The sequence below is a fragment of the Caretta caretta genome, chromosome 19 (genome assembly GCF_965140235.1).
Source record: "Caretta caretta isolate rCarCar2 chromosome 19, rCarCar1.hap1, whole genome shotgun sequence".
In the NCBI taxonomy this organism is placed as follows: domain Eukaryota; kingdom Metazoa; phylum Chordata; order Testudines; family Cheloniidae; genus Caretta; species Caretta caretta.
In genome coordinates, this window is record NC_134224.1 from 9477704 (window position 1) to 9548223 (window position 70520).

Here is a 70520-nt window from a genome sequence, read left to right on the forward strand (position 1 = left end):
TTGTCTAGGTCTTTCTGTATCCTATCCCTGCCCTCCAGCGTATCTACCACTCCTCCCAGTTTAGTATCATCCGCAAATTTGCTGAGAGTGCAATCCACACCATCCTCCAGATCATTTATGAAGATATTGAACAAAACCGGCCCCAGGACCGACCCTTGGGGCACTCCACTTGATACCGGCTGCCAACTAGACATGGAGCCATTGATCACTACCCGTTGAGCCCGACAATCTAGCCAGCTTTCTACCCACCTTATAGTGCATTCATCCAGCCCATACTTCCTTAACTTGCTGACAAGAATACTGTGGGAGACCGTGTCAAAAGCTTTGCTAAAGTCAAGATACAATACATCCACTGCTTTCCCTTCATCCACAGAACCAGTAATCTCATCATAAAAGGAGAAGCTCAGATCCGGACCCTTCCCCATATTTGGGAGGCACAGGGGTGTTAGTTTGTTGCCATTCTAAAATCTTAGGGGCAGTGAAATCCTGGATCCCCCAATAAAGTAAACTAAAATTCAAACTACATCCTAAGGCTTTTTGTGTCGCAATAGAGGAATAAAATATTTACATTCAGAAAATACCACCTACCAAGAGGATAAACTTTAAGGAGAACTGAAGTCAACTGGCTCATTCAAGCTCCATATTGTTCATACTCGTGAAAAGCTGGAGTGAAACTCCCTCGCTTCAGGATTTTAGGAACACAGAGGAACCCTTCAAATGGGTTGTGGGGGACACAGAGCTGGTAAAGTCACTCCTCTCCCCCTTGAAGGGAGAGAGAGAGAGGAGAGAGGCACTGATGCCTGTTAATTATATGATTCTCTAATATTTGTTAACATTTACACAGTGTCTTTCATCTTCAAAGCATTTTACACACATTAAACTGCCATAAGAGTTTAGCGCCTGAGCCAGAAAAGTCCATTGGGAGCTGCAAGGGCTCAGCACCTCCCAGGATCGGCAGAACAGAAATGCACTGATCAAATAATTTTAAATATGTGGATTATGCATCTTAAAGTCAGTTGGTGTCCAGTGAGCACAGCTATACTTCTTTACAAAGCTGTCTCATTAGCCATTAGAGCTCTCCGATGAAATTTGTGTAGGCTTAAGAACCATGCATATGGCTAATGCATTTTAAAGCTTATTTAAAATACTTTCTACCTGCCAGGACTTGAATTAGGCCCCGAGAGGTCTTTGATTCCTCCTGCAGCCATAATTACCCAAACCAGATCAGGCAGCTGGATTCCTTACATTGCAGTAGGCTCCAGCACTCGGAAACGACAGCGTTCGCAAACCATTTTTCGCTTACAGCTCTTAAAAATGGTTTCAGGAGAACCTGCTTTGCTGGCTTCTGCTGCCCAGCTTAGACAGGGCAGAACTTTTTTTTTTTTTTATCATGATTATTGAAAACCATCACCAGGAGCAGCCGAAGTAACCAGGTTCCTGAAACCCTTTCAGACTGAGAGTGAGAAAGCAATTTCAGGACATGGTCAATTTCGCCCCTGTGGGCAAGGCCTTAGTCTAAATCACTTGAGGGCAGCAGAGGAAAGGGAAACCCGGGGGGAGGAGGTGGAATGAGCTCAGGTCCTGGAACCAATTTTAGAACCAAAATTAAGTCTAGGTTCAGATCAGTTGTTTTAAAACTTTTCTGTTCACCCCACCTCCCAGGCCAGAATCTTGGATCATCTTTGCCTCGGCTTTCTTTCTCCTCCACAGCCAAATTCTTGCTAAATCTCAATCACTGCTTCCTTAACATCGGCCCTTTTTCATTAACCCAGCTGCTGCAGCACTCACCCCAAGCTGAATCCCCCTGCCTTTGAACACAATCATCTTCTCCTCCTTAGTCTGTCCCAAAAACTGCTGCTAAAGTCATCTTCCTGCCCTCCACCCACATTCCACCTGCTTCAGTCCAGGCCCCCCATCTTGAATCTTTCCCATCTCTTGCCACATCGAATCTAGGCTCCTTGTACTCACCAATCTCGCCCCCCACCCATAGGCGCTGACTCCGGGGGTGCTCTGGGGCTGAAGCACCCACGGGGAAAAACTGGTGGGTGCTCTGCACCCACCAGCAGCTCCCCAACCCGCCCCCCCCACCCCAGCTCACCTCTGCCTCCTCCCCTGAGTGGGCCGCCACATCCTGCTTCCTCCCCCCTCCCCCTCCCAGCACTTGCACTGCGAAACACCTGTTTCTCAAGGCAAGCGCTGGGAGGGAGGGGCGAGGAGGAGGAACGCAGCACGCTGGGGGAAGACGCAGGGCTGGGGCGCGGATTCGGGGAGGGGGCGTGAGCACTCACTTTCATTGGCGCTTTTGCCCCCACCTATCTCTCACTGCTTGCAGGTCCCCTTCCTTCTGCTCCTTTTCCCACCCGCAGATTCACCTCTGCATTCATGCCGCCCCTATGCCTGGGGCACACTCTGGCTATCAAGTATCAGGGGGTAGCCGTGATAGTCCATATCCACAAAAGCAACAAGGAGTCTGGTGGCACCTTAAAGACTAACAGATTTATTTGAGCATAAGCTTTTGTGGGTAAAAACCCCACTTCTTCAGATGCATGGAGTGAAAATTACAGACGCAGACATAAATATACTGGCACATGAAGAGAAGGGAGTTACCTCGCAAATGGAGACCCACTGCTGACAGGGCCAATTCGATCAGGGTGGATGGTGTCCACTCCCAACAGTGGACGAGGAGGTGTCAATTCCAGGAGAGGCAAAGCTGCTTTTGTAAAGAGCCAGCCATTCCCAGTCCCTATTCAAGCCCAAATTAATGGTGTTAAATCTGCAAATGAATTTTAGTTCTGCGGTTTCTCTCTGAAGTTTTTTTGTTCAAGCACAGCGACTTTCAAACCTGTTCTAGAACGTCCAGGACTCTGGCTACGTTTACGAGAGCGTCTCTCTTTACCACTCTTGCCAATGCTGGTGTAACGACGGTGCCGACAGCTGTAGTAGAGACTAGCTGCCAGTGGTTTTATCACCCGGATCAGGTCTGCAAGACACGGTGGTTAAAACACCAGGGATTCTCATTATTGCTACCTGCAATGGAACTGAACCCGTGGTGGCAACAGAGGGAACTTTTAGGGGTACAGGGGCAGTAAAGACAAAATTTCCCTCTTCTCAGTGGCCTACTGGCCTCTCTCCTCCTTCAGATCCCGCCTAGAAACCCATTTCTTCCAGCTATCCTTCCTCCCTTCTCCTCTTCATCACTGATAACCTCCTCCCCCCTCCTGATAGGGCCTTGTCTTCAGTGTAGCTTGTCTTATTTAGATTATAAGGGCAGGCCACATGTCTTTCTCTGTGTGTAAAGTGCCGTGTAAAGTTCCTGTGCTATATAAAGTGACCTGAATAGAAAAAAAATGTCTGTCTTGTCCCCTTGTTTGCTTCTTTGCGACATGTAAAGACAAGCTGGACTTGTTTTTTCTGTCTTAACTTCTGCCTGAGAAATATTAGAATTGACCACTCCTGGTTTTGCTAGACCTAGATCTCAGCTGTGCAAGTCAGCTTTCTCAGCCCTTAGATGTCGGGGCAGCGGGATGCATATTTAGCAAAGAGAGCGTTACTCCCAGCTCTTCATTGAGGTCTTTTAAAGACAGCACCAGAATTTCGAAGGCAGAAAATCAGCAGAAAAAGAAACCGGTTTAACACTTATACACACATACACCTTTCCAGGTCTTCTTTATCCATCATAAAAAATCCAAAAGAGCACAAACTTCCAGCATTTTCCCTTTGCAGATCACTTAACAATAGCACATTTCCAAGTATTCCATCACACTTTACACTTGTCCATAGCCAGATTTGAATCCAGATTGTTATGGTGGCATCCCCTCAAACAGCCAGGATGGGAAAGATCAGGAGCTTCCTCTCCACAGCTTTCATTCTCCTTTGCAATTCAGTTTGCACTTCACTTTGCTAGTCATGTAAGCGGCAGTGAGGAGGCAGCAGGCTACGGTGAAGAAGCACAGGGCAGAGAAATTGCGAGTCTGGTTACCGTGCAGACTGGTGTAGATCTCCCTCCTTGACTCATAGTCCAGAGCCACCGCCTGCACCTGGGCTAGGGTGCACAGCACCAGAAACACGTGGAAGATCTGATGCCCCTGCCCAAAGAAATGACATTTCCCCGGAAACCATTTCTCTGGATAAGGGTACGAGAAGAAAAAAGCACCGATAAGGAAAAACAGCACCTGGCATTTGTGGTATAAAAGGGCTGGATCTGCCTGCTCGGAGGGCTGAACAGTGTAGAGCCGGTGAATTACTGGGCTAATGTCTAGAGCATACGCCAGGCCCAAGGGCATTTCCTGACACACCCTGCTCAGATGGCGGGGAAGCTGATGGTATCTATATTTAGCATAACAGGAACCTGCACACGATAACCAAGCTAGCAAAGCAGCCCCCGGCATGTAAAACCCCATGATCCTTGCATGCCAGTCTGGCTCAATGGCATAGTAGTAATGCACCAAGGCACTGCTGTACTGGTAAATGGCTACTCCCACATAGTCCATGAAAAAGAAGCTATAATGCCAGACCTCTGATTTGGCTTGGAGGAGGTGAGCCAGGGTGCTGAAGGTTAGGTAGGTGATAGAAGCAATGGCAATGATGAACAGGGGATGGGCATGAGGATCGCTCACAAAATCCACCGTCTGGGAAAGACGCTGGAACCTCAACAGCAGGATTAGTGCAGCCACGAGGTGAGTCCAGACGTTGACAGCTTCGTTGTGCGGCTGGAAAAGCGTCAAGAAGTAATACTTCCAGGTCCGGTTGAGGGGTCTGTAGCCGGTGTGAATGTAGGGTTTCCAGAAGACCTTAGGCACATCTGAGGTACCCACGGTGCAGGGAGGCGAGGGGAATGCCGTTTCCAGCAGCCTGGGGACCTGCCAAAGCTGCTGCACATTAATGAAAAGGCGAGTAAGTTTTTCCAGGACAATGGTTGCCATGACAAGGAGACCAGTACACTCAATTGCTGTCAAGCAAGCGAACCTTCATGAAGAGAAGAAAGGAAAGTTTAGTTAGTTTTAAAAGCAACATTACTGGGGATCAACATGTAGGGTTCATTTGTTTGTTTTTAAATCTTGGCAGATCTGCTTATCAGAGATAATGGTCTCCCGACATTTACAATAAATGAAGAATGAAAAGTAGCATGGAGGGTTTTTTTGATTTGGGTTTAAACACTATTATTTGTATTACAGCAGGGCTTAGAGGTCACAAGCAAGTTTGACCCCATTGGAGCAGGGGTAACAAAACACAAATACTCTAAACACATCATTTAGATTCCCTAACACATTCTGTGGGAGCAAACTGTTATGTAGTTGCATTCTACTCAGAAACTACTGTCCCTGAAGAGACAAAAACCAAACTTCTGGGCTCCTTTTACCACATTCACACTGGCCTTGGAAGTGTATTAAGAAGACCCTGTTCTAGGCTAGAACGTTCTTGTTTTTTTTAAAATATGTTTACCCTAACTCTATTTGCTAAAGCCTTGTTTAAACACAAAGTTCAAACCCCATTCCAGGCTCTGTGCAACTGGGCGCTTTAGATTAACTCTTACATTTCAGACATGAACCCTGTCAAGGTTCCTTCCCCACTCTGAACGCTAGTGTACAGATGTGGGGACCTGCATGAAAACCTCCTAAGCTTACTTTTACCAGCTTAGGTTAAAACTTCCCCAAGGTACAAACTATTTTACCCTTTGCCCTTGGACTTTTGCTGCCACCACCAAACATCTAACACCGGTATTATTATTATTAGGAAAGAGTTCATCTGGAAACGTCTTTCCCCCCAAAATCCTCCCAAATCTTACCCCCTTTTTCTGGGGAAGGTTTCATAAAAATCCTCACCAATTTGCATAGGTGACCACAGACCCAAACCCTTGGATCTTAAGAACAATGAAAAGAGCATTCAGTTTCTTAAAAGAAGAATTTTAATAGAAGAAAAAGTAAAAAAGAATCATCTCTGTAAAATCAGGATGGTAAATACCTTACAGGGTAATCAGATTCAAAACATAGAGAATCCCTCTAGGCAAAACCTTAAGTTACAAAAAGACACAAAAACAGGAATATCCTTTCCATTCAGCACAGCTTATTTTATCAGCCATTTAAACAAACGGAATCTAACGCATATCTTGCTAGATTACTTACTAAGTTCTAAGACTCCATTCCTGTGCTGTCCCCAGCAAAAGTATCACACAGACAGACCCAGACCCTTTGTTTCTCCCCCCCCTCCAGCTTTGAAAGTATCTTGTCTCCTCATTGGTCATTGTGGTCAGATGCCAGCAAGGTTATCCTAGCTTATTAACCCTTTACAGGTGAAAGGGTTTTTCCTCTGGCCAGGAGGGATTTTAAAGGTGTTTACCCTTCCCTTTATATTTATGACAAAGCCATTGGAACAGCTCAGGGTACAGCTACACTGTGATAAAAAACACACAGCACCGAATCTCCCAGCCCAATAGGGTTGCCAACTTTGGTTGGATGAATTCCTGGAGTTTTCATCACATGACATTATCTATAATTAAAGATTAATCCCCTGAGACTTCAGGACAATCCTGGAGGGCTGGCAACCCTAAACCCAGGACAGCTGACTAAAAACTGCAGTATAGACATTTGGGCTCTTGCTGGACCCCTGGCTCTAAGACCCTCCTCACTCTTGGGGGTCTCAGAGCCTAGGCTTGAGCCTGAACATCTACACTGCAATTTTATAGCCTCTCAGCCTGAGCCCTGTCAGCTGACCTGGGCCAGCTGTGGCCATGACACAGGTCTTTTGTCACAGGGTAAATGTACCCTTAGACAAGGTTAGGGGCATTATTTATTATTAATTATTATTATTAACGACCTGCTATCATTACCTCTATATCAAAATAGACAGAGCAGATACATGCCCCCCCCCCGTGCTGATATCTGAAGATGAACCACACGCATTCAGACAAAAAGATTGCTTAGTGCTCTGCTTCTACACTGCATCCCTTTCCCCCACTGTCTGTCTAGAAGATTATTTAGATTGTAAAATCCTTGATGCAAGGACTGTTATTCTAGGTTTGTACAGCAATTAGCACAATGAGATCCAACTCGTGGTTGGGACCACTAGAACACACTGTGATATTGAAAAAAATAGGCTTGAGGACAAAATAATATTTCCTGCTCTGTGCAGCTCTGATTAGTGCTGAAATCACATTATATAAAAGAATTCCAGGGTACGAGACAGAAAACTCTTTGGGAGGCAGCCTCCAAACTGCTCCTGCCACCCTCCTCTCCTCCTGATGGGAATCACCAGAATGGGGAGGGTGACAATGGAAAGTAATCACCAACTTCTTCTACACTCCAACTAATCCTCAACAAAAAGAACAGAAACCATCCTGATCCCTGCTGGGGAAGGCATGGGCAAGAAGGCAGCTGCACACGTGGTTCCTGACTCAAACACATTGTTGGTCACATACATTAAGTGATAGAAAATCTTCCATGGTTTGGTAAAAACCTCAAGCCTCGTCTGCACTGAGAATATGTCCTGATTCCTGCTGTCAGCATAGCTGCACACCAGTGCAAACCCCAGGTGGAGACAAGGAAAGCCACGATTTGCATGGGCGGTGCTTATCCAGCTCCGAGCTATATTGGTGGATGGGTGGTTGGTTCATCAATTGTTGGAATTGGAGCAAATGCCCAGTAAAGCTAAGGCCCCAGTTTGCTACATTTTAGGAGACACTGCTCCAGAATCTACAAGGCAATAGAGAAATATGCATTTGAAGCAGTGGTAAGCTTGCTAGGCATAAGCAGACTAAGTATTTACTTAGGCCCCCAGCAGCTCAAGAGTTCCCTGATTTAGCATTACACCCAAAGTACCCTTAACGTGGACTTGTTACCACAAGTGTATGAGTATGTGTTGGTATATTTTTTGGTTTGTGGAAATAATGCACATAGTATTTTTAGTGGGGGTGGTGAAAAGGGACCCAAAAATATTCCTGTAGGTTAGCACCACCTCTGATTCAGAGTCTTAACAGTAGCAAGGAAATATATCATTCACAGAGTGACCTTCCATGTGGCCAAACAAAACAGAAAACAGAAAACAGCTTAAATCAGGCAGCCCCGAGACTGGTTTGAGCAGCACTAATCTTTCACTAGTGAACTTCCTTACAACATAGTGGGAGCAAAGAAACAATAAGGGCCCTGTACAGTACCTAGGAAAATACTAGTCTCATTTACACTCTGAATCAAGAACATCTACGTACCTAACTAGATTTTAACAGTGCTGCACCAAATACCCAGGCATCTCCAGTGCCATAAACTAACTCTCCCACAAGGTATCCCTGACTCATGTTGAGTAGCACTTACATCGGAAGTCTCATAGAGTGCTACTTAATGTAAAGTTTGCAGCATCTGGCCCTAAATGTTTACATGTGTATTTGCTTGTGTACAAACGTAAACATCCTGTTAAAAGCATAAATAAAATTTGGTATATTTTAAATGTCAGTCACTATGTGACAGGTTTCAGAGGAACAGCCGTGTTAGTCTGTATTCGCAAAAAGAAAAGGAGTACTTGTGGCACCTTAGAGACTAACCAATTTATTTGAGCATGAGCTTTCGTGAGCCACAGCTCTGGTTTCTTTTACACTGGGGCAGGATCAGCAAAACTCACTTCAATTGCTGGATTAAACTCAGTGTGCCCTGTAGGGATCAATTTCACCTCAATTGAATTTTTATCTTATTTCTCAAAGTTCTGAAAAACTTTCCTCAGACAGGCAGAAACTGATCCAAAACAGAGCTGTGATTTTTTTGGACTTGGTTGCTGGGACTGCATCAGCAGGACCCAGCTATGTACAGGTAGCAGATTCCCCTAAAGCTCAAGGACCAAATTCTGCCAGTGTAAATCCAGGATAGCTCCACTCAAGTCAATAGGCATTCAGCCACATAACTGAGAGCAAACTCTAGCCTCCAGATACCAGGGTCCCTTGATGTGCCATATATTAGGGGCCCCCAAAAGGCTCAGGGTACTAGGGTTTCTGAGAATTTCCTAATATTAGGATCTATAGGATTAGGGTCCCCCCAGGAGTATGCAGTACCAGGGCTCCCCATCAGTCTCCAGGTACCCGAGAGATCTGTAGCTATTAGGGTTTCCACTCAGGGTACCCCATTTTCTAGTGCCCTAAGTTTTTAAGTATTGGGGTCCCCTGCAGATTCCTGCCGTGAAGGATGCCCCAGGGTGTCCCCTAGAGATCCTTGGTATTAGGCTTAAAGGCTATGGGGATCTCAGAGGTTCGTAGTGTTAGGGAAGTACCCAGTATACTGGCTCCCCAAGCAAACAAGGATCTCAGAGGTGCCCGGCGCAAGGGAATACCTAGGCTACTCCTAGTTCTCAGGGGTCCCCAGAATCGTGCGCTCCTGGCACCCCCAAACAGCTCAGTCCCTCCCTTGTCCCGCTCAGGTACCTGCGAAGCTCGAATTCCCTCGGCCCCTGTCCGATGCTCCTGGCTCTGCCCCACCCTGGTCCCAGTGGCACCTGGGAGACAGAGGGGAGGGAGGCGATACCCAGTCCGGCCGGGCCGCCCCTCTGCAGCGGCCGTCATCTGCTTCCCTGCCCCACCCAGCTGGCAGGGACGCCTGCGCCGCTGCAACCCAGGGGCCGAGGAGCTGCAGCGAGGGAGCTGCGCCATCTGGAGGCCGCGGAGACCTGCCGCTGGGGCAGCCTGCTGCGGGGGGCGCAATGGGGCAGCAAAGAGAGGGAGATGGCGGGAGCTGAGGGTGGAGGGGGGGGTTGCGGGGAAGAGCCGACCCCTGCAGCTCTCCCTTTTCCTGCTCGGACATTAATTTCCCTAAGAAGTTATTTTAAAACCAGCAGCTTTAATCCCAGCCTCAGGGTGACCCTGTCCAAAATCTGCCTTGATCGGGCGTGGGGGATTAGGGGCATTTCTAGAATTCAGAGTATTTACATTTTGCAGGATGGGGAGAGGATTTAAGATCCTTGAACTTTCCCCTCTGCCCATGGCTAGCAGCTCCATCAGCCTGTATTTTCTGCATGAAAACGAAAAAACAATGAGGGGTCCTTGTGGCACCTTAGAGACTAACAAATTTATTTGGGCATAAACTTTCCGGGCTAGAACCCACTTCATCGGATGCATGGAGTGGAAATTACAGTAGCAGGTATAAATACACAGCACATGAAAAGATGGCAGTTGCCTTACCAAGTGGGATGTCAGTCTAAGGAGACAATTCAATTAACAGTAGGAGAGCAAGGCAGGAAAAATCCTACTGTTAACTGAATTATTTCATTAGACTGACCTCCCACTTGGTAAGGCAACTCCCAACTTTTCATGTGCTGTGTATTTATACCTTCTACTGTATTTTCCACTCCATGCATCCGATGAAGTGGGTTCTAGCCCGGAAAGTTTATGCCCAAATAAATTTGTTAGTCTCTAAGGTGCCATAAGGACCCCTCATTGTTTTTCCTGATACAGACTAACACGGCTACCCCTCTAAAACATGAAAACGAAGTGACCATTGCATTATTACTGCTTAGGTCGCTCTATTGACACCTCTTTGTTTTCAAGCAGGCAGCTCCAAAGTCTAGTGAGGGGCACCTGCCTTCCACATGAACACACACTTCTCACACCCTCTCCAATGGCAACCCGTCTGAATCCTTCTGAAAACCTTGGCAATCTTCCCACATTTCCCAGCCCAGCTGAGCTATCATGTTACAGTGGTGGCTTTTCTGGAGCCCAGTATGTTGTGCAAACTCTTTTCACTGGGTTTTAAAATATTTATTGATTCAAATATATGACCATTATCTTTACATGGCGATCAACATCCAATCACACTGGTGTAGCTTCAGATCAAGATTTAAATAGGCCCATTCCCAGGGACACCTGCCTTTCTGCACCGGTTCCTCAATAAAATATAGCTCTATGATGTGAATCTCAGTGTAGCACTTTCCTGCAAATTCCCTGCTGTTTTCATGACACAGTGCTATTTGTACCCATATTACCAGGCATTCCATCTATAAAATAGGCTCAGTAATATCACACAAGTGGGTTGTGAGGTTTAACTCACTAATGTTAGAGAAGAAACTTCAGGTGACACAGGAGTTGACAAAGGTTCTTCTATTGTTTTGTCTTCTGATTCTTCGTGGTTTGGTGTCAGTTTTATCGAACAGGAGACAGGGATCAGTGCAATATCAGACTGCTGTATCTCTGATCTGAATTCATCCCCAAATGGCCTCTCAGCTCTCCTTATTTCAGACCATTTCATCTCGATACCCAACCTGTTTCTGCCATGAAAAACACTTTAGTGACTATTGACATTTGTCAGTATCTGCAAGATCAGGGCGTTAGAAGTACCCAGTGCATTTGGGTACCATTAAAAACCATTAATAAAACACAAGACCTTCAAAATAAACGCAGGTCATGGAGGATGTGAAAAGTGACCCACAGAGAATCTTTAAAAATTTGGCTTGTGCATCTTTTTTTGCTTCTTTATGATGGATAAAGAGCTGAGTTTCTGTTTCTTGACTTTGGAAGTATCAGGAAAGTCAAGTCTGGTCTTCTCTGGGGTTGGCAGAAAATGTATTTCATGCCTCAGAGGATGTGTATTTTACACTGAAACACCTTAACTTACCTTGAAGGGTTGGGAGTTAAATAGGTGTTATGTTTGAAAAAAATGCTTTAAAAGTATGATTAAAAATTCCTTCCCTTCTCATTTGCTCAGCTTTCACTCTCTAGACTTATAATTTCACCAGATCTCCAATCATACAAGATTCACCCAGTGCAGACAGAACCTGGATTTCTATTTCTATTAGGAAAAAACTCCTTCTAGGTCTTCTTTATACATCATAAAGAGGCAAAACAAGATACAACCCCCTTTTTCCCCCCTTCACAAGTCACCTTTAAAATAATCTAAAAGTCAGTCAAAAGCCAGTCTAGACAGGTAATTCTTACATTCTGACCTGAAGCTTGCCAAATGCAGGCTCTAGGGCAGTGATTCTCAAGCTTTCCAGGCTACTGTATCCCTTTCAGTAGTCTTTGTCTTACGTACCCCCAAGTTTAACCTCACTTAAAAACTACTTGCTTACAAAATCAGACCTAAAAATACAAAAGTGTCCCAGCACACTATTACTGAAAAATTGCTTTCCAATTGTTACCATATAGTCATAAATCAATTGGAATATAAATATTGTACTTACATTTCAGTGTATAGAGAGCAGTATAAACAAGTCATAGTCTGTACCAAATTTTAGTTTGTACTGATTTTGCCAGTGCTTTTTATAAACTAGGCAAATATCTAGATGAGTTGATGTACCCCCTGGAAGATCTCTGGTTGAGAACCACTGCTCTAGGGAAATGGCCAAAAAAAGGTTCCTGCAATATCCTCAATGAAGAATACTCAGCCATCTGTCCTTGAGCGGTAGGAACAATAGCAAGTATGTCAAAGCCATTTATAAAGGAACACAGATCTTTCCAACTGGATTGCAGACCATTTGGGGCTCTCTAAATCATAGCTAGAGCCCCTATGTAATCCATGATTCGGTGGCTATGGAATTCACCCCTTGACGCACAATTGTGCTCCAGAATCTGAACTTGCATTTTAAAAAAAATTGTCTTTGTAGCACTCATTATTGCAAACATAACCCTGAAAACTTGAACAGAATAAAGGCTTATCTACATAGGGAAATAGGCTGCAGTAGCTATTTTGTACTACCTCCCCATGTGGATGCTTATTCTGCAGTGAGTGCCTTTATATAGTTTAGCTTAAATCACTTTGCAAGTGCAATAAGCTAAATATGCAGAAATCACTCAGTGTGGAATAAGGGCTTGTCTACACTACGCAGCTTTTAGCAACAAGGCTGTGTCAACGCTTGTCAGGCTTGTCACTGAAAGTCAGCGTGTGCGAATGCTCTCTGTCGATATTTTGTCGGCACTTTTGCTGACAAAATACTTCCAGCCCCGCCAGCGACGTTAGCTTTGTCGGCAGGAGAGCACTCCTGCCGACAAAGCCACGTTCACACTGCCACTTATGTCGGCAAAACTTTTTATCTTTCGCAGGGGGGCTTTTTTAAGTACCCATGAAAGACAAAAGTTTTGTTGACAACGTTGCAGTTTAGACAAGCCTGTCTAAGAGCGTATACGTTTGGAACTAGTGTGGAATAACTATCATGTTTTAAATTCACATCCTACCTTATTTTGCAATAGCTTCTCCGTGTAGACAAGCCCTAGGGCCTATATCAATGCAGTGACATCTTCCAGTCTGCAGATAACTTGTAACAATACCTGAAAGAGGTGTGAACTGGCCTGTTCATCTGAAATGAGTTAACTCTAAAACATAAAGATGACATAGCAAAAACATCCAGCTACTGTGTTTATTCTGCAATCCCAAATTGTCATCCATACCAGTGAAGGCGTCAACCCCAAATATCCCCTACTCAGATGCCAAACGTCTAGCGTCCCCTGACAATCTCTATGATGTAGTTGGACATCATCACTGCAAAAATCTGTGGTATATTGAAAACTGAAAATATGAGGGCAGCATAAAAAAAAATGGGATTTTATAATACTGGCTATATTAATTTTCATAGTTAATCCAATAAAAACCATATCACAGCCTTGTTTCACAGCCTTTTCCCACTTTCCAAGCCACAATTCTTCTAATATGGACCCAAGAATTATTATATAGCTTTGTAGTTTCATAGATGTTAAGGCCAGAAGAGAGCATTAAATCATCTAGCATAACCTCCTGTATACTAGAGGCAATTAATTTTCAGTTACACCTGTAATAAGCCCAGTAACTTGGGTTTGGCTAAAGCATATCTTGCAGACAGGCAGCATCTTGAGCTGAAGACATCAAGAGATGGAGAAGGCACCTTCCCTTTGTAATTGGTTCCCATGGTCAGTCACCCTCACTGTGAATTCTAACTTGAATTTGTCTGTTTTAACAAAGCCTGGTGCTCTTTACAGGCTGTCCAGCCTTTCACTTTTTCCAGATGTCTATTCCCTTTCTCTTGCCTCATCTTATCTGTTCCATCCTATCTCTCCCTGTAATCCATTACTTCACTTTTCCCCTCACTTGCTGTGTCATCCTTGCAATTCCTGGGTCCCTCCTTCCTCAAATTCCTTTATTACCCTTCTTTTAAGACCCTTTTCTTCCACCAGTCTCCTTCTTCAAAAAGATGGAAGGAGACTAGTTCAGCCATATCCCCTTTGTGTCGTTCCTTTTGGATATAACAGGATCTGGGTTAGGCATGACCAGATCTTTAGACAGGGCTCCAGGGCCCATCAACCTACTACAGGAATAATGTCAAGGTTTTAGTGGGTGGTGCTCTTCTTCACAGCATGGCACTAGGGTGCTGACAGGGCTGGGCTTTTTCCCTAGGTGAGACAAAATCAATGTGATGAATACTTTGGGAGCCTCTGACTTTTTTCACAGGAATGGTTTAAATGCAGCACCGTGTATTTCAGGAGAGATGCACTGGACTGGTAGTTGCCAAATCTATGGTTCATTTCTGATTGGCACTGCTGTGTGATCTCAGAAAAGTCACTTTGCCTCTGCTTCTGTCCTGTCTCCCTTTGTATTCTTAGTTTTTCCCTCATTGATGGAGTAGCACCCCACGATACTTGGACTAAATATGCAGAATAGATTCTTGATCTGATCAGATCTGTCATTACACAGGTAGCAGCTAGGAGGAGCCCCAGTCACGGACCAGGGTCTCACTGTTCTAGATACTGTATGAACACCAAATAAAAACACTCCACATGGTATGTAAGAACCTGCAGAAACAAGGTTTCCATATTAACAGCCCCCAGAAAACTGGAGGAACAGCTTGGAATTCAGGTCAGCAATTTAAAAACCCTAGAAGCCTGGCTCAGCCATCACACCATCCTCAGGACATCAGATGCCCTGGGACTTTTATTGCCATGAAGTGGAGCTGGATTGTGAAGTAACTGTTGCAATAAGAGCAACAAATTAAACGGTGTCCAATTTTGAGCCCTCAGAGCCGTTTTAGCAGTGCTGACCATCCCAAATTCTAGCTGAAGTCAGTGGGAGCTGTTAGTGCTCAGTGCCTCTGGAAGTCAGGCATTAGCTGTCTCATGTTTGGTACCTTGCCTCTTACAAGCTTCAGTGGTAAGTGTATATGGTGTCAAGCCATTCAATGGGTACTCCTGTATTTAGCTAGAAAAGTTCTCTGGGACAGATTATAACACAAGCCTGAGTAACAGGGCTCACTAAGAATGAATCCTACCTATGTCTAGGTTGGAGACTTTATGGTCATATAGCTACTTACATGGGCAATTTGCAGTTATTTCTTTTCCTCATAATTAGCAGTATACATTCATAAGTGTCTACAAGACTCCTTCTAGAGTCTTTCACTTTGGAAGGAAAGCTACTGAGTTGAGTAACATTAAGTGAAATAATGGCCTGTCTCCAGTTAGACTCGCATGAATTGAGTTAAATAGGGACAACATATGATAACAGTAATTAAGGAAGTAGAGTTTTGGGGGACTATTTTGTAATGACGATGGGAGTTGGGTTCCTCTCTCTCCCTTAAGCTCTAACTACTGTTTGAGTTAGAATAAGCTATTTTTTGCTCACAAAGTGTAGCTCCTCTTAATTGATAATAGGTGTAGATTGCACTGTACCACAGTTGATGTACATGGAAAGTACTGGAAGTCTTGATAATATGCCCATTTTTAAATTTAAACCTCTGTCTGTCATTTGATTAGGGAAGTGCAAGAACTGCATCAAGTTTGAAGTCACTTTCCCCTGAAGTCTCTCCAAAAAGCTGCATGGTGACACTTGGATTGCTCACTTAGTGTTTCCAGAAAAAGTTGTTTTTAAACATACCACATGACTTATCTGACTTGTTAACAAGGATTTATTTGTTGAAGTGTCAACATCCCGAGGGAGGTGGTTCTGAATTGTTTAAACAAGAACCGTAACAGCTGACAACTGCTGAGGTGCCACAACAAAGCTCTTATTGTAAGATTAAAACAATGAAGACTGCTCTAGGGAAAAAGGATGCTATACAGTATATCCAGTAGCTGGGTGTAAGAAAGAGTGCTGCTTCAGGCTTTTCTTTCTAATGTTAAAGACAGTCTGTTTTAGACACAGTCATCTATAAAAGTTGGATTTTTTAAAATGTATTGTCATATTAGTTCCAGAAATAATTCACTTGTGATAATAGCACTGTGCAGCTTTATTAAGTCACTCAGTTACAGTAGTATCTTATAAGACTGGGACAGTCAGATTTTGAAGTGTAACAGATATTCAGCATGGAATAGTATACTACATATTCCTTTCACAAACATGTCTTACAGAGCTTATACAGTACTAGCCATCAGCCCAGTAGCAAGCTCACTGGAGTAGAAAAGGATGCAACAAGATAGCTACACTGGAAAGACAACACTTTAGAAAAAGTGAAACATGTAAGATCTCCCCTTTAGTCCCCAAAGCAAGTGTACAGTTTGGATCTAACTATACAGCTCTACATCAGTTTTCTAGAAATTCAACAAAAAAACCCACTGGCCAATACAGTCTTTGGATATTTAGGGGAGGGGGAGAGTCATTTTCCAGAATGAAGGTCAGTCAGTTTCGTTCTCACCAGGTTCTTTGCCTTCTTTGTTCTTTCGTACTTCTTCAATATGCTTGTCCTGAAGAAAGGAAAGGTGATTGAGCAATTAGTTGTTTGAATTAGTCTACTAAAGAAACCAAGACTCTAAGTTTGTAGCAGCACTCAGGTCTACACTTCAGCTGCCAAATCTTCTGATTCCACCTTCACACCTGATCCCCAAATGACAGGGTGAATTGTAGCATACGCCACTGAAAGTTTTGAAGATCAGTGACTTCTTACTTCCTTTTTTAAAGTGCATGAAAATTCCCTCCAGTCCCTCTTCCCAAGAGAATTACTATACATCTTTTGGGGATTTAATAAGATATATAATCCTCTTTAGTGTGGAGACTGACCAAAAGATACCCCCAGACCTCCAGATATCTAATTAGAGAATTACCCCACTCTGCCATTAGTAGGTTATGTTTAGCTGGTGAGCATAGAAAAGAACATACAAGAGTTCTTCCCAAGTGGGAATTAGAACTCGACACCTACTTTCTCCCTCAAGCGCTCCAGTTTAGCAGCCATTTGTGCCTCTCTGTTTTCTTTGTTAGCTTCCATTTTGTGGGTCAGCTTCTCTTCTGCCATTTTGCTGAAGTTATTATTTTCTTCAATTGCTTTCTGAAGCACTTCTTTTTCATGCTCTCGTTTCTCAGCTAATTGCTTCAAGACTTCTGCTTCATGAGACTAACAAGATAGACCACGTATGTTTAGACACAAGACAGATGAACTATATAGCAAGGTACCTAATTTGTCTACATTGGAGACAACATTTTCTACTGCCGATTTCATTTGTGACTGTAGTCTTAACACCTGATGTGTTAAGACTATCCCCAATGCCTTCCTTCTCTACTTGCCCAGATTCCATCATAGTTGAGTACACAAGAAAATAAGTTCTTGCAGTTAAGTATAAGAATCTAGTAAACTAGATAGCTTCTGAAAGAAAAAGGGTACATTGCTGCCAAGTTTTCTGGATGATTCTATCCTCCTCCAGTCACCGTACGTCTTAACATGAAGCCATGGACACTAGAGACTATGCAACTCAGATATTACGTTTATGTTAAAAAGCCTTCACATTTGTGGCCCTCCTATTTATAATAATTAGGAATTTGAAGCCATGTCTCAACAGCAGGTGCCATGTCTAGTCCAACTTTCAACCATGGACTTTGTATTAGGAGTGTTTCGGAGATTTACCAATAGCCAGATTTTTCTGGGAGGAGTCCAAGACTTTCCCCATGAAGTAAGAGGTAGGAGGAAGAATTAGAAGGAAGACAACCTTTCAGTAAACTTTAGGAGATCACAGAGCAGCAGTCTCTCTCCCTATTGTATGTCCCACCACCCCCATGTTTGGGGCAACCTCCTGAAGGGTCACTTTGGGAATGAAGTTCAGGTCTTGCAGATACATTTAATACAACTGAGTAAGAGCTTTAGAAATTCTACTGCAAGCCATTTAACAAGCAAACAAACAATCTCCTGCTCTTTTGCAGCGCTATGCTAGCATGTGAGTAGCTAGCTGGTTGTCCAAACTAACAAGTGCCTATATTAAGACTAAAAGAAAAGGAGTACTTGTGGCACCTTAGAGACTAACCAATTTATTTGAGCATAAGCTTTCGTGAGCTTCATCCGATGAAGTGAGCTGTAGCTCACGAAAGCTTATGCTCAAATAAATTGGTTAGTCTCTAAGGTGCCACAAGTACTCCTTTTCTTTTTGCAAATACAGACTAACACGGCTGTTACTCTGAAACCTATATTAAGACTGAAAGTCCTGCAATATTAGATTTATCAGAAAGGGGTTTTTGTTGGTTTTTTTAAAAGTGAGCTTTACCTGACTGGCCTTTTAAGCTACTGTTACTTTGGATTTACCTTACGTCTCTCTTCTGCAGCTTCCAACTTTTTCTGAATTTCTTCCAGTGAAAGATCCTTCTTCTTTGGAGGGGAGAGGGGAAATTCTGGGACTGCTTCTTTTGAAGGAGGACTAAGTATCAGCTCAAATGCCTGCCCAGATGCACGCTTTTCCAGCTCCTTCACCTGAATATCTAAGAGAATGACAAGACACATCGGTACTTGGAGCCAACCTAAGTGTTGACTTTGGTTCATTACACAGGATTCTTAGACTTAGATAGATAACACAGCTGTTTAATGAAGACAGAGTTTAAAATGAGCAGATTAGCCTATTTAAAGCAGCCGCATAAGCCAACAATACATTTGTTTCTTAAGTCACATAGCCACAACAGTATCTGTGCATCTTTACACATTAATTTATCCTCAACATCCTAGTTAGATAGGCAAGTATCCCCACTTTATAGATGGGGAACTAAAGGACCAAGATTAAATAACTTGCCCAAGGTCCCACAGAAAGCTGTGGTAAAGCCAGGCATTGAACCCTGGTCTTCCAACACCCTTTAGCCAGCAGGCCAGCCTTTCTTCCAGAACTTCAGACTATGTTTCTCAGGACAGAGCACAAATGGCTTCTAAACTCCTGCAGAACTGACTTTGTCTGCTTATAGGATTTAGGGCATCACATGCACATTTTATAGTCACTTTCATCAACCATACCAGATGGCTTTCAGTTAATCTAATGCTATCTGTTAGCAGACAAAGCTTTGTGTGTTTTCACATGCATTTAATTTAAAGTTTTCTAACCCCTGCATTAAGAGACAGTAAAATAGTACTTTGCTTACTGCTTATTTAACATCAAAATTAGGGTAGTGAAGGAACTTCCCATTTATTCAAAACATTTACAAGTTATTGAGAAGATACAATACAGGAATATTCCATAAAGTGTTCTTAACACATTACATACCAGAAGAAGCCATGACTAAGAAGGCAGACACCAGAAATGTGCTCTGGAAAGACTCCAATCAGTGGAACCCCTAAGTAATTAATAAATAGTCATTAATTCTTTGAGTAGACAACCATAAGAGTTAAAAAAAATTGTTTTACACAGCAGAATGCAACACCAATCAAAAATCACTGTGTGTTACAATAAGAGAATACTGAAGAGGCATTAATTACTACAACAGGATGACCTTGCGGTCCCTTCTAACCCTATGATTTAAGAGTTTGTGGCCAATCTAGGCAGTTGGAGAAGTTTCTGCTATTCCAGTGCCTCTAGGCCCAGTTGATCCGAATATTTTCAGACCTTGTTTGCACTTCTAAATTGCAAGTGCCACAAAGTAAGTGTTTAGTCCAATAATTTCTCTGTCCCCACAAAGGGCTACTAATCCTGCTTTTTTCCACCAAAGATTAAGTCATTTCATAAACTGAGGAAAGTAACAGATTTTACATTTCAGGGGTGGCACTATAGTCCAAAGGAAGTAGATTCAGGACTGCAGCCTATTCCAAGTTTCAGAGAATTGCAGTGACAATTTAGGCTTAGTCAACACCATATTTAAGACTACAATGAGACAACTAGTCATTAGACAGCTGTCTCTCAAGATACTTTAAGTTTGGTTGTTCTTGTGCGAATAGGATCAAATTTCCCTTGTTTTTACGCTATGACTGATACCCATCTACTGAAGAGACACCAAGCCACATTATACAGCATGCTCGGAGCATAACCATTTTGTAACACTTAGCTCTTAGGGTCATTTTCCACCCATAGATCTCAAAGCACTTTACAAAGGTGAACAGTATCATTATCAGTTTCAGAGTAGCAGCCGTGTTAGTCCGTATTCGCATCATTATCCCCATTTTAATGGGGAAGTGGAGGCACAGAGGGGGAACTGACTTACCCAAGGACCCAGCAGTGCAGTAACAGAGCCAGGAATAGAAAACTCAGATTTGAGTTCCAGTCCTGCATTCTATCCAGAGGATCCAATGGATACAGGCCAGCTACAAGTGCCTCCATTTACTCATGTACAAAAATGGGTACAGTCCCACTGATGTTGACTGTTTAGAATGGTTATTTAGAAGCCATTAGATGAAAAGCACTACATGGTACTCTGCACTTTTAAAGATAGACAGTTGAGCCATTTTCCTTAATGCCAGATTATGACAGCCTCACTAAAATAAGAGCAGAGATCATTGCAAAACCACAAAAGCATGACTGATAGTTGAGGTAAGCGACAGCTATGAACAGCTGGATTGTTAAATAGCAAAGATTAGAACCAGAACAATAGCTACAGAGGGGCAAGGACTGTAAGCCTGGAATAGTAGGGAGGGGCGCCCCCTTTGGAGGCAGAACAGACGGATGGGGCTCTGGAAGAGTAATGGTAGAACAGTCTGGCTATTGTGGGTAAGCGGGGCTGTGGGGGGCAGAGTGAAGAGCTGACCCCCCAGGTAGAGTAATCTCCAGACAGTGCATGGGATCAGGCTATAGCTCGTGGGGCGGGGCTAGGACCGGCTCCCTAATTGGCCCAATCGAGATGCCCACTCAGAAGCGAGCTCTCTTGAAGCCCCTCCCTCGGCACGCGCGTTTCGAACAGCACCGAATTCAAACCGCTGGAGAGCGCGCGCAGGGGCTAAGGGGAGGGGGCGGCGCTAACTGTAACATCCGGGCACCTGGGTACCCCCTCCCCAGCCACCCCTCCCGCCCGTTTCACCTGACACGGGCCCCCGCCTTTCGCGCGCCAAAGCTCCTCAGGCGGCAGCCCCTTCCTCCGGGAAGCCTCCCCCGGCTCGGCCCCTGCCCTGCGAGCCGGATTCGGTCCCTTCCGCGCCCCTCACCTCGCAGCGAGGCGGCCCCGCTCAGGCCTCGAGGGCGGCCGAGCTGGCTGGGCACCGCCCCCTTCCCCGCGAACAATGCCGGGGCCCTGTCAGAGGAGGGAGGGGATCGGGGACAACCGCCGCTGCCTGAGCCCACCCCTCTCCCCCTCCGTCGGGAACCGCCCCGGGCCCCCCGCCCACACGGCGGCGGGGACAATGGAGCCCCAGGCGGAGGGAGGGGACGCGCCCCGCCCCGTCCCCCAGCTCATTGTCTCCCGCAGCCCTGTCCTCTTTGTCAGCCCCGCTCCCTCTGCGCCGCGGCACCGCTGTGGGGGACCGGCCGCTCCCTTCACCCGGGGAAAGCGCGGAGCCGCCGCCGCCTCCTCGCCCTCGCCCCAAAGCGGCCGCGGTCCCTGACGGAGGCTGACCAATTCCGCGCTGTGGCGAACACAGAGCCCCCCGCATTAACCCCGACCATCCCCTCCAGCGCCGATCCGCACCGAGGTGGGGGGGCCCCTCCCGCGACCGCCGCCCACGGGCACCCTCCCTCGCGGGCACCGACCCGCTGCTTCCCCGCGCCTCTGCTAGGCGCCCTCTGTTCTGTCTCCCCCTCCCCCGCACCTCGCTCCGCTCGCCCACCTGCTCCGTCCGCGCGGCTGGCCACACTCAGCGCTTAACCGACCAGCTGCTCACAAAAGCGCCAAACAATGGCACGTGACCAGCCCCGCCCCGCCCCCATTGGCCGAGAGCGGCGGCACGTGTCGCCCAGCGGGGGGGGAGGGGGCTCGCGTGCCCCCTTCGCCTGGTGCATCGTGGGAGCTGTAGTCCACAAAACAGGGCGTGGGGGCCAGTGCGGGAGGGCCGGGGCCGGACCCGGGGCGGGTGAAGGTGCTGGGGACAGCAGGGGCTGGGGGCAGGAGGCCAGGGTCTGCCCCCGCTCGGCTCCTCCACGCGCTGCGGCACGCGCCCCCCGCCTCGGCCTCACCGTCCCCACGTGTGAAATGGGGATAACGGGACTCCCTTTGTCTCCTGCTCCCAGCCCTGCCTCTGCCTGGGCTAACGCTGTGCCAAGGCTCCGTCCCTCCCAGCGCCCCCCGAAACCCACTTGCCCCGGGAGGATCCCAAATTCCCAGGCACGTGCGAGCCCCAGCCCTTGCAGGGCAGCAGCAGGAAGGCTCTGCCCAGCGCTGGGGCTCCCAGGCTGTCTGGGGCTTTGTCCATCTTTCAGGCGGAAAGAGCTCGGGGCAGGGCCAGATCAAGGCTACAAGGTGCTGAGAGACCTCAGCTTCCCCCCGGGGTGCTGCAACCAGATGCCTGCCTGAGGAGCAGGGAAGTCAGTGGGAATTGAGGCTGCTCTGACCCATTGAAAAGGGGGTCTCAGCACAGCAACGTGCCCTTTTTGTGCCTTGCCCGTTGGGCTGGGATTTATGATAATGAATACCTAATTCAGAGGGGAGTAGTCCAGCTTCATTCACTAATGTATGTGAAATGCTTTGAGAAACCTTCATGGGAGATGCCACAAAAGGGCTAATTATTATATGACATGTGCTGTCATTTGTAGGAAGCCATACATGTACCTGTTACTTCAATGCGAGTGAAATATAGGAAAGAGAAATCGGAGGGAAACAAAAGCAAGGAGGAGTCTGGTGGCACCTTAAAGACTAACAGATTTATTTGGGCAAAAGCTTTCATGGGTAACAAAGCCACGATGCATGGAGTCTGAAGAAGTGGGGTTTTTACCCAGGAAAGCTTATGCCCAAATCTATTAGTCTGTAAGCTGCCACCAGATTCCTTGTTGGTTTTGTGGATACAGACTAACACAGCTACCCCTCTGATACAGAGTGAAACATGCACCCCCAAAACCATTTACAATCTAAAAGTACCAAGAGGTAGTATAATTATGATAAATCCTTTGCACTTCGACAGTATCTTTTAGCCAAAGGACTCAACGTGCTTTGCTGAAGCTTCCCCTAAGCCACACATGCCTGTGAAGGAGGTAAATATTATCAGGGTACAATACAGTTAAAGAACAGCATACAGCCTTCATTGATGGTTTTTGTTACATACAGTACACTTGGATTTGTGCAGTTACACTGGAAACCCCTGCAGCCATGCCACCAGCCAGCTAGTCCGATTTCTTCATCCATAATGATTATTTTATAATTACATTCATGTAGGCTGCTTTAAGAACCATCCCTATTTGTGTTCTGGGGTACATTATGAACTATTCTGGTTCTGAGGTATTGAATTACTAAGCATAGCTAAGTGGTTCATTCCCAGACGAACTTTGAATGAACTAGCTGGGTTTTAGTGTGTTCTTTAAAAATTATTTCAATATGATTCCCTTGATAATTTTTGTGATCCACTCATTTAAATTGCTTCAAAAGTCAATATGCATGAGAGGTAAATGACCGGGGTAGAGCAGCCTTAATGTGTTATGAGCCAAGCTCTTTATTTCAAAGGCTTTGTATCTGTAGTATTGAAATAAGAAGGTTTTATTAAGGGGATCCACCCCTGTTGTGCATACTTTAAAAAAACAAGGATTTTACACACATTAAGGTAGGTTAATATTGTGACAGAAAATTATAAAGCTTTCAAAACACAAATTATTTTAAACACTTGCTCTGTTTTTGTGTGTGTGTGTGTGTGTGTGTGCTGATCTAACGTCTATTTCCATGGAAACAGCATCCAGCAGCAGAGCTGTTAGAACTAGGTTTTCAGCTGGATCGGCTAGCTCAGCATAGCAAGAGCCATTTTTAAGCAGTATTTTAGAGCTGATTTTAGGCTCTAGTGGCTAGTGTAATGTTTCAGTTTTGAAAGAGGGTCCATCTGCTTGACCATTCAGTAACAGACCTGGTATACTGGGAGAAACAGGGCAGGTGCTGCCCCATCGACAGGGTGGATCACTCTAAATGCTAGCAGCCACATGTTACAGTGCAGCAAGAAACAGCAGCCAAGGGGCTAGTTATAAAATATATATACATACTGATCATTTTGAAATAAAAGAAATATCTTAAGTGCTGTGATTACACTGCTTTAAATATTGTTTGGAATGCCGTTGACCTGCTGAGAGCTTGTCATTCCTAAATCAAGTGTTCTTTTATTATTATGTATTAATTATTATTATGCATATGATTTCAACAGTGTGTTAGGTGCTTGTATTTTAAAGCCTTTTAATAACAAAAGGGAGCTTGTCATGGGGTGATCTCAAGAGTCACAGGGTCAATGACTTCCTGGGTTTGTGGGTTTTGATTGGCATTCCTGTCACTTCCTGGTGCCAGGCCCTCAGCAGAGACATGAAGAAATGTCATCTGTACCTCCTGCAAAAGGGAAACGGGTTGGATCCCACTGCCAGTTACTTGGGGCCAGACTCTGGGCCCAGATTCTATACATCTTCTTGGCTTGTTTGCACATAGTAAAGAACTAAAAATAAAAAAAAGGTCTGAGACTAATTATTTTTCCTTTAAAGCTCAGATGCCTTTCCTATATAACCTCTAAAATTTAGAGGCAGCATTGTCCAGTGGCTAAGGCCCAGTTCTGCCTATTTCCTTCTGCGTCACATTGGGCAAATGACTTCACCTCTCTTTGCCTGCCAACCCTTTGTCTGCCTTGTTTATTTAAACAGTACTCTGTTTGGGCTAGAACTATCTTTAACTATATGTGTGCGGACAACACCAACACAGTAGAACCCTGATCTCAGTGGATTCTTTGGCCCTACCATAATACAAAAAAAATATATAATATTCAACATGTATTTCCAATTTCTTACAGCATTCTCAAACATTTACCTTTTGGGATAAAATGTCTCATTTTTGGTCTCCCCTCAGAAGCGATTTTAAGTTTCATAAAACCCATTTGTTTGTCTGGGGTTGGGCTTTGTCACTGCTTGGCTGGGGATCTCCCAGGGAAAATGCAGTATAGGAAAGTCAGGCATTTAATTTGCATTAGACCATTGTTTATAGGCATTGCTAGTGGGAGACCAAGCAGATTCCTCTTGAGCTCAGTACATGCCAGCAGCTTTTGGTTGCAGGATTCCTTGCAAATAAGAACAATCTTTCCGTTTATGTCAAGCTTTCCAAAAAAGTTCGCCTTTCGGAAGAGAAATTTCCAATGAAAGGTCATAGTTTTTGAACACTGTAAACTACCAAAAATCACGGCTCAAGAGTGAATATGCTCTTTCAAGCCTAACTCTAACCAAATCAGCTAACGAATATGTGCATCTTGGCAGCAAGAAAGGACAATGGCACAGCCTGAGGAGGACATTGCAGGATGCAGAAAGGTGTCGATGGCCTTGTTTATACTGGGGATAAGATTTGATTTCAGCAACTGGTGGCTAGCAACCAAGGTCACCCCAAGGGTAGCTGCAGCTGCTTGAAACCAGGCTCAGCTCCACTCACGCAAATCAAAGCTTTCCTGGTCTGATCTGGGTGTTTGTACCAGTGCAGCTACAGCAGTAACTGGCCACTGATTGCTGAGACTGGGGCTAATTCCCAGTACAAACAAGGCCCCTCAGATGTTTATTGAACACCTGAACTCTCATGGATTCAATGGAAGCAGGAGCAGGCTCTTTGTCTTCCAGGCGAGTTGAGGGTGCTCAGCCCCACCGAGGATCAGGCCCCTCAATGAGTCATTATAATGGGTGTTCAGACATCTCTGCACTTGCACTTAGTTCCTGGCAGGATCGGGCCCTTCATTTCCCCACCAATCAACCTGTGAAGCATAAAAACCCCTGGGGCCAGATTTTCAAAGGTGTTTAGGTATCTAAAGATGCCCATAAGCAGCTAGTGGGATTTTCAAAAGCACCTAAGCAAGTTAGGTGCCTGAGTCCCATTGAAATCACTGTGCTGTGTGACCATTGACTTCAGCCTGAAAATGGACATCATTACACTTACCTACTTCACAGAATCAATTAATGCTTGTAAAGCTCTCTGAGATCCTCGAATTATAAATGTAACATAAATACAAAATATTTCAAGGCAATTTACTTGGGCACTGCCTCAGGTGCACTAATAATATTTAGCATTTATAATCTAAGGGTCTCAACGTACTTTTAAAAAGGAAGGTAAGTACCCCATGAAGAAATTGAGACGTTGTGTGACTTGCCCAAGGGGACACATCAGGTCAGTGGCAGAGCTAGCAAAAAGAATCCATGTCTCCTGACTCCCAGTCCTGCACCTTGCCCACTGGACAACGGGGCCTCTCCTCAAAAATTGTCTGAAAGCATAAAAGACTGTATTAAAATAGTTAGGTTTTTCCTGTAACTGGTAACTGCAATTTGTATTCTTATATGTTTCAAGGTCTCAGCTGGAGGACTGTTTGTACATGGAATTAGGACACAGTGATCAGATTTAGCATGAAGATTAAAGATGCTCCTGTGATGTACTTATCAAAACATCCCACAAAGAGACTGACATAATTAGGCGACAGCTCAGTCCACGGCAGCGCCTTTAACTTGCCAAAACATTTAATCTCCAACAAGAAAATGCACTTCTTGAGTATTAAATTGCCATCCTTACAGTGTCCGTGGTAGATGGACTGACAGATATATGGTTCGTTATGCAGAGAATGCCTTAAAGTGCCTTTGTAAGTAATGTCAATGGCAGATATTTTCTACATTTGGACATATTAGTAACTGTGTCTGAACTAGGAATCAGAAGGGTAGCCCATGCATGGGGTGGAAAATATAGCAGCAGGTATAAATACACAGCACATGAAAAGATGGGAGTTCCACTCTGATGAAGTGGGTTATAGCCTATGAAAGCTTATGCCCAAATAAATGTGTTAGTCTCTAAAGTGCCACAAGGACCCCTCGTTGTTTGAACTAGGAATGTTTGTTGATTTCAAAATAGAAATCCAGTACATGCTTTCTGATGTATTATTATAGCTGGTCTTAAAATGATCTTTAATTTTTAATGATTTTTAATATGGTCGCCTGCTAAGAAAGACATGGGAGCTAAAAGAGATTCAGCACCTGAAGTTAGAGAGAGGCGGCCTGGTTAGAGCAGGGGACTAAAGTCAGGATTTTCTTCCCAGCTCTGCCACTGACTTGCTATGTTGACCTTGAGCAATTCACTTAGGCTCACGTCAGCCTAACAACTCCCATTAAAATCAACAGAAGTTGGGCTCCTAACTTTGAGGATCTGGGCCTCAAATCTCCCCGTACCTCAGTTTACCCATTGGCACAATGGTTATAATAATACTTACTTAGGGTAGCTCACGAGGGTATTGAGAGAGTTAATTAATATTTGGAAAGCACATTGAAATCTTTGGATAACATACATTCCAGACTATCATCCTGCACCAGATAAAGAAATCAAAGAATCTGCAGAATTTGCCAAAAACTAAGACTTTCAAACAAGACTTTCAAGGCGTGATTCCCACTCAGAGAGAGTTCTTCAATCGGTGAAACAGAAATAGTTTGGAAACGATCTGTATATGCTAATCAGGATCTATTTGCTTATGTATATATTAATATTAGCTTATTTCTTTCTTAGTTTTTTGAGACTATTTGGTATCTTTATGCTGAAAACATGAGTATTAGTAATGAAATGCTTTCTTTAGGATTAAATTTTGCCTTTGGCCGTAAGGCAGTCAATACTCTTGGATATGGCCCTGGTTAGAGCAGTAGCTGGGGAGTTAGGGTTCTGGACCCAGTTCAGCCACAGACTTGCCGTGTGCCTGTTGGAAACCCACTCAACCTTTTGTGTGCTTCTCTTTATTCCCCCATAAAACAAGGATAGTAATAGGACCTCATTAACTCAGAGGGGGACCATGTCGGTGACAAAAGATATATAAATGCAAATTAATTATTATTATAATATATGGGCACCATGATCCTGAAATTTCTTACCCTTCATAAAAAAAAAAAAATCACGTGACAGCTGTTGCTTAATGCAGTGTTGGAAGGTGCTCAGATGCTATGGAGGATGGTATAAAAACCTATATTGAACAGAATAGAACAGTACATTTAGGATTTTATGAAAATACTCTACTGCCTTTTCAACACTTTCTGGCCCCCAGAAATGGCTACTGACAGAAAATCCCTGTACGTTATATAGTCACAGTAGGATCCTGCTTGTTCTCATATTCACCTTAAGACTGAACTCTATGGTTTTCTCTCTGGATGAAATTCAAACCCTCCACATAACTCCTAAGTAACTGGGCTCTACGGTCAGCTACGCCAATCTATATGAGATTCTACATAGTCACAGATTTTGTGGCCCCAACCGTCCTCAACCATTGTGCTAGCCAATGCAAAGCTGGCATGGAGATCCCCTTTCACTGAGAGCACAGAGTACAGAGGAAGGCCCCCCCTTCCCTTTCTTGGCTACTCCCCCTGTCACTCTAGTCCTGATCTTAGGAGATATGCAGGGACTTACACCAGCTCTCTGCACCCTGGCTGAATTTCATCCTGAGCACTTCGCTTGTCAAGGAAGTCCCTGAATAACCAACTGCTGAAGGTTCAGAAATGACCACTGGGCTTGCAAGGCTCTCTCAATAACGGAACAGCAGGAAGAGAAGAGAGGAGATAAAGTTTTTTTCTTAGCCGACTTGAGGTGCACTAATTAGATTTCAAGAGTGTCAGAGTCTCCCACTTCACCTGGGATGCGGAGCAAAGGAGACAAGGTGAATTTGACAACACAGAGAATAGCAATGCATACAGAAGCCATAAAATATTCAACAGAGAAAGAAGGTTCCCGTAAGACATTTGCTCTGGCTCTTTGAAAATGAAATGAAATGAAATAAAGACGTTTGGTGTAGCACTAATTATTCCCCAGTCCCTAATTAGACTCTGGGATTCAAAAGATGGGTTCAGAAGTAGAAGAAGCTCAGAAAACCCATTGTATTATTAATATTTTCTCGGCATGATACCTTTAAAAATGCCACCTCCCTTTCAAGACAGAAATTTACGTTGCAATAATGGGAGGGGTTTTTAGCTGGAAACCCTCTTAAAGGTATATTCCTGGTAAGTAAGATCATTCACATTATTGATCTGAAATGGCAGAAAAGACCTTAGATTGAGTCAACTCCAATTAAAGTAAATGGCCTAGACCCCTGGGTCTCAAAGCTATTTCACATGCAAAATTGGTGGACAACCAATTGGTAAGACAATTTGCTTTTTTTTTACGGAAAGATCTGTGATGTGAGGAGCAGAATTATTTAAAGTACTGACGTGTCTGACTTGGTCAAAGCAGACAAGGCAAGGTGAAATTGGAGCAATATCAGATTTGTAAAAACAAGCCTTTACGTAACCTAAGAACCCTGCTGCACTGTGGTAGTGAAGGAGAACCAGAAAATGAACTTATTGTTACACTAGCATCAAGGAGTCTATTCAGGGACCACGACTCTCAATGTGCTAGGTGCTGTATAACTGCAGAATGAAAAGTTGGGCTTGTCTCAGACAGCTTGGCCATTTAAGTAAATCGACGAGAAGCTGACTATAAAGAACGGTGAAATGGATGTCTGTTTTCGTTGGCCTAATATAAAATAATTAAACAGTACAACCTGCGGAAAGTACATTTGATCTTTAAAATGTTTTCAGTTGTAATCCTGAGTGTAAGGTGTTTTAAAGATATGATTTTATACTTTAACGTTTGTTTTAAAATATAGTAAATTTCCCTCTTGTTCCCACCCAAAATTCTCTCTCTAAATTGTTCAGTTCTTGGGTTGACTTCAGTATATATCTTAACTAGAATTATTTAAAACAATAACAGTCTGGAAACAATATATCCAGATCTCACTTTGTTTATTACTAAGTTTGATTTTTTTTAAATTGAACATTTAATAGATCGATGCAAAAATAAACACAGGAGTCTACAAATACTGTAAAAATATACAAACAAATGCAACCTTAGGCAAGGAGCACTGTCATATCTTGAGATCCTTACCTAGCAGATAGAAATGTTGCATGGAATATATCAGCTGTGACAAAGTTCCTGCTCTACCTTGGTGGGTCTTGCGCTTATTGGTGGATTTGCTCCCCTTGGAGCTTCACGGCAGCCCTCAGCTTGGCCGTTTTTCTGAATTCACAGTCCAGGTCGACTCCTCCTGTGTCTGACCAGGAGTTGGGAGGATTTGGGGGGAACCCGGGCCCGCCCTCTACTCCGGGTTCTAGCCCAGGGCCCTGTGGAATGCAGCTGTCTAGAGTGACTCCTGGAACAGCTATGTGAAAGCTACAACTCCCTGGGCTACTTCCCCATGGCCTCCTCCCAACTCCTTCTTTAGCCTCACCATAGGACCTTTCTCCTGGCGTCTGATAATGCTTGTACACCTCAGTCCTCCAACAGTCCGCGTTCTCACTCTCAGCTCCTAGTGCCTCTTGCTCCCAACTACTCACATGCACACCACAAACTGAAGTGAGCTCCTTTGTAAAACCCAGGTGCCCTGATTAGCCTGCCTTAATTGATTCTAGCAGCTTCTTGATTGGCTGCAGGTGTTCTAATCAGCCTGTCTTAATTGTCTCCAGAAGGTTCCTGATTGTTCTGGAACCTTCCCTGTTACCTTATCCAGGGAAAAGGGACCTATTTAGCCTGGGGCTAATATATCTGCCTTCTATTACTCTCCTATAGCCATCTAGCCCAACCCTGTCACACAGCATACTGCTACTGTACATTCATATAAATCATCCAGAAAGGCATTTACATGGTTCTGCATAGCATAGCATGAATGTGAGTGCTTCCTTTGCATAAAATATAGACAACCTATGAAATTCAAATCGGGTTCTGCCCTCAACGTACGTATTTTAAGATGCAACCCCAGACCTTTCCCAGTGCACTCAACTGGGCACCAAGCCTGAGCGGTAGGAATTGAATCTGTTCTGTGCTTTGCAGAATTGGGCCCATAATTAATGTTTTTTCTGTGTATTTGAAAGAGACATTTTTAAAAAAAAATCCTTCTTAGTCAAGTGAGCACAGCTGGAGAGCCCTGACGTTTCCGTATCACACTACAATGTACCTTCCCGCTGTCCTCTGCTGCATTAATCAACAGGACTGACATCTTGGGGCGTCAGTGCAGGGGATGCTGGGGGAGCCCAAGAGATGCCACGCTGTCAACTCCCAGGGCACTGGGGCCCAGAAGGCATATTTCTCTTTTGGTCTGAAAGCTGCACATCATGCAGGGGGCAGGCTGGCGTCTGACGCGGTCGGTTTGGGGCAATCCCATACCATCTGATCTGCCTGTGGTGGCAGCAGCTTGGCCTGCCACTGCCATTCCTCCTCCTCCTCCTGCAGCTGCTGCCTGTCTGTCTCTATAGCAACCGGGGCAAAGGACCCATCCACTGGGGCCTGGACCTAGGTCTCAGCCCCCTCCCGCCCCATCCCAGCCTGGTGGACCAGGGGCCTCGGCTTTTCCCTGGCCAGATTTGTCCGTCTCCAGTAGCAGATGGCCAGGAGCAGGTCGCATGGTGAGTGGCCGATCATGTTTCCATTAAAAAAAAAAAAAAAGACCTAATTAACTTTCCCTTCTCCTCAGCCCGGGGTTTGGCAGCTCAGCCACTTTCAGGAATCACCTCGCTGACCTGTACGAAGCTGCTTTACTCTCGGAATAAAATGCTGGCCAGCCAGTATCGGCCGTGCTGCCTCCCTTCAGCAAGGACAGAGAGATGCGGAGGGGAGGGGAGGCAGGGGCACGAAGCCGCGTCCACCCCCTTTTTTAAGGAAATGGACGGCCGGACAAATTGGCCAGGTGGGGAAGACAATCTGGCAGGGCTTTGAACCTTGTACGTTTGCAGGCCTATGATCACCAAGGCTGTGTGCATAAGGCTAAGATGAAGCTAAGTTTCCCCAGTGCCATCCAAGATTTTAGGGAGGATTGGGGGCCACTAACTGGGTTTAGTGTGTGCCTCCTAACATGGGGGAAAGCACTGGGTGGGGACTCGAGAGAGCTAGGTTCTATTCCCAGCTGTCACTGCCCTGCTGTGTGACACAGGGCAAGTCATTTCATCTCTCTGCGTCTGTTTCCCCTCCCCACCACCCTCTATCTTGTCTATTTCAGATTACAAGCTCTCTGGGGAAGGGTCTGTCTTTTACAGCGTGCACAAGTGCCCTAGCACCCTGGAACGCCAATCTCAGCTGAGGCCTCTCAGCCCTAGTGTAAAACTAATAAATAAATAAGGCAATAATAATAAACGTTTTTGGATTATTTTAGCCTCAGCTGATCCTATGAAATGTAAAGAGAACCTACTCACCCCTAGGATTCTAAAGTAAGGGACTGGTGCCGAGTTGGCTACATTGTGAAGGCTACCAGATCCGGGCCCTAGAGGCCCTAAATCTGGAGTGAATTTCACAGTCTATCACTCAGAATGCTCTGCCAGCTCTTCTTGGGATAGAAGCCCTGGGGACAGAGGCTAAGGTTGCATTGTGGCTGATTGTAGTGGCTATGACACTGTATTGCAAAAAACTGGCTAGTATATGGGCGTCACTGGATGGGATCTGTGCTGCCCACCTGTGTGTCATAGGCCTTTTACTGCTTAGAGCTAAGAGAGATTCTCCTTTAACGCAAGTGGTAGAAACTTGCTCTTTTTGGGAAAGAAGGATCTGAGTTCTATCCCCTGGTGATGCTCTGATATTCCAAGTGTCCAGGGTGTGTAGCCTAGTGAGAACAGGGAAGCTCGTACAATAGATGACCATGGATTTGATACAGATATCAATAAACTAGATTTTCTCTTATCTTCACCTCTGTGTGATTTTCCAAGGCTTTGATGCTGTGGTAAAAATCAATATAAAACCCAGTTTATAATCATTAAACAGAGAATGAGGAATTCCGCTCTGGGAAGTTCTTTAAGGGATTCTGCATTATTTTTAATTAGGCGACATAATGCTGCATGTTTGTCCAAACGGGCCCCATTCACGCAATCTGATCCATGCAAATACACTTGCATGGAGCCCCTTTGGAGCTAGTTGGGATTTGCATGGGCATCCGCTCAGATCAGTTTGCAGTGTCAGGGCCTTCATACATTGTGCTCAATCCAGACCTCAGAGAAAGTCTTGTCTTTAAAAAAAAAAACCAACCCTCTCCCCAAAAGACAATTCAAGGGATGTTTGAACATATATTTCAATTTATTTTATTGAAATCAACAGGGAACCTTCAGGTGAGTAAATGTTCGCCTCGTTTCTCTTTTATAAAGAATTAAGCTTCCAAAGAAACAGAGGATTCTGTTGCGGGCACTGGCTGGTAGATACAATTCACTGGGTGTGTGTGTGTGAATTCTATATCGAGTGATCTGACAAGGCTCAAGGGGTTTCTCAGGCTGGGGGAAGGAGTACAAGATACCAGAGGTTAGGATATTAAGACCTTCAGTATCTAGTCTGTGCTGACACTCAGATTTCAGCCGCAGCCCAAGTCACAGCAGCTGCTGTGAGATGCCTTTGAAGTTAGCATAGGTTGGGGGCTGAAATTGCTCGGCAAAGATAAGCCAGGGCTTAAAAAAAAATTTATTCCATTCACAGCTGAGTGATGTCTTAAATGAGACTCTGAGGCAAATCTAAATGGGCCACTTTTTTAAAAGCTGCTTGTTTGAATATTAAAACAGATCAGAAATCATTTTTAAATGCCTAGTTTAACCGGAAGCTAATTCCAAAGCTGCATCTATTACACAGGCGCGCCCACAAGGTCTTTGGGGTGAGGACTAGCTTTGGCCCCACTCCTGCAATCGGATCTGCTAGTGCTGACCCTGTAAGGAGCCTCTGCACACCAGGGATGTTTATCCACACTGAACATACTGGTTTTAAGGGCCTGATCCAATGCCTATGGACGCCAATGGCAGTTTTGTAGGGCTTTGGAGCAGGCCCTAAATAAACAAACGCACCAAGGAATGTAAAAATCTCTGTGCTGTAGGGAGAATAAAACATGGCTCCAGGCCCACCGCAGCAACGACCAAGAGCCGACGACCCTGCAGTGACTGGCGTGAAAAAAGTTAGTGGGTCACCGCCCATTTCTGATGGGGTAGGTGAATGTAGCATAAACCCCATCACTACAGCGGGCATGGATTTTTTCATGTTGCTGGCTTTCTCAGCAGAGGAATCAAAGATGGGATGAACCCTTGCACTTTACTCTTCTTCCAATGGGACCATCTGAACTAAGCTTTTCCTCCTTGAGGCGTTTCCCCTAAGGAAGGGTTAAGGCTCACTGGCAGGGCGGAGTAGAGTAAGACGGCTTGCTGTACCTGGTTTGTGGATACGCAGAGGGCTTCAGTCTTTGGAGTTATCAGTCCAACACCTAATTCTAGTGTTAAATTCATACTAAAATCAAATAATAATAATACTTTGATATTACATAGCATCTTCCAGCAGCCGATCTCCAAACACCTTGCGCAGGTGGGGAAGTCATCTATATTGTACAGGTGGGGGAACTGAGGCACAGAGCAGTTCAGTAGCTTACCCAAGGCCACAGGGGAGACGGCAGCAGAATCAAGAATAGAATCCAAATCTCCTTGTCACCCAATCTCCTAGCTCTAACCACTAGACATCTCTAGAGGGTACCTCCCTCCACACGTGTGGCTGGCATATACCACACAGCAGCTGCGCACACAGTTCTGTTGTGTTGTCTGCAATCATTCGATTTATCGGAGGCTGAAATGTGAATGCAAGCATCTGTCTAATAACTGACTGATGGCGGCCAAATTAAAATTCAAGGCTACCCTGGAGGGAAAACAAAGGTTTGGGAATAAAGCATTAATCAAAGCAAAATACTCTGCCCAAAAGGCTCTGGGCTGTTGGACCATTTTACCTTTTCTCCTGGTTTGATTTCATTGGCCTTCAGGATTTTTGCCCTCAGAGACACGCTTCTCCTTGCCACACAATGAAATTCAATCATCATCTTCATCCACTAGTCCTCTTGTAAAATGCATCAGCTAATGAATGTCTGTATTAGCAGGAGTACTTCAGGCCCCTGGGGAGCTCTGAAAAATGAGATGCACCTTCCACACTGTGACGAAGCGGGACTGTTCTTAATGTTTCCTCTGAATATTAGTTCAGTGGTTTGAGCATTGGCCTGCTAAACCCAGAGTTGTGAGTTCAATCCTTGTAGGGGGCCATTTAGGGATCTGGGGCAAAAATTGGGGATTGGTCCTGCTTTGAGCAGGGGGTTGGACTAGATGACCTCCTGAGGTCCCTTCCAACCCTGATATTCTATGATCTGAATATTGTGGGGGTGCCTCAGTTTCCCCTATGCAGTTCTCAAGTATCTAGGTGGTGGGATAAGGGTGTATGATTGTTGCAGAGCCCTAGAGGGCAGGTGTGTGCAGGGGTCTGGACACAGAGAATGGCTGACACCCTGTTTCCTGGCAACTGATGGCCTGGTCCCTTCCCCCCCTGCAAGGTGAGAGCTAAAGGGTTGGGGAACAAAGGAATCAGGTGCCCTCCTGGCTGAGGAAAGGGACAAAGCCCAGAGGAGGGGGGGGCTGGAGAGAGTTTGAGTTTGGGGCTGGCTGGGGACATGGAGTGAAGTGCAGACGTGGTTGTCTGGCTCACTGCCCCTGCCAAATGGACCCGGCTGAGGGGTCCTGTTCTCTGCACCTACAAGCTCTGTTTTAGACCATGTTCCTGTCGTCTAATAAACCTTGTTTTACTGGCTGGCTGAGAGTCACGTCTGACTGCGGAGTTGGGGTGCAGGACCCTCTGGCTTCCCCAGGAGCCCGCCTGGGCGGACTTGCTGGGGGAAGCGCACGGAGGGGCAGAGGATGCCGAATGCTCCGAGGTCAGACCCAGGAAGGTGGAAGCCGGGTGAGCTGTGTGTCCTGAAGACAGTCTGCTCGCAGAGAGGAGACTTCCCCAGAGTCCTGCCTGGCTTCGTAGGGAGCAGTTCCAGAGCATCGCCTGGGGACTCCGTGACACACAGCTTTTAGTTCAGAAGGTAACCCTGCCCTATGAAACACCCACTACCTGAACGCTACGGGCCTAGGCTGTCTAGAACTTTTCAAGTGTCAGGATCATAGATGCACTTAAATAACATGCAGGTCATTCCCTTGATCTTTAACTGTCCTGGTGAATTGTTTGAGCCATCTAGATAGATTTCCCAGGCATGGTGATGGGCACACTAGAAATGGCATGGTAGTTAGATCGGATAAGCTCCTTTCTACATTAGTTTCTACAGCAGAGAGGTGTGAGGCCTAGGGGGTCTGATCCAAAGCCTGTTGAAGTTAATGGGGTCTTTCCAATAGGCTTTGGTTCCATTGGGGCCTACTGTTAATTATAATCCTCAGCATTACTCTGGCCCTAGGTTTGGGAGAACTTTTTGTTAAGACAATAGGGAATGGATCACTTGATAATTCCCTGTTCTGTTCATTCCCTCTGGGGCACCTGGCATTGGCCACTGTCAGAAGACAGGATACTGGGCTAGATGGACCTTTGGTCTGACCCAGTATGGCCGTTCTTATGACTTGGGGTAGGTGTTGGGGTCTGACTTCCATGACCGCAGTAGTTCATGTCCGGGGAGTTGGATGGTTGGGCAGCTGAGTGGGTCAGCGATGCTTGTCATCAGGGGAACGTAAGAGGGTTCTAGTGGCTGGTGAGGTTTGGGGGCTTGGGAGGTTCAGACAGCTAGAATGGGGGGTAGGGAGGCCCTGACTACTGGATGCAGGTTGGACTGCACAGCTCATCAGGCAGAAGTATGGAGGGATGGGGATAGGGGGCTGGATGCGTGGGGAGGGTTTCCCTTCCCTGCACCCTCCAAAAATGTGTACGGGAGATTCAATGCATCTACTCAGCACAGATCCAGGCCAGCCTTGCCCCTCTCAGCCACCAGTCTAACTGTGTGTGTCCCCCAACGCCCCCCACCCCTAGCCATTAACGGAGTCGCACTCTCTCTCTCTTTCACACAGAGAGCATTCATCCCAGGAGCACGTTTCTACACCTGCTCCTTATGGCCTGTTATTGATTCTGCTGTATTTCACCATCGGCTTTACAGTCAGTTCCGCTGGAGTGGGGATGAAAAGGCAAAGAGCCAAGGCTTGCTGCAGTGCAAGGATGGGGAGGTGTACAGAGCCCTCCCTGGCAAGCAAAGGGCTGAGCACTAACTAGGCAAGTGGGCTTGTTGGGGGTTTAGCCTGGAGGAAGGGCGACATAATGGGGCTGTAGTCACAAACTAGGGGGTGGTTAGAAAAATCTCTCCTGTACCCGGGTCCTGTTCTGGATATGCCCATGCCGGAGGCCTTGAATAGTCCTGACTCAGCAGTCAGTGTAACTGGACTGGGGCTGACCTCGAAGTGTAGATAAGGACAAACTGGGTTTTACACAGATTGAGCCAACTGGGCCGTGGTGCAAATCCCGCCTTGCCCTTGTCAGTCCAGGCTGGCCAACGAGAGCTGAGCTGGGGCTGTTCTCACTGTGTGGGTTCCAAAGAGCTGGCCACGTACCCCATCGGTACTATCCTTTTAAGAAAAGAGCTGGCTGCTTGTGAATGGTGTCCATCAAGGAAACAGGCTTGACCCAGCCCAGCGTAAGGCAACCACCAGTTCCCAGGATGCCTGCCTCAGTCAGTTCCTCCAGCCAGGCTAGGAACTAAGCAGATGACCTCCTTTCTAGGCAAGAGGAAGGATTCCTCAACAGCTAACTCCAGCTTGCTGTAACCCCTCCTGCAACTCCATCTCCCCTGCCAGCCTCTTCTCAGGGAGGGGAATGGTTATATAGGCACTAGAATCGCTCCGGCTGAAGCGGATTTCCTGGTGCCCCCATTAACTCCTTCCTTACCACGTAGCTGCATAAGCCCCATCAGTCAAGTACAAACAAGGCCTCAGTGCAAAATAAGCTCATTTGAAAAAAGGCCCCTGGGGTTCTCACCTCTTATTATTGGCCATGCCTGTAACATGGGAAGATGCTCCTAACAGATGCCACTGAACATACATCTGCTCCTCAGGGCAAACGTAGGTGCCGAAGGTGCTAAGTTCGGCAGAGCTGTCTTACCCCCTTTCACTGGAGCGAAGAAACCTCTTGGGCCTGGAGGAGAAGCAAGCCAATCAACCCATCAAGAGAGAGAAAATGGCTTCACTTCATGCCAGATAATACTTGTTTTTTGTGCAGCATCTTCCACACAAGCAGCAACCCAAGGCATTAGAGCTCAACAAAATTTAGAACTAGCATGTAGCTAGAGAGGACCAGGAGTGGGGCGTGAGTGAAGGAGGAGGTATTTTTTCATGCTTTGTGTGTATATAATAAGATCTTCTGCAGTTTCCACGGTACGCATCCGATGAAGTGAGCTGTAGCTCACGAAAGCTTATGCTCAAATAAATTGGTTAGTCTCTAAGGTGCCACAAGTCCTCCTTTTCTTTTTGCAAATACAGACTAACACGGCTGTTACTCTGAAACCTATCCCACCCTTGACGCTGTATCCACCGTGACCCAAGCAGTGCGCTGGGAACCGAAGGGTCAATGTGTTTCAAAGTCACCTTCTGAGTGAAACATGCTCATTCCCCCCTCCCAGTCCAAGACGCCTCCCCCAAAAGCCCTTACGTAAGAGTCTTGCATAATTAATAGCTCTTCCGGGTGGTGCATCGCTGGAGATGGATTGGACGTGAACTGTTCTCTGCACTCCATGTAACCGTCAGAACAAATCCCGCCCAATGTCAATTGAGGGAGGAAATGGAACTTCACTTCTGCACCAGGGACCATCACTCGCTGTTAAAAAGAGGCTTTTCCTCATTATAGTCTCCTCACCAATTAGCTCCCCAAAGCAATTCATTTCAAACTGGAGAGAACTCCCCAGTTAGCCCCGGCGTTCCCACCCACCCGCTTTGTGGGCCCTGAGGTCCCTGCTCTCTGCAGAACGGCCCTGGGATTCTCTGGAACGTTGCAACCTGACCCAGTCCTAGGGTGTGACAAGTCTCTGGCAGATCGTGGGAATGGGTCAAGAAAAAAATAAAGGACGCTGGCTGTTTAAGATGATTTGGGTCAGTTCTGCAGCTGGATACCAGACTGCCTTAGGGCTAGGATCTTCAGAGGTGCTGGCGGTTTTCAAGTCCCACTGAGGTCAATGGGAGATAAGGCTCTTGGGATCTGGTCGAAAGGCCATTCAAGTTAATGGGAATCTTAAGCCCTTAGTCTCCCTGCTACACAGAACCAAAAGACGATCCCTTCCCGGGCAAATTTGGAGCAGTACTAAGCACCTTGGACCCCGGCTAAACTCTATGAGAGTTGGAGATGCTTCATACTGCTCAAGGCTTTGGTTCTATCAGCACGTAACAGCCGCTCTCCCCACCCAAGCCGACTGCTGCTGCCAGGCTGTAGTGTGGGTGTCCGTTAACAGGCAGGGAAATGGCCAATACATGGTTACATAAACTCCTCGCTCATTCCAAGAGAGGGAGGAGGAGGAAAAACAACACGGTACATTTTCATTGCACCTTTCATCACAAAGGGTCCCAGAGCGCTTTGCTGGCTTTATATGCACTGGAATCATGTTGCTCACTGTTCAGCAGCCATCTCTTGGGGGAAAGTAACATGAGCAGAGTCTGTCCACACAAACCACTTTTATCCCCAAAGGAAACTGGGTTTCCAAATTCAGCACCTTAAGCAGCTGCCTGCAGCAGGCTCCTCTGGAAGGAAGGAGGAAGGATCATTAATGTCATATAATCGCCAGGCTGTATCACCTCCACTAAATCATAAAGTAGAGAAGCGAGGGGTGACATTGTTCACGGCCCCATCCATCTCGAGGCAGAGCTACACGCTGGCGTCAATGGGGAGTTGTCCTTAAAAACGAATGGCACATTATGGCCCTAAATATTTAAAACCTATGCAAAAGCAGCATGCACGGGGAGCGTGCCAATGAACACCCAGAGCTAACCGCTGCCTCGTCAGGGTAAAAAACTTGGGCAAGATCCTCAGTGGGTGTAAATCAGCACAGCTCCATTGGCTTAATGCAGCCATGAGACAAGGATCTGACCCTTTGTATTTCAAAAAAATCCATTGCTCCTCTCTCCCCGCTCACACTCTAGATTATGTATTTTTTTAAAAATTCTTTCAGTTACTAGCTTCTCACCACCCAGGCGGTTTGATTTTATATTTCCCTCAGGGTGGGCAGCAAAACTAGGTTTCCCTTTCTGTTTATAATCAATTTCCCTTTTCATTTACCCCCTTCTCCCCCCCAATCCCTTTGCTGTTGGATTTCCAAGGCAGAAGGGAAATATTTCAATTGTAAGATAAACAAAAATGTTCTGAGTGAAATTAAAAGAATGGAAACTGATTGGTTCTTTTCCTGTTAGGGTTCTTTTACTCCCCCCACCCCAGCCCAGCATCTCTCCCCTCATTTTTGTGAAACAAATCTTGCATTTTGGACTTACGGGAGGTGATTGTGACCTTCAGTACATCCTCCGGGAAAGCAGAGGTTTTCTTCACCTTCACTTTTGGGGAAACCAAGATTCTAGCCCATTGTGCTCTGTCCTTTGTGCTGGTTCTGATGGCCTTCACTGAAGTAGGTCTGTACTCCAGCTAAAGAACTCTTCATCCCCACTCAAGAATCTCTAGGATGCCAAGATGGCTACCGGGCCTCCGCCTGCTCTTGCCTCCGACAAATCAGGGTTGTTACTATTTGCACTGTGACAGCATCTATAGGCCCAAATCGGAGAGCAGGGCCCCATTACAGTAGGCTTTGTACCTGCAGGTAAGATGTGGGTTCCATCATCAACTACAGAACAATAGGTATCCATCCTTATCCCTTGTGAATTTTCCCCTAGAGATTCCCAACCCCTGCTGTGTGGCGCACTACCAGCACACCAGACTTTGGCTGACTGATGAGCCCCTTCCCTTGCCACTGTGAAGAGCTTCTCTGTCGGGCCTGAAAGCAACGTCACTCCCTGCTTTCTATTTGTCGACATGCTCTCCCTCCCCTTGGAGTTTTGGCTCATACCATCAAAAAACTAGATTTTGGCAACAGTAGCCTACACTCCAGGGCAGCTTAGAAACCACTCCTGAATCAGAGAAAGGGACCTTGGCTGATAGAACTGGAGAATGGTCTATTGATGGGGTACAACTGAGCTAAAAGACTGGGAACCTCACTAATGACAAGGCCACTCTCTGGGCTCTATGACCAATTCTCTTTGCATGGAAGGTTGTTGGAACCTTGCTCTTCTAAGGCATGTTTCATCCACAGATCGCAAAGCATTTTACAATCAATTAATATTATTCCCATTTTATAGAAGGGGAAATTGAGGCACAGAAAAGTGAAGTGACTTATCATAGATATCATAGAATATCAGGGTTGGAAGGGACCTCAGGAGGTCATCTAGTCCAACCCCCTGCTCAAAGCAGGACCAATCCCCAATTTTTGCCCCAGTTCCTTAAATGGCCCCCTCAAGGATTGAACTCACAACCCTGGGTGTAGTAGGCCAATGCTCAAACCACTGAGCTATCCCTCCCCCAAACCAGTAGCCATGCCAGGAACAGAACCCAGGTCTCAGTACCAATCTAGTGCCCTATCCACTGGACAGTACCGCCTCTCCTATGATAAAAACAAAACAAAAAAGAGAAAGCTTAGATATGCGTTAGGAACAATATTCTCCATCTTCATTTAATGCACATTTAAGAGAGAAGAAAATACAGTTTCCAATATATGCACCATTTTACAGACAATACCATTTTGACTGACATAATTAGTACAGCAGCATAAGTACCTCAGGTAATTCACAGGAGGGGCTTCTGAGAGTTTAACACAAGGGGAGAGATTTTCCCTCCATTGTCTGAAACCAGGGCAATGTAGTTCAGGTGTAGACAACAAAGTGCATGGGGTGCTGGCAGGAGTCAGAGGGGACCAAGGCAGGTCTCATGTGTGAAGGACTTCTGGGAAAAAATGTATTTAGAGGAGGGATTTGAAGGGGCAGAGAGAAAGGTTTGGGACTGTTAAAATGGGGCCACTAAGCCACACCCCACATCTGCTTCTGTCCAATAAGGCATCAGTTTTCTGGTTCCAAAATCAGTTCTAGAGCAGCCAGGCGCCCCAGTCTGTTCTCCGTGGTGAGTTCTAGACCAGAGGAGGGCCCACTCTCTGGGTTCCATGGTCAACCCTTGACCAGTCAGGGCCTCTAGTCTTCCAGTTCCAGCATGAATTCTGGACTAGTGAGGGCTCCATGTCTCTGGATTCCATCAGCAGCTGCATGATTTACACGTGTCTTTTGCAGTTATTGGAGTTGCTCATTTAAGGGGAAACTACTATCTTCCTGGTATGTAGGATGCCTAACATCCATGCGGACGGACCAGCAAACAGTGTCTCTAAAGGCTGGAGATGCAGAGAGGCGCCTCTGGAATCACTGAGTCACCAATGCCTTCCAGGAGATTATTCCACTGATCAAAATCTTCCTCCAGCTCTAATTGGGGAAGAGAGATGACGAGAGGATTACTCCATGATTACTACACTGCTGGCAAGGCTCAGCAACATGCATTACAAGAGAGAGGCCCCTGGCCCCATTAGCTGTGCTAGACAATGGCAGGAGTTGATGAGCATTAGTATGTGTGTGTAGCTCTTCCCATAGATCACGAGGCTAACCTAGCCAAATGCACTTGGCTTTGCTTTGTCAGAGAAAGCTGAGGGACCTGTGCTAAGCCCATTTTACAGGGCATTGTCATAACACAGCAAACAGACTCTGCAGATGTGGGGGTGGTGTTTGATTTTTAATGAACCCCCACCCACTTCCCCACATCCGTCATCTGGCATTCTTGTGGCTTGCCCACACAGCAGGATTCTTCCAGAGGGGAGTCCCTCAGTTGGCTAAGTGTTTGGTGTGGCCTAGGCCGTGGGCTTTGCAGACATCCCTGTGAGGTAAGGCAGTATCATTATTGCCATCTGTACATGGGGAAACTGAGGCACGAATGGAGGGGAATTGATTTTCCCCCATTCACAAAGTGAGCAGCTGGCGAGCCAGCAGTGCTTTGCTTCCAGCCCCATACCAAGGCCACTAGACCAGGTGGCGTTGCTAAGGTTTTCATGGCCTCTTTGCAAAGCTCATGGTTTTGCCTTTAAATCTGGCACTAACCATAGAAGAAGGTCCCTGCCTAACACAGCACAAGACAGGTCACTACACCCCCACTACGCTCTTCAGAATCTTGGCCAGCTCTGTGTATAGGGCAGGAATAAAGCTCTCCACAGAACACCAAGCCCACACATTGGCTAGCATGGTCATCACCCAAGCCGGACAGAAATCCTTCTGCAAGCATCACCTCCTCCAAACTATCAGCCCCTCCTGGCCAAGGAGGCGAGAGCCTCAGCTCAGATGTCTGGGCGGACAGACGGACCCATTGCACCATCCCAACGAAAAAGATTTTTTCTGCCTAGCGCCGTACCAAGATGTTTCTGCAGGAAAGCAAGCGCCGCCCTGTTGGTGATGTCCAAGCCTGTGTATGGGTCCAGGGTTCCTCTGGTCTGGAACACTCTGTTCAGGAGATTCCCAGCCAGAAAAGTAAAGTCAGTCTGACTCTGATGCACAGATCCCCTGGAGAAGGGAGAAGGAAACGAGTCCTTTGGAGACAGGGATGAAAAGCTCTCATCGACGAATTGCTCTTGCTAGCTTTACAGCCCTGGGTTGGGTCTACATTGGGTTTGGGAATCTCCCACTGTAGACACAGATGGTGCATCAGGAATCATCTGACCCTGCTCACGATACAGCTAGACAGCATGGTGGTAAAAATGCCAGTGGCCATGTGAGCTCTGTCTTCACTATGGTCACTAATCACCAGTGCAATCACTGCTGGGAGATCTCTCAAAACCACCTAGGGTGAAATCCGGGTCCCATGGGTGCTTTGCCATTGACTTGAATGGGAACAGGATTTCAGCCCCAGCGTAGACAAGGCCTAAGTAACACAATCCACTGCCCACCCTGACTCATGCATCACTCAGTGGTATTTTCCACAGGCCATATAAATGCACACAGCTCTCTGTAAGCACATAAGACAAGATCCAAGCCTGAACAGCTGCCCATCTGACTGAGACAAACAGCCTGCAAATTAAAGGAAAGCCAAAGGAGGAAGAGGTCCTGTTGGAGGGCAGATCAGTGTGGGGAAGGTGCTGGTGTTGGAGGTTGAGGAGGAATCTGTAGGAAGGTTTCTTGGTGAAAGAGAAAAGGGAGGCAAAGGGGGTAGCAAAAGGCAGAGAGCTGAACATGGGAGAAAGGGGAGTCAGAGTGAGGACTGGGCATGGGGGACAGGGGCGAAGGAAACACGAGCTGAGCTGTCAGCAGGAGCATGGCTCTGAAGGTGAGGACAAGAAGTCCAAAGCAGATGCAGACAAAGGTTGCTGCACGAGTGGGACAGTAAAACTTGGCACAGAGTGAGCAGTGTTCTGGGATTGTTCACGCAGCGGTATAATAGTAACCGTTGGCTCGTATACAGCACTTTTCATCTGAAAATGTCAAATCACTTTACAAGGGATCATAAATAGCACTACCCCCATTTTAAAGATGGGGAAACTGAGACACAGAGCAGGGACGTGACCTGCCCAAGGTCACACAGCCGGTCAATAGCAGAGCCAGGATAAGCACTCCTGGCTCCCAGGCCATTGCTCTGCCGCTGCCCCACACTGCCCAGACACAGAGTGCGGACTTACAGGATGGTTATGATCTTGGTCTGCCTGTTTCTGGAGCGGAGTCTCTTCATTTTGGCGACACTTTCTGGAGTCTGGAATTTCTCTGTGTTGATAAAAAGCACCGGCTTGGTCACCTTGGGGTAGAGATCATTTTTCAAAGGGAACATCCAGGCATCAAGAGCAACGGCGCATCTGCAGCAGGATGGAAGACAACAGGGAATTCTTCTGGTATCTAAAGTCTTCTATTCACATCTGGCCCGTTTCTATAAATGCATCCCCCACTCCCAAGCTGGTGGAGAGTTCTTGCTTCAAGTTTTACTATGAGTTTAAAAGCAGCATCTGTCCGATACTCACTTAAAATGGGCTTCTTTAGCAAGGGCTAGAATTGCTGTCGCTCCTCCGAAAGAGTGGCCCATTACAGCGACTTTAGTCAAATCCACACTCTCCTGCAAAAAGCAGAAAAACTGTAAAGAAGCGAGTCCCCAAACTGCACTGCACAAAGCTCCTGCTGGGGAAGTAGTGACCTCAGGAAAAGCCAGCTTGCTACAGAGACTCTAAGCTGCATTTGCCAGGGGAGTAGATGTTGGAGGGAGTAAGGTCATCTTAGGGGTGACTCATGAAGTTCCACATCTCTGTGAGGCAGGGATGTATTATCCCCATTTTACAGATGAGGAAACCGAGGCACGGAGCAGGTAAGTGATTTCCCTAAGGTTACAGGGTAAGTCTATGGCACTGCTAGAAACAGAACACAGGAGTTCTCAGCTCCCAGTCCCGTGCTCGTTCCAGACCACGGTGTCTCGGATTTGGAACCCTCATTTACCAGCGAGTTCCTATTACATTCTGAACCAACACCTTCCCTATTTGAGCTACAGGCTGATAAGCTCAGCCATCCTTGCTACAAGCCACTGATCTTAGCCACATTCTTTGTCCTAAGGAGCCTGGGGACACAGCATTACTAGCTCCACTGTGTTCTGAAAACACATGGGTATCTCCTGCAGCGTTTGGTGACACTTGAGTCACTTGTCATGCATGGCACTGAGGATCAGTGCAGTGGCCATATTCAGACAGCACAACAGAGACGATGGGTGGAAAATAAAAACATGAAGTGCTCGTCTACGCTTGAAATGCTGCATTTGCAGTTGTAGATAATACCTATGCTGACAGGAGGGGTTCTCCCATCAGCGTAGGTAAGCCACTTCCCCAGGGGGCAGTAGCTAGGCTGGTGGGAGGGAGAATTTGTCTATTGACCTAGCAGGTTCAATATGTTGCTCAGGGGTGTGGATTTTTCCCCTGTGTTGACCTAACCTTTTCATGTAGACCAGGCCTTAGGGTATGTCTACTCTTAAAATGCCATAGCAGCATCACTGTAGACACTCTACCTCCCCGAGAGAAGGTAGCTAGGTTGATGGAAGAACTCCTCTCTCAACCTAGCACTGTCTACACCGGGGGTTAGGGTGGCATAGCTACGTCTCTCCGGGGTGTGGATTTTTCACACCCCGGAGAGACGTAGCTACGCCGATGTACATTTTCAGCGTCGACCAGCCCATAGAATGAATGTGCTGGTACACAATTCTGCAACAAGGGGCACCACAGTGCAAGTCCCCAAGCAGCAGATGCAGTTAGTATTTATAAGAGGCTCAGTGCTAAGCCCTGGAATGGGAGGCTGAAGGGAAGAGCAGTACTTAGTCACTAAAGAACACCTTCTCTTGCCAGTCCAGGAGCAGCACTGTTGGGCCCTGGAGGGATCTGAGTCTCCTAAAATATATATAGCCGGCTCCCCTAAAATATACATAAACAAAATAATAAAGAGGGGGGAAAGAAAGAAGAGGATAGTGAGAAGAAAGGAAGGAGAAAAAATGGGGAGAATATGGAAGGGGTGCAGTTAAAGGGGACAGAAAGAGAAAAGGGAAGGAGGAGGAGAAAAATAAGACAGCGGAGAAGGTGACAGAGGAGATAAAAAGGAAACGAGGGGGTGCAGTGGTGGGACAGGACAAAAGGGAAAATGAATCAGGGGCTTAAAGGATTCTGGTTCTGCAGTTTCGGCCCCCACGCCTCCAATTCCAGGAGGGCAATCTGCAAATTTCACAGAACCAGGCCCGTTCCTGCCAGTAACACCACCTGCAGGGGCAACGAAAGGAAGGTGTTGGGTGGAGGAGAGGCTGCTGCTATTGCTGGTAGGAAATCAGATTAAAACAACTGGCCAGCTTGGAAGGCAACCCTGCACGGGTTCCAGTGAATCCCTTCACAAACTGCCCTGCACCAAAATGTCTCTCGGCTGCAACTGAAGAGTTGGCTGGAAATACCTTCAGTGCAGACAGATCAAACCCTTTGTGCAAGACATTGGTGACAGCTTTGCCGCTGTTGATGTCCTTCACCAGCCTGAGCCCTCGCACACACTCGTTTGCTCTTTGATGAACCTGTAACGAAAGCGTCCCTGGTTAATTCAACCTCTTCTTTCCTCCACACTGATCAAGCATCAACACAGGGATGATGATAATATAGAATAATAATGTGCTCTGCCAAGACGCCCTTTGTCTAAGCACATCACAGTGACTTGCAAAGATTAGTAAGTCTCATTACACCAGGTGAGGTCAGTACGTGTCATACCCCTTGCATGCACACATGGAAAGATTAAAGGGAAGGATTCTCCTCTGATTTATACCACTTTTACCTCTGTGTAACTCCACTGAGCTCAATAGGGTTACTCCTGATTTGTAGTGCTTTAACAGAGCATAAAATCAGGCCCTCAGAGACTTGCCCAAGGCCATTGGGTGAGTTAGCAGCAGGAATAGAATTCAGGAGTCCCAACTCCGGTCTCAGGCTTTAAACCACACTGCCTTTCTTGGATCACCGCGAATGTGGAGACAAATGTGGAGGAAAATATAGACACCGCAAGAGGTTCTCAAGGGAAATCACTATAAATGTATTGGAAAAGCTTCTTAAAATCCAGTTAATTTAATACCACAAACTGCTGAAGATAAGCAAAACATTTCCACTATACCAATAAGTAAGGAGGGTACTCAGAGGACAGAATGTGTTTTGCTCACTGGATCCACCATGGCCGAACCTACCAGCTAGAGGCCAATATGAAAGATAGAGAGAGACTTTCCCCAAACAGGTCCAAACGCCTAATGAGAAACCCCGCTCCCCCCACCCCCGGCCCCCCCAGCTGCTGGGAAGAAGATGATCGCTGGGATTCCTACTGAGGTGCTGTCCCTGGACCCTGCTCAAGGACTCCATTTTTTGTAATAGCTGCAAAAGATATTCCTAAATAATCTGATGAGGTTTTAACACACTGGGTCACAGCGAGGATCTAACGGATCACATTGCCATAGATCCCAGTGTGCCACCAAAAATACATGCACTCTGGAAAGTCTCTTCCCAATTGGCCGGTATTATATTAGCCTCTGTTAGTAGGTATTTTGAAGCTCTCTTGAGACCCAACCTCCTTCAGGCTGTTGGAAGAGAGAAATAGGTTGGAGAAGCTGGATCTGCTCTTCCTTCCCTTCCTCAGCATCCTGGCTACCTCAAACAGTGTGAGTGGGCGTATCTCCATAACACTACACCACCCTCCATATCTGGGTCTTCCTCCATAATGAATAAATTCAGTGCCTGTCTCTCCCGCTGCAGCTGAGTAAAACTGACCTGTTTTTTGAGCATTTCAGGGCTGCCCAAAGGGTTGTAACAGCAACAAAACAGACCAGAGTCTTTGTCAATTTCACTCTGCCGCTGTTTGAGCTCCAGCAGCACTGGAGTGGTCTGTCTGCAGACTCAGGAAGAAAGTCCTGCATTGGGGGTCACGTATGGAAGGTGTTCTCCACTTGCAGAAAGGCAAAGAATTTATTTAACGTGCATGTTTAAAGGGAGACCATCAACTTTAAAACAAAATAAAACAAAAATCTGTCTAAACTTAGTTTAAAAACTTGTTGTTACAAGTAAAACCAAAGATTTCTATTTCTGAGATGGGGGGCGGGGGGGAAGAAGAGACCTACTGCAAGTTGCTTTTCCCCCAGTTTGCTTATTCTGGACATTGGACATCACAGTTCATATTTTCCTATGTATAGTCAGCCTGCTGCCCTTGTTTGTATGGATTTTTCTACAATGACAAAGGACAGAAAAATATGGTTTTAAAACCACAAACACTGGCAGGGGTCTCAGGGGCAGCACCGGAAACCACAGTTAATCCAGTTTTTTTAAAACAGGCTACATTTCAAGTTGCCATTGTCCTTTTAAACTCAGCAGAAATTGAGAGTTTAGGCCCCTCACTTACTAGGGGACTTTTCTACTTGGCTGGGGTGAGCAGGCAATTGGATTTTTTATGTCCTGTCCAAAACAGCAATGGGACGAACCTCATAAAAAGTTAGAAATCAGAGTGCTGATAAGCACCTGGATATTTGGAGACTCATCTGAAGCTTAGCTCAGCCTCTTTAGGCTGCAGAACTGAGCTGGTGCTCGAGAGTATTCAGGCAATTTTCTGTTTCCAGTGAGGCAGGAAATACAGCAAAACTAGGCGGGCTGCTTTCTGCCTTGCCCTGAACTCAGACACAAAGAGGCCTATAAAAGTGTGAAAGGCAAACTAGTTAACCAAATGATTCAGCATCTACAAAACAGGTTCAACTTTAGGTTCAGTTCCAGAAATGGAGACAGGTATGGGCAAAGCAAGAAGAGTAAAGTTATCCAAAACCCTGGGCAGACCCCCATACAGCCCTTGCCCCATACTGCCCTCTGCTGCGGCAGGCTCCTCCCACCCTGGAGCAACGGTGTGGTTTGCTCTAGTGGTGGGTAAAAGGCCAGACAACTTCCTCTCTGGTTCTCTTCCAAAGTGATGTGAAAACAGAAAATGTTCATAAAACACAAGTGCTCCTCCCTCAGCTGGAGACCGTCTGCAGACTTCACTACCTCCATTGCACTGACTTAGCATTTTCAAGCTTTTCTTTGCAACCGTGATGGCATTTCTTTTTTTAAATGAAAAGAGAGATTCTGGGATCATCATGTGACACTGGCAACTGAGGCCCTAGGCACATGCCCATCGTGCGTACGCCTTAGACTGGCCCGGAATTCAGGTGTGATGGATTTTGCCCCTCCCCAAATTGGTTCGGCCACCTCCATCCTAAAAACAGCCCTTCCCTGCCTTCCAGTCATTACCTGTGGGTTTCGAAAATGAAATTCCTTCTGCCCTTCTTGGATCCTTCGAAACGGGATCCATTCCTCCTGCAGCGCAGCCTCCAGGGAATCGGACCCCCCAGCCTCTGCCTTGCAAAAGTAAGTTGTACAGGCAGAATGGTCTCTGCGGGAATAACAGGACAGTGAAGTTAAATCACTGAGCAGCAGCCATGCATCGGAAACATGAGGCATGCAAGGGAAAGGGGAATATTTAGCATTCGATTCAGCTTCTGAATGCTCCCATTCAAAGAAGATCAGAGACTGCTCCTGAGTCCTAGTGTTGGATCATATTAAAGAAGTTCCGTATTAAAATCACAAATGAGTTTGATTCCCCATAGTTTAAATTCCAGGGTATTACTAATTAAGAGGTCTCTTGGTTTTTGGTACTGTTTCTCTCCCTCTCTGTGTGAAACTTGCACCCTCTCTGTGTGAAACTTGCAAGCTAATTGTGTTAGTACATTCTAAGACAGAGTCTGTTCTCAAAGTAATTCTTTGCAACAACAACTACTCACACAGAGAGAGACTCAAAGCAATACTCTGTAACAACAGAAACAGCACCCAGAGACTCCCCGCCCTTTTGTTGTATTCATCTCGCTTTATTAACAATTGTGATTAAAATAGAGATAGAGGATGTATGTGGATGGATGCTTGGTGTGGATAATAACTGAATGATCAGGGAGGTGCCAGCCTAAGAATCCAGTGTCCATCAGCTGAAGAAGGCGTCAAGTGGAAAGAACCAGAGGACCTCCGGAGGGCAGACTGGAATCCACCCAACAGCCTCAAGGATGGGAGAACCAGAGAACAAGATAACATCTGGCAGCAAGGAGCTGTCAGGAATGTGCTATCTGCTGATTGATTCAGTAACAGCATGATGAAGCAATCCCCATAGACTGGCATAGGAAGAAATTCCTATAAAAATGGACTCTAGAAAGTGAGAACTTTGGGGACTGATTCTGCAAAGCATCAGATGAGCATCTGACAAGGCCCTGCTCCCTCCTCATGTCCAGGCCACCTGGCCAGTGGCTTGGCATGAGCAACTCTAAGGCTGGTAACTATAACAACAACCTTGCAGAATCTGTGTGTGTGTGTGTATGAATGAATGTGTGAATAAATATGAAATTGAACGGAATGTTATAGCTATAACTAACTGCTTACTATGATTCTTTCCGTATTCACAATAAATGTGGCATTTTGCCTTTTCCCCTTTAATAAGATCCTGCTGGTTTTTATTTTATTGGTATAACACTAGGAGGAGAATTCATATCACAAGTCTGCTGAAATAATGATCAACCAGAAAACAAAATACACTAGGGGAGAGGGTGGGTGACCACCAGGAAACAGACGGCATCATGCTGTTCCAAAGGGGGTCGCCACTCACCTGTGCTCCAGCACCATCACCAGAAAGCCACGGGAGGCCATTTCTGCACAGACAGCCGAGTAAACGGTTCTGAAAACATGAGGATGCAAAGGGAAAGCAGAATGAGGGCTCGATCCTCTGGCTCTCAGAGATGCTGAGCACCCTCCACCCCCACTAGACTCAGCAGAAGTCCAAGGCACTCAGCACCTCCAGGACTTGCTCCGCTCCTACACAAGTTTTGCTGCAAGTCTCCCTGTTGAAGAGCGAGAGAGTCATAATCTGAGCCCAGCCACGGGAGTGAGGGACTCCTGGGTTCTAATCCCGGCTCTGACATTGACTTCATCTCTAGGATTTGGCAAAGCCACAATGGCCTGTTTTCAAAAGGTGCTGAGCACACACCGCTTCCATTGATCTCAGCAGGGGCTGCAGGTGCTCGGCACTTCTGATAATGGGGGCACAGAGAGGCTCGTGACTTGGTTTCCGCATCTGTAAAACGGGCAGAATACCACCCGTTTGTGAGGATGGGGTAACATTTGTAAAGTGCTCTGAAGATGAAAAATGCCAAGTGTTATTATTACTAATAAAGCCAGATACAGAAACACTGTTTGTGCAGTGGCTGAATGTACGGAAAAGCTGCCTACCCTGGAGATCTATTAGACTGTGAAATAGTCTCTTAAGGGAAGTGGTGGAAGCCCCATTGCTTGAATCATTTAAAACTAGACTGGACAAAGCACTAGGAAATACACAGTAGGGATCCAGTTTCCACTGCCCAGCAAGAGGTGTGAGATGATCTAATAGGATTTTGCTGTCCCTAGCATCCATGTTTATATATGCAGTAACTAGGGATGACTTTTTACATCTAGCATAAGGTTCTAAGCTATTGGCACGGTATTAAACATAGATTTACAGCAGACGTCAGTGGCTCTGACAGCCGGGGATCACAGGGTCTCATCCTACAAGAGCGGAGTTTTTGCTGACAATGCCATTGTATATCCTGGTCCTCGGCTTTTATAAGGGATTTGCTGTTGGGGAGGGAGGAGGGCTGTAATGGGACTGGGAGCCTTTCACCTCTAGGTCATCAATTTAAATCCAGAGAAATGGGCCAAAGGGGATTATCATCTGCTGGCTGTCTAGTGTGAAACAAACTGGTGTGGGCCTCCAGCCAGCTCCTTGTGGGAGGTGTGTCCACGCCGCAAAAGCCATCATCACAACTGACTCCCACTCTTGGCTGTCCCAGGACAGGTGCTGAAGATGGAATTGGCCATAAAAACTAAGCGCTGCTCTTTGCCCTAGAAATGGTCCCTCTAAAACAGAGGTAAGATACTTCGGGCCAGATTCTCCGCTGATATAAACGGGCAGAACTCCACTGCAAATGCTGATTTACACCAGTGAAGGATCTGGCCCATTGGCCGAGCAACATGGAGGCAGCTTGCCCTGCCCCTGCTCTGTGCACAGAACTCCTGTCTCCAGAGCTGCAAGCCTGGCATCTTTCACCAGCATTCCAGTCACTTCCTAAAACAATGACAAGAGACTTGCTTGGTGGGGAATCTTGGGGAGCAGGAAACTTTTTAGCCAATCCCTTGGCAGAAATGACTGACAAGTCCTAACCTCAGCCTGTTGGCTGCGTGCATTTAAACCACCCCCTTGCTGACAGTGCAGACCAGCTGAAAGTTCTGTTAGCGTTATAAGAGAGGCAGCCTCATAGACAGAATACGCCTGAGATCCCTCTCCTCTTTCACCCAGGACCAGGGGTGTGGGAAGTGAGGCCGCGACTCTTACCGAAAGGCTCCCAGGCCATGGGAGAATATGATCAGCGGGTACCTGCTGCCACATGACTTAAAAGGCCCGTTCCAGCTCACTGGAACTCTGTAGGACCCTGAAGGAAGAAGTGACAGATGTGAGTGGAGTGAGCCAAGTTGTCAGAGGGTTACAGCTCTGACTCCTGCAATTGCGGGGCATCCCCCACGCTCTCGTTTGTTCTTGGGTTCTTCAGAATCCTGACCCCCTTCCAGCCTCATGTAACCTTCTGTACCAAGGGAACAACAGGAGATCGAGTGGGAGAGGACTGAGCATCTTCCCAAGCCCTCGCAATTTTCTGTAGCCCAGAGAACATTTCTAAGGCACCCTCCATCCCAAAGCGCTTTGTCACCCTGCTGAAATGCAGCTACCTCTGAGGAACAGGACAGCAGCCAAGCAGTACATAGCCTGCAAATGGCGGGGGAGGGCAATTTTGGATGCCACAGCAAATGTCCACACTAATGGAAAGTGCCAGGGGCTCCACTGTCCCCATGGCTCTTGCCTTTGGACATCTCGTTGGAAACTCCTGCATGTGCAGCAAGCTAAACAGTCTGCATTTTACCTGCTGCAGAGACCCCTGGTGGGATTTGATCCCGGGTGTTCCAGGGAGTCTAGTTAGTTCAAACCTGAGGTTGTGGTCTCTAAACCATCCACTATAGTGTTATATTATCCAGTCCTCTCCCTTTCTTGTGGCTAACCTGTAATCATGCTGCCTTATTATCTTAGAACATAGACCAACCGCTTCCTCTGACTCTGGAGCTAAGGGGGCAGCATGGGGCCGTTTTCCTATGACCGCACTAACAGCATGCTGTTATAACTGCCTCCATGCGTGCTCCCAGGAGGCAGAGAGAGTCTGGGGCAGCCCCCCAGGGGCTGAGATCTATCTGAAGCCATCAGTCCTCTCACCAAAAGTCACACTGAGCAGAGGGGTGCACCACTTCCTGTTCCAGTTGATGTAGTCGGCCAGCCCTTGGCAGTACTCACGGCGCGGGATCCAGAGAGGCTGCTCTGCCCCCTCCTGGGGAAGGCAGGGGTAAAACAACCGGAAGAAAAGCCCCTAAAGAAAAGAAGGGAGGATTGCGGCACAAATATCACATGTGTGAAAGACCCCATCCCACCTAGATCTGAACAGAGAATGTCACAGATTATAAAACCAGAAGGGGCCATTGTGATCATCTGTTCTGACCTCCCGCATCCATCCTTCACTCCCGCATGCAGCCCACACCCTCAATACAGACGTCAAACCAGGTGATCCTCATCTAGCATGTGCCTCTGTCCCTGCTCTTTGGCTATGCTGTCAGTAAGTTAGGGGGTTTGATTCACACAGCTCCCAGAAGGCCGGATCCACTCCTCTCCTCACTCTGCTCACGCTACAGGCAGAGGGATAAGCCCCAATAGGGCTGGAGCTATTTGTGCAGAGCCCCCACTGAGCAGAAGGCGCAGGGGAGAAGGAACAGACGGAATGGAAAGGGAACATACAGGAGGAGTGTGGACAGAAAATGGAGAGAGTGGATCGGCGTGGGTGGGTGGGAAGGAAGGAAAAGGAACAAATAATGGGAGGAGAAAATAGGTATTCTTCCTCTCAGGAGTTAGTGCCCCATCCTGCAGAACCGGGACCTAGAACACTAGGCTGCCCAATTGACCGTGCTGGTTCTAGAACCCAGACCAGCCAACCCACCACTTTCCGTGTGCCCTGATCATCTTCTGCCTACGTTACTGCAGCCGGCGTTCACATCCTTCTCCGGGACTGCTTCCACGTTGCGCCTTATGCATGGAACAACCTCCTCTGTCAGGTCATCAGGGCACCCCACCATTCAAATCCATCCTATTCCATGTTGTTATAGGGAGGCAGTAGGACTACTATAGTCCAGGTTGAGAAGCTGACGGTAAGACAGCTGATTTCTCTCTGTGCTCACAAATCCACGTGTATTCAGCCGGGTTATATTGCCTGCCCTTCCTCAACTCCACTGGACTTGTATTATCGGCAGACGAGTTTTGTTATATATAAAAAATCCCTAACGTTCAGCTGAATCGGACTCAAATTGTGCCCTCGCTGGACTGTGTCGCCAGGCAATCTTCTCGATATGACCTTTGTTCTTCCTCCCTCTGTTGGTTAAACTAACTTGCATATTTGATCTGAAAATTACACAGTAAGCTGTAGGGGAAGAGACTATGTTGTAATGTGGCTGTACAGCAATGAGCACATGGGGGCCCTGACCCTTCACTGGTGCCTATGGGTGCTACCGTAATACAGATAAACTATAATTATTCACTTCTGTGATGCCAACAAGAAGTAAGTTCATTATGGCAATTTAAACACATCTCAAAGCAGCTCTGTCCCCAGGTTGCCCAGCATGTCCTGTTTACTCTGCATCTCAGGCCTTGTTACATTGGGAATGGGCCCTGATTCCAGCTGTGGTGCAAACCCCGAGAAGAAACTAGGAAAGCTCTGATTTGCAGCAGCTGAGCTCACCCTAAGCTTGCCCTCTGTTTAAGCTGGGCTTAGCTGGTGCAAATTCTGGCTTTCCTTCTCTGGGCTCAGATGCTGCTACATCAATGGCTGGCCAGTGACTGCTCGAACAGGGGCAAATTCTCAATGCATACAAGAACTCAGACTGAGGCTGGGACACTCTTTACTTCCACATCTTGTACAGCACCAAGCACAGAGTCATGCTTAGTAAATAACAACTGGAGACATGTGCAATGTCAAAACTAACTAGTTTTAAGATGCAGCTTGGTCAGTTTACGAAGGGGATAACATGAAGGGATTGGCTTCTATAGCAGGAGACGAGACTCAGTGACCCAGGAGCTCCCTTCCAGTTTTATATTCCTTTGTTCAAGTGTCCAGACACAGAATTCAGTTTAAGGAGAGACCAAGAATACAGTTGGGTCAGCAGGAAATCTGCAGCTGTAATCTCCTTGCTCACATGCCTCACCCCAGCCAGTCTTCAGAGTGACCCTGAGTCACACAGCAGGCAATCTCAAGTACCCCACAGGCTGCATTTACAGGGCTTGCTGCAAGATCAGTTCCAGCAAAACAAATAATCCAATAGCTGGAAACACCATTGCCTTCCTACCCGCTGATCCTCTGTTTCACGGTGGCACAGCTAATGAGAAGCAAAACCCCGAGAGCTAGCAGCGCTCATGACCGTACCTTCCGGTTGCGGCCCACCATCACATCCGTGCAGCCCACTTGGTGAGGTCCTTTCCCTGGGGGCAGCCCGAGGGACTGTACTCCCCCCATGCCTTCCTGAGCGGGAGACAGTGCCTAGAAAGGGAGAGAGGAGGCTGCAGTGTTAGAACTGTTTCGCCCAATGGCTGGTGAAACAGAGCCAGTTCATCTCACTTCCTTCATCTGTTTCCTGTTGAGCAAAACCTCCAACCAAAGCCTCAGCTACTGGACTTTGAGAGCTGCAGAACACTGGCTGGCGAGCTTAGCCATCAGGCAGAGAGAGCAGAAGAGTAAGCAAGATTTTATCAGAAGGCCTATGCCACAACCCAGTGGGACCAGGGCAGTGCAAGGAAGCTGCCTTTTGACTCCCAGAATGATTATGGGCAGCAGGGGCAAAATGAACGTATTGTTCCAGCAGGGCACTGGGAGACAGGACTCTGGGTTTCAGTCTCTGACTCACGGTGTGACGGCAGCTAAATCATTTTTCTCCATGATTCACCTCTGGAAAGTGCTTTGAGCTCCTCCAATGAAAGGAAATGCAAGTGCAAAGTACGGTATTATTATTTAATCCTACAGCTACAGAGATTAGAGATGGAAAAGACTCCTATCCATCACTGTAGTATCTAAAAGAGTCAGATTTTGAAAGGTTCCTAAAGATGTACATAGACACTAAGCAGGCTTCACAAAGATGACTAGTGCTCAAGTCCTCAAAAGTGTTTAGGAGCTTAACTCTTATTGATTTCCATGGGAGCTAGGCGCCTTTCAGGGTCTGGGCCATGGTGCCTAACTCCCACGGAGCGGTGCACGACTGTTCCCCATCGTGTATTTTCTAGCACTTTGTCCAGTCTCCAAGCAAAGGGGCTTTTACCACTTTCCTTAGGAGACCGCTGCACTGTCTTCAAGGCTGCTTGTAACAATGGCTAACATTACAGCAGGATTTGACCTCCAGCCAGGACCAGGCAAAGCCCCGCTCTGTGCTGATCCCTCTTCACTCAGCCAAGCACAGCTTGCGCATTCTGGTGGCTTGGCAGGGCAGCAGCTCTTGTGAAAGTGCTTTTTGTTGGAGTATTAGCTCAGGTGCATCTTGAAACCGAACTTACAGAACACTTTACACCAACCAATGTCCTGCCCTGGCTGCTGTTTATTGTGGCAGTCGCCTCTCGCATGCTTTTTAAGAGATTAACCTCACACCATCTGGACATCTGTAACATGCTAGGGTCGGGACAATGGGGTTCTGTGACTCAGACTGCGGGACTAGAACAGGAGGCAAAGGGTGACAACGCAGGCTTGCTTTTTTCTTTTAAATTGAGCGACATGAGTGAGATTTTCTGATTCTGGGAGCTTCACAAGAGCAATACCTGAGTGATAACACTTGGCTCTTTATATAAGACCTTTTATGCCAGGCTCTTAGGGTGCTGACGCCAACCTACAAGGCAGGGAAATATTATCCCAATATGACAGGTGGGGAAACTGAGGCACCAAGCAGGACGGTGACTTGCCCAAGACCACCCAGACAGCTGGAATCGGAACTTCAGCACGGCCACAGGCAGCCCCCCACAGCCCCCGGCCCTGCTTCCTCCCTCCGTCCCACTCTCCCCCCAGTCCCGTGTGCCCCGCCCCACTGGCTCTTGCTGGCTGCCCCACACCTGCCCCCCTTCACGCCCCCCCACCTGTGTCACCCTCCAGCCAGACCTCTGACGCCAGCCCGGCTCCCTCTCTCCCCCCGACAGCGGCCCCCCCGGACAACCGGCCCCCACAGACGCGGGGGGGGGGAGCGGGAGCTGCCCCCCCGGCTTGGTCCCTCCGCCGCCCCCGGGAGCTCAGCGGAAGCAGCAGGGGGCGCGCCCGGCCTGAGAGGGATGGTTCGGGGCGCGGGGCCACCCGGGCCACCCGGGCCGGAACGTCAGCGCCGGCACCCACCTGCGCTCCCACCGCCCCATGGAAAGACGCGGCCGCCCCCCGCCCCCGATGCCTCCTGGGACATGTAGTGTCATTGCCACGCCCAGTGTGAAGGGTCCCGAAGCTCAGCACTACAACTCCCAGAGCTCCCCGCGGCTGGACTGGCCCCTCCCCCAGCACTACAACTCCCAGAGCTCCCCGCGGCTGGACTGGCCCCTCCCCCAGCACTACAACTCCCAGAGCTCCCCGCGGCTGGACTGGCCCCTCCCCCAGCACTACAACTCCCAGAGCTCCCCGCGGCTGGACTGGCCCCTCCCCCAGCACTACAACTCCCGGAGCTCCCCGCGGCTGGACTCCCCCCCCCAGCACTACAACTCCCGGAGCTCCCCGCGGCTGGACTGCCCCCCCCCCCAGCACTACAACTCCCAGAGCTCCCCGCGGCTGGACTGCCCCCCCCCAGCACTACAACTCCCAGAGCTCCCCGCGGCCTGGACTATCCCCCCTCCCCCCACCACTACAACTCCCAGAGCTCCCCGCGGCTGGACTCCCCCCCCCCAGCACTACAACTCCCAGAGCTCCCCGCGGCTGGACTCCCCCCCCCCCCAGCACTACAACTCCCAGAGCTCTCTACTCCAGGGAGTTTCCTCCGTTTTCACTCCCTCTCATACAGGGGCAGGGACAGTGAGTGAATGGGTTAGAGCATAAGGCTGGGAAATAGGACTCCTGGAATCCCACTGCCCAGGAATATAGTTCTTAGCTCCAGGGAACTGGTCCTCACCCAACCCACAGGACTACAAGCCCCAGGGTTCTGTAAGGCACAGAGACCTCAGGACTGCGACTCCCAGAATTCATTGCTGCAGGCCATATCTTCTGCAGTCCTAAAACCGTCAGAGTGGGATGCATGGACCCCTGCCCCCATCAAGGGTACCACAGCCACAATTCCCAGCTATTTATGTATTCTCCACCTCTTCCTCTCCTCTTTTCACTACAACTCCCAGAGATCTTTGCATGCCAAAGTCTGGGCTAGCGAATGACAATGATACTAAGATGTCTATCTGCTTCTCACCTGTGGATCTCTGCTACCCGGGTTTCTAGGTGCCATGGCACTAGTTAAGAGGGCACCAGCCTAGTGCAGGCACCAAGGGCCATGTTCTCAAAGCGCTTCCTAGCCTGACCTGTAATATGTGCAAAGGCCTTTGGGACAGGCAAAGGGTGTGTGAATTGGTTAGCTGAGCTTGAGTCCCTATTTGCATGTACTGTTACCAAATGGTCTTGTACACTGAGATACTGAGGGTCCAGGTGTGCAGACATGTTTCCAAATATGGCCTGGTTAGGAGCGCCTTTAAAAAATGTGGCCCACAATGTGCTGTGTGTACTAGTAAAAACCTTTTGTCGAGGGATTTCTCCCTAAACTCTAGGGTACTTGCAAAAAGAAAAGGAGGACTTGTGGCACCTTAGAGACTAAAAGTTATTTGAGCATAAGCTTTCGTGAGCTACAGCTCACTTCATTGGATGCATTCAGGAAAATACAGTGGGGAGATTTATATACATAGAGAACATGAAACAATGGGTGTTACCATACACACTGTAATGAGAGTGATCACTTAAGGTGAGCTATTACCAGCAGGAGAGCGGGGTGCGGGGAGGGGGGGAACCTTTTGTAGTGATAATCATGGTGGGTCATTTCCAGCAGTTGACAAGAACGTCTGAGGAACAGTGGGGGATGGGGAATAAACATGGGGAAATAGTTTTACTTTGTGCAATGACCCATCCACTCCCAGTCTTTATTCAAGCCTAAGTTAATTGTATCCAGTTTGCAAATTAATTCCAATTCAGCAGTCTCTCATTGGAGTCTGTTTTTGATACTTGGGGCTCTTTTGGTACTTGGGGCTTTCCCCCAGGCTTGGACCCTGCTTTTCATGCACCAACTGCTCTTCCTCTCCCACCCTCCTTGAAATCTCTTTTCAAGTCCCTTTTCATCACTTACCATTGTGACTACCAGATCTCTCACTGTGTCTGCCTTAAGCAGACCATAAGCTCCTCAGTGCCTGGTCTTTGCCTGTGTGTAAAGTTCACAGGACTTCTATGGTGCTTCAGAAATGATCATAATCATAGTTCTAGCTCAGGGCTGAATAAAGGGATCAAAGCTGAGGTCAGAACTTTTAGCATCAGCCTTTTGCATGGTTCATTTTGGGGCACAATTGCAAGAACAGTTACATTGTTTGTATATATAAGGGAGAACTCCCCCACCCACACCCCAACCTTCTCCTTTCCCACTTCATGTTCCTAAATACAAAATTATCTCTGTGGTCCCAAAATTGGGAAGCCACTGCTCCCCCTTTCTGAGCCCCCTCTCAACTCTACCTGCTTTTGCTGCCTTCCTCCACAGCCTGGGGCTCTTTATCAAGTTACTATAGACTTGGCCAAACTGAGCTTGACCCTGTAGTTCTACTCGGCAGGTGGGTGACTCACAGATCGGGCTCTTTGTCTGAAAGGGTTCTCCCCATAACTACAGACGGCATGTGGGATTGGAATGCCTGTATGCCCAGAGTTATTGCATTGATGTCACTGAGAATGAGTATGCAGCTGGAATTTCCTGGCCCTTTGGCTGGTTCCGGAGACCCAGTGACTGACAGGGAAGGTTTATATATGTTTACTTTGCTTAGCATTTTTGTCTTTACTGAGAAACTGTTCATTTGAGGGAACAGCAGAAAGGGGCTCAAACCACAGAATCTATCTTCAGCTCTAGACTGACTACCTTGGGCATTTTGGGGGTGATGACCTAATCCCTTCATTTCCAGCTCTGATTTTTATGATCTGAGACAATATTTTGAGCCCACATCCCTCTATTTTAACAGCCTGAATGTGGCCAAACCCAGTGGGAGTGGAAGACACAAATAAAATAAAATGATTTTTGAAAACCAGCCCAGGTTTTCAGCTTCTAGCAGTAAGGAGCTGTGCAAAACCCCAGCAAACTCACTCTGTGCATCTGGGATCCATTTTCTCATTTGGCAGCCTCTGTTGGATTCATTTTGTGTGTGTGTGTGTGCAGAAAATGCTTAGCCCACAGTTAACCAGAGCACATAATAGAGTCATCATATGAAAGATGGTAAAACTAGTCAAGATAATTACATTTTGGACTTAATTAAAATCATGGACACTGATGGCAGCTTAGCCCGAACTTAGCCTGCTCTTTCCAGCTAATTAATAAATTTCATTTTGCAGCTCAAATTGTGCCAAAATAAACAGCATGAACACAGACCAACGCAGAGTTGTATAGTGCAGAGCGTAGGTTAGTTCTTGGTAGGGACCTTCATTGATTATCGTTATTCTGATTATTTAGTATTTATCTTACTTATGGGCTCAGTCAGTGATTGTGCCCCATTACGTTAGATATCACCCCAAAGAATTTAGTGCAGTCACTTTGCAGAGGACATTTCAAACTTGTAAAGTTTTAACCCTAAACGTTTGTGAATCTGGCCTTTTAAAAAGGAAAGGTGCAGAAAACGCAACCACCCACGACTGTTACAATACAATACAATACAATAACAGCACAGCATTATTATTCATAGATTTTTAAGGCCAGAAAGGACCATTATGATCATCCTGTCTGATCTCTTGCGTAACAGGGGCCATCAAACTTCACCCCATTAGTCCTGCACCAGGCCCCTATCTTGTAGCTGAGTTGAATCATGTTTTTTAGAAAGACATCCAATCTTGATTTAAAGAATTATACACACGTAAAGCTGCCACCTTATCCTCTCTTAAATCCCTTCTTAAAACCGACTTGTGCTGTGCTATCTACAAATCACTCCTGTCTGGACTGGTTAGGCAAGCAGCGAGCTGTGTCTTCTGCATTTCTGCAAAACTCTGTTTGTTTTATTGTTATCTTGGCCTCCCATCTCCCCATCCCCACCCTGTTTGTCTGGTTCATCCATCTGTTGCATTCAACCTGACATGTAGATTTGTGAGCTCTCTGGGGTCCCTGATCCTTGGCTGGGGTTCATAATGCAAATAATTAACAAACAACAATAGCAATGACCATGGTAACTGGTGCACAGAAATGCCCATCAGGGAGTGGGGGAGTCTGAAAGTATGGAAAGGGTGTAGACTCCACGGTAGGAGGGGGATTGTTCAGGGTGGTACATGGGGGTGTGACTAGCAGTAACGGGATGAAACGGAGCAACCAGAAACTGAAGGGGAAGTGTCCTGCTGTGAGTAAGAGGCTGAAATTAAGAGGAGGAAATTTAGGCCGATTATCAGGAAATACCTCCTGGCCCTGAGAAGCCCTGGACTGCAGATTCATCGTCAATCGCATGGGTACATTTAAACCAGCTCTGGAGAGAACACACTTTGTGGGATCCCATCTTGGGACTCCACACCCATCTACTGGGATCTTGCTAAGGCCACCTCCCCGGTTAGTAATGTGGGAAGGCTAGGGAGTTGGTGATCCCCTAGTGTCTGTTCACAGCCCTGCCTGAGTGTCACACCCCCACAATGAACCCATACCGTAGCACATTCCTGCTAAGGTACCGGGGGGGCTGAGCCTACTCGGTCTTTTCCTTCTTTGGCTTTTATGGTGTCATTTCTACTTTGCCATTTGTGTAAACTCGGCCAGAGACAGCATAGCAAGGATCAGATCAGTGCACTGGGTATTTGCCATGTGACTCATATTGCGTAAGCCCCTTTGGCCCTGCGGTGAATGGTGGTATGAGTGGGAGGTTGTATTGCAGGGGATGATTCGATGAACCTGTATGGGGTCTGGTAGCCAAAGCAAATGAAGAGAGAGACATGCTAGACATAGAAAGAGGTGGAATTCGGACTATTATGGTAGTGGCTGATGAATGTAGCTACCATCTGATGGCTGTTCTGGGGATTGGAATTAACTGATTGGCCTCAGTCTACTTCCTGGTGGACAGGTGCCCTCATTAAAAAAAAAAAATAAAATCACTAATAACTCCCTTGTTAGGTGACCCAGCAAAGAAGCCAAAACTTGAATGGGTCATGGAAACTGAACTGTGTCCCTGGCACAGGTGGTCCCTGCAGGCCAGGCTCATGATAGCAGAGCAAGGTTTGGAAAGGGTTAGTAACTCTAGGGTGACCAGATGTCCCGATTTTATAGGGAGTGGGACAGCACCAATATTTGGGGCTTTGTCTTATATAGGTGCCTATTATCTGCCACCCCGTCCCAATTTTTCACACTTGCTGTCTGGTCACCCTAAGTAACACGTAGTCTAAGTAATAAAATCATAACTAATATTTAATAATTCACTGTGCTCTACAGTGCATTTCATGCAAGGATCTCAAATCATTTTGCACACACTGAGCTAGATTCTTCCCCCACTACATATAGGTCCAAGGGTGCCCTCAGTCCCCACAACTAGTCTTTTAAACATGCCCATTAGAAAGCGGCACCTGCCCCTGGCTGTGGGTTCAACAGGAGTTCAGGGTGTTTAGCACATCGCAGGATCAGGGTCACAGAGATTAGAGACGGAGAAGGCACGTTAGGTCCGTCTGGCCAATTCAGGATTGTTCCCCCCAGTCTGCTCTCCAGGGCTCTGTCCATTCTGGTTTTAAATGACTCAAGTGATGGGGCTCCCACCCCTTCCCTGGGGAGCTGCTCACACAGCTGAACAGATTTTACTGTCAATTTTTACCTAATATTCATCTTAAATGTTCCCTTTCTTCACTTGAATCACTTACCCCTACGAATACCTCTTTGTGCCATGCTCAATAATGCCTCTCCCTCCCTGGCAATTAATCCCTTCAGATGCGTGTAGACAAGGGATGTCACATACCTGGATCCAGTCTGCTCGCTGTATTCATTTGGCCCACGTGACAGTCAGATTCTGCACAAGATTATATTCCAGTTGATTTATTTTATAATTCTATGGTACAAATGAGAAAGTCAGCAATTTGTCAGTAATAATGTGCTGGGACACTCTTGTATTTTTAGGTCTGATTTTGTAAGCAAGTAGTTTTTAAGTGAGGTGAAACTTGGGGGTACAAAAGACAAATCAGACTCCTGCAAGAGGTGCAGTTAGCCTGCAAAGGTTGAGAGCCACTGACAACCTAACAAGACATATGTAGCTTGCTGGCTTTAATCTTTCCTTGTTAATTCATTAAGCCTCCCCACCCCACTCTGATGTACACAAGCATTACTATAATCATGGGGGAACTGAGGTGCAGAGGGAGGTTGAGTCCAGGCTGTACAGCCAGTCAGTGGCAGGACTGGGTGTTCCTTCTCCAAGTCCACCCCTGCTTTGACTACTAGATCACACTCCCTCCCAGAACAGAGTCTAGAACCCAGGAATGTTGGCTCTCAGTCCCTGTGCTAAACTCTGGACCTCTCTCCTTGAGGTGGGAAGATAATTCAGGATTCCTGTCTCCCACCCAGCCCCCTACTCTAGACCACACTCTAGACCTCCAGCTCCCAGGTGTTAGGAGGGGTTCCAGCTCCATACAGACATGGCTGCTGTTTTTCCTGGAGCAGACAGGGTTCCAGAATGAATCATTGCACGGGAACATGTACATAAAGGGCAGACTGAAATGAATGTTTACTAATGAGAGCTGCTTGGCTCTCTGGAGACCAGTTTATGAAAAATAAATCACAGTGCCCTTGCTTTGGAAAACAGGCTGTTAATTACAGGCAGCCTCCCTTTGGGATGTTCACACTAGGAGGCTGAGAATAAATCGCCACAGTGGTGAAAACAGTTACGGAGCCCCTCAGAGTGGTTAACTGTTTAACCTCACTTTGTCTAGGTTTGGTCTCTTCCTGGAAAAAACTGTGGGGGTCTTTGATCCCAGAGGTTGGCAAGGGGGTCAGCAGCCTACAGCATCAATAGTAACGCATTGTGCCTTGTGCTTAGATACAGTGTTGCCTTTCATCTGAGAACCTTCTCAAAGCACTTTAGGAGCAGCACTGGTCCAGTTTTACAGGTGGGGAAACTGAGGCACGGGACGATTTGGCCAAGGTCAGACCGCGCATCAGTGGTGGAGCCAGGAATAGAACCCAACAGCCTGATTCTCAGACACCCAGTTTCTGGGCAGCAAGTTAAGGTGGCTTTAAGTCCCCTTTGGGCTCCCTGGACCGTTTCCTCAGCTGTGTGGCTGTAGGGCCACTGATTTCACTAGAGCAATGTTGGTTTAGATCATCTGAGGATGTGGCCCCTTGTGCTCTGGGATCAAACAGGGGTCTGCCAGGCCCCTGCTGTAAGTTAGAGTAGCTTCAAGGCTGCTCTAACTTATGCTCTGCTTCACATGGTCCCTGGCTATAGTACAGTGTGCTCTGGACATGCTCTTAGTCTGCCCCCTCTGCCAGGGGGTGGGAGTAGGGCTGATGTTCTTGCAGTCCTACACCCTCTGTGTGGGGCTGAGAGGGTGCAACCCAGCATAAAAGGGCCTTAGCTGAGAACCAGGCCCCCAGAATCCAGAGAGAGGGAACGGGGCTGTCGTAGCCTCATCAGACTGGGCTGATGACAGAGCCTGAGGATGGGGATGCAGGGAGCATGGGGATGGGATTGCTCTGGGTCTCCCAAGTGTTTCTCTAGCTGCTTAAGGGCCAGTGTCACTGGGCTCTGGGGTAACCTATAAACACTGGACATGAGGAGCCGGGTAGGTCCAGAATCCTAGTCCCTCGCTGCTGCTAAGTTGTGTAGCAGTCTAGGGGAACTGACTGGATGGGTTTCAGTCCAGTCCCCACCCTGACCAGTATTGTCTCATTGTTTCCTGGTGCTCCCCCGTCCCTCTGGCTGTATCCACCTGGTGTCTCTCATCTTGTCCTTAGATTGTCGGCTCTTTGGGGAAGGGGCCAGCTCTTTGTTCTGTGCCTGTACAACACCCAACCCCACAGATTCTTGGTCCAGGTTGGGGGCTCTGAGGTGCTAACAGAAAACAAATAAGAAGAAATCGTTTCTCGAGGTTTTATACTGCTGCCCAGCCCTGAAGTGTCTCAACGCTCACCATGGTGTCTTCCCGACAGTGCTCAGCCAATGTACCTCAGGCCTGACCCCTAGGGGTGAAAGGGGAGTTAGGGTACCAAGGTTTATTCAGGCTGCCAGTCGAGAGCGAGTAAGGACTGGGGGGTGGGAGGGGGGCGCGATGGGGTCACCTGACCCTGGCACCAGGCCTGAGATCCACCAGCTCACGTCACATAGGTCATCAGAGAGGACAACGATCAGTTGTCGCCAGCCCAGGCTGGATTGAAATGGACTTATAGGTGACAGATCTCCATAGTCCATTACCAATATCTTGAACCATCCAGTGCCGGCTCACAGGTCCTGTGAGTACAAAGCAGGCTCAGTCCCTGCTAGCTTAGCAGGCTCAGGAGCCAGTGCCTGCCAGTCTAGGTAGCCAAACCCTAAGGGCCTTATTCTGACGGAGCCGGCTCCCGCTCAGGTGGAGTTTCAGGCTAAGGCGTGTGCAGGGTGGAGGGTGACTCTCCCATCTGATTCCTGCACCGCTGGTATGCAGCCAGCTGAAAGTCTGGGGAGGCACCAGGGCAGGGCACGGGAGTCACGAGGGGAGAAGCCAGCCCAAACCTGCAAAGCACACACAGCTCCTGGCAGGATGTTTAGAGAAACCTGCCCAGAAGACGTGACTGGCTTGTACACGGCCAGCAAGTCCAGGCCTCCCTTACCCTGGCAGCTCTAGAGTGGCTCACAATGCCAGCTGCATACACCTCCCGGCTTTTGGCCAGGGCCGAGCATGGGTGTCTGATGGGATGACAGTGTCTGGCACTCCAACCTTTCCCCCTCAGCTTCCTTCCAATCCCCTCCCCTCCCCTCCCCTCCTCTCCCCCCCCCCGCCCCCCGAGCACAGCAACCTCTGGACTGAGTCATTCTGCCTCCCAAAAGCCAACTCTGCTTCTGCGCCCCGTGCAGCAGGTGCCTGGCGTCTCCCAGGATTCTTTGCAGCTGGGAAGTGCAAAAGGATTGTGGGGCTCAGCTGAGCCCCAAAGGCAGAAATTGCAGGGAGGGAGCCAGAAACATACAGCTAGAGAAGGGCGGGTTGGGAGTGGCCTGTGAGGGTCCGTCACCCCACCCATTGTCACTTACAGGGGAACCCGAGTCACTGGGTCCCTCAGGCTGCCCTTTTCTCTCCTTTTTCCTGTTGGAGATGGGAGAGGACGGGAAACCCCCAAAGCCCCGTTTCTCACCATGTCAGAATGATTGCATCCCCGTGGCTCACACTCAGCTCAGTAATCTGGGAAGCGTTGGTCCAGATGCGTTTGCTCTCTATCCCCAGGGCTTTCTTGGTGGGCACCCCTTAGCTCTGCAGTTCTCTCCCTCTTCAGCTCATGTGCAGGAAGAGGTGCAAGAGGCATTTGTGTGTGGGTTTGGGTTGGCATTATTGTGTGTGTGTGTGTGTAGGGGAAGGTGGGGTGCCTGGAGGACCACACACATTGTGATCTTTACCAGCTGCTGGGAACCGGCTCTGAGCAGCATTCTAACTTGTCAGTTTCACCTAGCTCTTCCTCTGGGGCTGGTAATGTTGGGGAGCGGTCTGTGTTGTGGGGGCCAGTTGATTCAATAGCAATGGATAGGGCCTGATTCTGCCCCACCTCCTCTGGGTTTCTGCCTGTGTAAGTGTGCTGACTTCAGGGGGTTTGCACGCAAGCGTAAGCGACAAGAGGCTCAGAGCCTTTGGTTTTTATTTTGTCAGGATGGTGCGTGAATGTGTCTGTATGTGTGTGCACACTGGTGTGTGTCCACACCCTTGTGCATTGTGTGTATAAAACAAATGGTAAAATGATCTAAATAAAACCAAACTTTTTAGCCATCCCAGAAGAATGTGTCTGGGCTTAGGGAGAAGCTTTAATTAGGACACCTGTCAGCACACCCAGCTTCAAAGGACTTCTCTCCTCCTTAATTCCTGAAGCCTCACAACACCCCGCAAGGACGGAGAGAAGTTTGGTCTTCCCTTGTTCGGCAGATGGAGAAACTGAGGCATGGTGAGAGGAAGTGATTTTGGGGCTGGATTAGAGCACAGCTCTGGGCACCCCAGGGCAGCCCCGCATCCTTGGCCGGGATGGAAAAGCCCGTGTTTATGAATGCCAAAGCAGAGTCTTTCATATGACCTTCGTGCTCTGATAACGAGCCCAGAACGCAGACGCAAGCTCAGAGCTGTGTACACAGGCGCGTGTGTTCGGGAGTCACTTTGTAAACAGGCGGCCGCATTCATGCGCTCAAGAATGCCCCCTTCCACTCTCCTCTGAATTCACCACTCCCCAGGGCGCCTCTCCAGGTCGCACCTTTGTTTATACATTTCCCTGCACGGGCCTAAGAACAGGGCTCTGTCTGCTGGGCTTCGCCGGGCCGGGTCAAATTATTTTGAAGACGGCTGCTTCTTTGCCACAGTCTCTGATAGTTTCTGAAACAGGCTAAGCCTTCTAACGGAGCACAAGGCATCAGCTCTGTGCCCTAGTCCCTGAGGAGGGTCTGGGTGGCCCCAGCTATGGGGTAGGGGAGAGCGAAGAAGAGATCTGACCCAAAGCAGCAAGTACATGAGCCAGTTATTAATGAAGCCACACATGGCTTCAGTGAGGCAGGACAGTGCTATCATCCCTAGTTCACAGATGGAGAAACTGAGGCACGGAGAGGGGAAGCAACTTGCCTAAGGTCAACCAGTGAATCAGAAGCGGAACTAAGAACAGAACCCAGGTGTCTGGATTCCCAGTTGTGAGCTCTAAGCACTAGACGGCGCTCCCTCTCCTCTGCAAGGGTGTTGCAAGCCAGGGGTGAGTGGGTCTGGCAGGCAAGGGTCCTCGGGCCATAGGAACTGGAGAGGAGGTTGCAGTTACAATGCGGGGATAGAAGGATAAGTGAAGGAGACAGGCAGCAAATACAGAGCTGGGGTGGGGGGTGGTGGCAGAAGGGGAATAGAGAGCAGGAAGGGTGGGGATAGAAGGTGTATGAAAGCTCTGGGGAGGGTCAGCGGGGAAGCTGGGGGAGAGAGCAGAGGGATGGAAAGCTCAGGGTGTGGAGATGAATGGGAACGGAGAGTTGAGGGTTGGGAGCAAAGAACTAGTGCGCGGAGCAGAGGGCTACAGAGAGCTGGGGGTGCGTGGCAAGGTGCTGGGGTGCAGAGCAGAGTGTTAGGGCCAAGGAAGGGAACAGCGCATTGGGGGAGGGGAGAGCAGGGCGCTGGGATGCTGGCCTCTGCAGTTTTGTAACATTCCCTGCTTTCTTCTCTTTCCCCAGCTGCTGGTTTCCCCCCCCGCCCCTTCCCTTCACAGCAAGTATTTATGTGGCTGGTACACACCAAAGTAATGCGGTGTCGCTATAGATCATTCTCAGCACCATAAAGCTGGCAGGATGAAATGAGTTTAGTGCACAGGAGAGGAGAAATGATTGAAAATGTTGCAGATTTGTTCAAGGCCTCATCTCACTTTTGCCCAGAATGACTCCCTTCTCTAATCAGCCAGTCCCAGGGCGGCTTCTCTTCTCCCTGCTCTTGATTAAATCAGCCTCTGCAGTTTTTTACATATTTATTCCATGGCCAGGGGAGGGGATTTTGTGTTGTCCCCAGTTGGTTTCTAAGCACAAGGGCAATGGAATTGATCCTCTTTGTACGGGTAGGAGACAGAAGGGTGCTTGCTGCGGTTGACCCTTCTGCACTTTGGCTGAGCAGCCAGTATTGAATCTATCAGAGTTCAATCTGCAGCAAAATCTCCCATGGAGGAATCAGTTTGTGTGTGTGTGTGTGTCTATATACAGATTTGATATCGATAATGTCTTTATTGTTATTATTTGTATTACCGCAGTGACTGGGAGCCCCAGCCATGGACCTGTGTCCCATTGTGCTAGGCGCTGTACAAACACAGAACACAAACCTGCACCCCCCTGTGTGTTCACAGCCCTTCCCCGTGTGCTGGGATTGATCCCCCCGGCTTTGCAAACACAGCCCTCGAGCTGTGTGGCAAATTATATTTTTTCCCCTGGGGAAAAAATATAAATCAACGAAAATTTCCCCTTTTTGTTGACTTTTTTTCCAGGTTTTCATAAAAACAAACAAGCCCCCAAACGGAAACATTTGGGGATTTCACTGTGGATGAAAACCTTGATGAGGTTGCTGTTTCGCTGAAACTCCATTTTTCACTGGAAAAAAAGGTTGACTACAAAATGTCAAGCAGCCCTAACTAATCTCCCTGACTCCTGGTCTGGGATGGGGGAGCTGCCAGGATTGGTGCTGAAGGGAGTGGGGTTGGGGACTCAGGAGGTGGCCCTCTTCCCTGTAAGTCAATGCTGAACCAGTGTTCCCTGCCCAGCTCCTGGTCCCCCTGGCCGGAGTGGAGTGCATTGGAGGGGGGGTCTTTCTTTGTGTTTATGCTGCTGCTCACATTTCACCCACATAAGGGATCCTTTGGCATTTACAAGCACTTTCCTTAAAAGGATTAACTTCAACACATGCATTCTGGTCCCTTTACGG

General features: G+C 47.4%; 3 protein-coding genes across 7 annotated transcripts; all 3 read right to left on the minus strand.

Annotated features, from left to right (window-relative positions):
- Nucleotides 1-2476: 2476 nt before the first annotated feature.
- On the minus strand, nucleotides 2477-9550 carry PAQR7 (progestin and adipoQ receptor family member 7). Of its 2 annotated transcripts, XM_048825982.2 has the most exons (3): nucleotides 9398-9550; nucleotides 7415-7688; nucleotides 2477-4965 (listed from the first exon to the last, which is right to left on the minus strand). In XM_048825982.2, coding segments are annotated over exons 2-3 (1104 nt in total). In that variant the 5' UTR covers nucleotides 7417-7688; nucleotides 9398-9550; the 3' UTR covers nucleotides 2477-3863. The 2 variants fall into 2 exon arrangements, with proteins under 2 accessions (XP_048681939.2, XP_048681940.1); XM_048825983.2 differs by lacking the exon at nucleotides 7415-7688 and having other exon boundaries at nucleotides 9398-9549.
- Nucleotides 9551-16131: 6581 nt separating this feature from the next.
- On the minus strand, nucleotides 16132-21952 carry STMN1 (stathmin 1). 2 transcript variants are annotated; one of them, XM_048825990.2, is made up of 5 exons: nucleotides 21847-21952; nucleotides 19364-19433; nucleotides 18424-18596; nucleotides 17056-17247; nucleotides 16132-16603 (listed from the first exon to the last, which is right to left on the minus strand). In XM_048825990.2, exons 2-5 carry the CDS (start codon nucleotides 19374-19376, stop codon nucleotides 16535-16537), a joined length of 447 nt encoding a protein of 148 aa, XP_048681947.1. In that variant the 5' UTR covers nucleotides 19377-19433; nucleotides 21847-21952; the 3' UTR covers nucleotides 16132-16534. The 2 variants fall into 2 exon arrangements, with proteins under 2 accessions (XP_048681947.1, XP_048681948.1); XM_048825991.2 differs by having other exon boundaries at nucleotides 21829-21895.
- Nucleotides 21953-41670: 19718 nt separating this feature from the next.
- Nucleotides 41671-58161, minus strand: PAFAH2 (platelet activating factor acetylhydrolase 2). Of its 3 annotated transcripts, none has more exons than XM_048825977.2 (11): nucleotides 58113-58161; nucleotides 56175-56288; nucleotides 53927-54077; nucleotides 53003-53099; nucleotides 51245-51313; nucleotides 49849-49990; nucleotides 47007-47120; nucleotides 45058-45149; nucleotides 44725-44895; nucleotides 43467-43615; nucleotides 41671-42493 (listed from the first exon to the last, which is right to left on the minus strand). In XM_048825977.2, exons 2-11 carry the CDS (start codon nucleotides 56262-56264, stop codon nucleotides 42399-42401), a joined length of 1170 nt encoding a protein of 389 aa, XP_048681934.1. In that variant the 5' UTR covers nucleotides 56265-56288; nucleotides 58113-58161; the 3' UTR covers nucleotides 41671-42398. The 3 variants fall into 3 exon arrangements, with proteins under 3 accessions (XP_048681934.1, XP_048681938.1, XP_074977386.1); XM_048825981.2 differs by lacking the exon at nucleotides 58113-58161 and adding an exon at nucleotides 57863-57892; XM_075121285.1 differs by lacking the exons at nucleotides 43467-43615; nucleotides 58113-58161 and having other exon boundaries at nucleotides 56175-57520.
- Between the last annotated feature and the right edge of the window lie 12359 nt (nucleotides 58162-70520).

Coding starts and splice junctions, on each gene's coding strand:
- STMN1 (XM_048825990.2), bottom strand. Junction 17,248..18,423: donor CTGCAGAAGAGAGACGTAAG/GTAAATCCAAAG, acceptor CTATCTTGTTAG/TCTCATGAAGCAGAAGTCTT. Junction 16,604..17,055: donor TGGAGCGCTTGAGGGAGAAA/GTAGGTGTCGAG, acceptor TCCTTTCTTCAG/GACAAGCATATTGAAGAAGT.
- PAFAH2 (XM_048825977.2), bottom strand. CDS start 56,264: ATGGGGGGAGTACAGTCCCTCGGGCTGCCCCCAGGGAAAGGACCTCAC. Junction 53,100..53,926: donor TCTGCTCAGTGTGACTTTTG/GTGAGAGGACTG, acceptor TTCTTCCTTCAG/GGTCCTACAGAGTTCCAGTG. Junction 43,616..44,724: donor ACCAAGATCATAACCATCCT/GTAAGTCCGCAC, acceptor TCCCTTCTCCAG/GGGATCTGTGCATCAGAGTC.